The sequence below is a fragment of the Triticum urartu genome, chromosome 5A (genome assembly GCF_056163025.1).
Source record: "Triticum urartu cultivar PI428250 chromosome 5A, HENAU_Tu73, whole genome shotgun sequence".
NCBI lineage: Eukaryota > Viridiplantae > Streptophyta > Magnoliopsida > Poales > Poaceae > Triticum > Triticum urartu.
In genome coordinates, this window is record NC_141877.1 from 630,245,773 (window position 1) to 630,306,720 (window position 60,948).

Genomic DNA, 60,948 nt, shown 5'->3' on the forward strand with positions numbered 1-60,948 from the left:
TCGTTATTTTCTCATCTTCACAGATGATTTGAGCAGATATGGGTATATATACTTAATGAAACATAAGTCTGAAACATTTGAAAAGTTCAAAGAATTTCAGAGTGAAGTGGAAAATCATCATAACAAGAAAATAAAGTTTCTACAATCTGATCATGGAGGAGAATATTTGAGTTATGAGTTTGGTCTTCATTTGAAACAATGCAGAATAGTTTCGCAACTCACGCCACCCGTAACACCACAGCATAATGGTGTGTCCGAATGTTGTAATCGTACTTTACTAGATATGGTGCGATCTATGATGTCTCTTACTGATTTACCGCTATTGTTTTGGGATTATGCTTTAGAGACAGCTGCATTCACATTAAATAGGGCACCATCTAAATCTGTTCAGATGACACCTTATGATTTGTGGTTTGGCAAGAAACCCAAGCTGTCGTTTCTTAAAGTTTGGGGCTGCGAGGCTTATGTGAAAAAACTTCAACCTAATAAGCTCGAACCCAAATCGGAGAAATGTGTCTTCATAGGATACCCAAAGGAGACTGTTGGGTACACCTTCTATCACAGATCTGAAGACAAGATATTCGTTGCTAAGAATGGATCCTTTCTAGAGAAGGAGTTTCTCTCGAAAGAAGTGAGTGGGAGGAAAGTAGAACTTGATGAGGTAATTGTACATACGCCCTTATTGGAAAGTAGTTCATCGCTGAAATCAGTTCTAGTGATTCCTACACCAGTAAGTGAGGAAGCTAATGATGATGATCATGAAACTTCAGATCAAGTTACTACCGAACCTCGTAGGTCAACCAGAGTAAGATCCGCACCAGAGTGGTACGGTAATCCTGTTCTGGAGGTCATGTTACTTGACTGTGATGAACCTACGAACTATGAGGAAGAGATGATGAGCCCAGATTCCGCAAAATGGCTTGAGGCCATGAAATCTGAGATGGGATCCATGTATGAGAACAAAGTGAGGACTTTGGTTGACTTGCCCGATGATTGGCAGACCATAGAGAATAAATGGATCTTCAAGAAGAAGACTGACTCTGATGGTAATGTTACTGTCTACACAGCTCGAATAGTTGCAAAAGGTTTTCGACAAGTTCAAGGAGTTGACTACGATGAGACCTTCTCACCCGTAGCGGTGCTTAAGTCCGTCCGAATCATGTTAGCAATTGCCGCATTTTATGATTATGAAATTTGGCAAATGGATGTCAAAACTGCATTCCTTAATGGATATCTTAAAGAAGAGTTGTACATGATGCAACCAGAAGGTTTTATCGATCCAAAAGGTGATAACAAAGTGTGCAAGCTCCAGCGATCCATTTATGGACTGGTGCAAGCCTCTCGGAGTTGGAATATACGCTTTCATAGTGTGATCAAAGCATATGGTTTTATACAGACTTTTGGAGAAGCCTGTATTTACAAGAAAGTGAGTGGGAGCTCTGTAGCATTTCTGATATTATATGTAGATGACATATTGTTGATCGGAAATGATACTGAATTTCTGAATAGCATAAAAGGATACTTGAATAAGAATTTTTCAATGAAAGACCTCGGTGAAGCTGCTTATATATTGGGCATCAAGATCTATAGAGATAGATCAAGACGCTTAATTGGAATTTCACAAAGCACATACCTTGATAAAGTTTTGAAGAAGTTCAAAATGGATCAAGCAAAGAAAGGGTTCTTGTCTGTGTTACAAGGTGTGAAGTTGAGTCAGACTCAATGCCCGACCACTACAGAAGATAGAGAAAAATGAAAGGCATTCCCTATGCTTCAACCATAGGTTCTATCATGTATGCAATGCTGTGTACCAGACCTGATGTGTGCCTTGCTATTAGTTTAGCAGGGAGGTACCAAAGTAATCCAGGAGTGGATCACTCGACAGTGGTCAAGAACATCCTGAAATACCTGAAAAGGACTAAGGATATGTTTCTCGTTTATGGAGGTGACAAAGAGCTCGTCGTAAACAGTTACATCGATGCAAGCTTTGACACTGATCCGGATGACTCTAAGTCACAAACTGGATACGTATTTTTATTAAATGGTGGAGCTGTCAGTTGGTGCAGTTCCAAGCAGAGCGTCGTGGCGGGATCTACGTGTGAAGCGGAGTACATAGATGCTTCGGAAGCAGCAAATGAAGGAGTCTAGATGAAGGAGTTCATATCTGATCTAGGTGTCATACCTAGTGCATCGGGTGCAATGAAAATCTTTTGTGACAATACTGGTGCAATTGCCTTGGCAAAGGAATCCACATTTCACAAGAGAACCAAGCACATCAAGAGACGCTTCAATTCCATCCGCGATCAATTCAAGGAGGGAGACATAGAGATTTGCAAGATACATACGGATCTGAATATTGCAGACCCATTGACTAAGCCTCTCTCACGAGCAAAACATGATCAGCAACAAGACTCCATGGGTGTTAGAATCATTACAATGTAATCTAGATTATTGACTCTAGTGCAAGTAGGAGACTGAAGGAAATATGCCCTAGAGGCAATAATAAAGTTGTTATTTATATTTCCTTATATCATGCTAAATGTTTATTATTCATGCTAGAATTGTATTAACCGGAAACTTAGTACATGTGTGAATACATAGACAAACAGAGTGTCACTAGTATGCCTCTACTTGACTATCTCGTTGAATCAATGATGGTTATGTTTCCTAACCATAGACATGAGCTTTCACTTGATTAACGGGATCACATCATTAGAGAATGATGTGATTGAGTTGACCCATCCGTTAGCTTAACAAGATGATCGTTTAGTTTGTTGCTATTGCTTTTTCCATAACTTATACATGTTCCCATGACTATGAGATCATGCAACTCCTGAATACCGGAGGAACACTTAGTGTGCTATCAAATGTCACAATGTAACTGGGTGACTATAAAGTTGCTCTACAGGTGTCTCCAATGGTGTTTGTTGAGTTGGCATATATCGAGATTAGGATTTGTCACTCCGAGTATCGGAGAGGTAATACGTCTCCAAAGTATCTATAATTTTCAATTGTTCCATGCTATTATATTATCTGTTTTGGATGTTTATGGGCTTCATTAAACACTTTTATATTATTTTTGGGACTAACCTATTAACCCAGAGCCCAGTGCCAGTTTTTGTTTTTCCCTTGTTTCAGTGTTTCGCAGAAAAGGATTATCAAACGGAGTACAAACGAAATGAAACCTTCGGGAGCGTGATTTTTGGAACGAACGTGATCTAGGAGACTTGGAGTTGAAGTCAAGGAAGCTTCGAGGTGGCCACGAGGCAGGGAGGCGCACCTGCCCCCCTGGGCGCGCCCCCACCCTCGTGAGCCCCTCGTGGCTCCCCTGACCGACTTCTTTCGCCTATATATATCAATATACCCTAGAAACATCGAGAAACAGAATATATCGGGAGTTCCGCCGCCAGAAGCCTCTATAGCCACCGAATACCAATCTAGACCCATTCCGGCACCCTGTCGGAGGGGGGAATCCCTCTCCGGTGGCCATCTTCATCATACCAGCGCTCTCCATGATGAGGAGGGAGTAGTTCACCCTCGGGACTGAGGGTATGTACCAGTAGCTGTGTGTTTGATCTCTCTCTCGTGTTCTTGATTTGACACGATCTTGATGTGTCGCGAGCCTTGCTATTATAGTTGGATCTTATGATGTTTCTCCCCCTCTAATCTCTTGTGATGAATTGAGTTTTCCCTTTGAAGTTATCTTATCGGATTGAGTCTTTAAGGATTTGAGAACACTTGATGTATGTCTTGCATGTGCTTATCTTTGGTGACAATGGGATATCACATGATCCACTTGATGTATGTTTTGGTGATCAACTTGCGAGTTCCGTGAACTTATGCATAGGGGTTGGCACACATTTTCGTCTTGACTCTCCGGTAGAAACTTTGGGTCACTCTTTGAAGTTCTTTGTGTTGGTTGAATAGATGAATCTGGGATTGTGTGATGCATATCGTATAATCATACCCACGGATACTTGAGGTGACATTGGAGTATCTAGGTGACATTAGGGTTTTTGTTGATTTGTGTCTTAAGGTGTTATTCTAGTACGAACTCATGATAGATTGAACGGAAAGAATAGCTTCATGTTATTTTACTTCAGACTCTTGAATAGATCGATCATAAAGGATAACTTTGAGGTGGTTTCTTACCCTACCATAATCTCTTCGTTTGTTCTCCGCTATTAGTGACTTTGGAGTGACTCTTTGTTGCATGTTGAGGGATAGTTATCTGACCCAATTATGTTATTATTGTTGAGAGAACTTGCACTAGTGAAAGTATGAACCCTAGGCCTTATTTCAACGCATTGAATACCGTTTGTGCTCACTTTTATCATTAGTTACCTTGCTGTTTTTAAATTTTCAGATTACAAAAAACTATATCTACTATCCATATTGCACTTGTATCACCATCTCTTCGCCGAACTAGTGCACCTATACAATTTACCATTGTATTGGGTGTGTTGGGGACACAAGAGACTCTTTGTTATTTGGTTGCAGGGTTGCTTGAGAGAGACCATCTTCATCCTATGCCTCCCACGGATTGATAAACCTTAGGTCATCCACTTGAGGGAAATTTGCTACTGTCCTACAAACCTGTGCACTTGGAGGCCCAACAACGTCTACAAGAAGAAGGTTGTGTAGTAGACATCAAGCTCTATTCTGGCGCCGTTGCCGGGGAGGTTAGCGCTTGAAGGTATATCTTTAGATGTTGCAACTGAATCTTTTTGTTTCTTATTTTATCACTAGTTTAGTCTATAAAATAAAACTACAAAAATGGAATTAAGGTTACCTCATATGCTTCATCTTTTTAATGTCTTTCGTGAAAATAAGGATTCCGATAGTTGTGCCAAAGTGTTAGAAGAAGAATGCATTAGAATGTTTGGCACTAAATCTTTGTATGATGAGCATGATTGCAATGTTGTTAGTATGAATTCCTTGGATATCTATGATGCTAATGATATGCAAAGCCACAAGCTTGGGGATGCTATGTTTGATGAATATGATTTTTTTGTCTCCCAAGTTTTGATGAGCAAATTTATTTTGATGATGGCATGCCTCCTATTTATGATGATTATATTGATGAAAGTGGGTTTGGAAGAGTGTCAACTTTAGGAAGTAATGATCCCACTATTTTCGAGGGTGTTGAATCTTATTGTGATAATTATGAAAGTGGGTTTGGAGAGGTCATGACTTTAGTTAATGTTAATCCCACTATTTTGGAAGAGTGTCAACTATGCATACTTGTAGATCATGAAAAGAATGCTTTATGTGATGGTTATATTGTTGAATTCATTCATGATGCTACTGAAAATTATTATGAGGGAGGAATATATGCTTGTAGGAATTTCAATAATATCAAGTTTCCTCTCTATGTGCTTAAAATTTTGAAGTTATGCTTGTTTTACCTTCCTATGCAAGTTGATTCTTGTTCCCACAAATTGTTTGCTCACAAAATCCCTATGCATAGGAAGTGGGTTAGACTTAATTGTGCTAGGCATATTCTTCTTGATGCTCTCTTTATGTTTCAATTCTTATCTTTTATGTGAGCATCGTTGAAATCATCATGCCTAGCTAGGGGCGTTAAACGATAGCGCTTGTTGCGGGCAACCCAATTTTATTTTTGCTCCTTGCTTTTTGTTCATGTTTAGTAATAAATTAATCATCTATCCACTGTTATGATTGTGTTTTTTATGTTTTAGTTAGTGTTTGTGCCAAGTAAAGCCTTTAGGATCTTCTTAGGTGATTGTTATTTGATCTTGCTATAAGAAACAGAAAGTATGCGCTCACGAGAATAATTTTCATTTTTTACCAGAGAGGGATAAAATCCAATTCCACTAGCAGTATATTAATAAACAAATTGCCTAGGACTTCCTAATTTCTCAGGACTGTTCTGTTTTTGACAGATTCAGTTCTCTATGTGTTGTTTGCTTATTTTGATGAATCTATGAGTAGTATCGGAGGGTATGAACCATAGAGAATTTGGAATACAGTAGATATTACACCAATATGAATTTATAATGAGTTCACAACAGTACCTAAGTGGTGATTTATTTTCTTATACTAATGGAGCTTACGAGTTTTCTGTTAAGTTGAGTGTTGTGAAGTTTTCAAGTTTTGGGTAAAGATTCAATGGACTATGGAATAAGGAGTGGCAAGAGCCTAATCTTGGGGATTCCCAAGGCAACCCAAGGTAATATTCAAGGATAACCAAGAGCCTAATCTTGGGGATGCCCCGGATGGCATCCCCTCTTTCGTCTTCGTTCATCGGTAACTCTACTTGGAGCTATATTTTTATTCACCACATGATATGTGTTTTTCTTGGAGCGTCATTTCATTTTATTTTATTTTGCTTGCTGTTTGAATAATATCCCAAGATCTGAAATTATTAAATGTTAGAGGGTCTTCACATAGTTGCATAATTATTCGACTACTCATTGATTTTCACTTATATCTTTTGGAGTAGTTTGTCATTTGCTCTAGCGCTTCACTTATATCCTTTTAGAGCACGGTGGTGGTTTTATTTTATAGAAATAGATGAACTCTCGTGCTTCACTTATATTATTTTTAGAGTCCTTTAGAACAACATGGCAATAATAAAAACTTTCATACAAGTGCATTGAATACTAAGAGAAGTTTGATACTTGATGATTGTTTTGAGATATGTAGATGGTGATATTGGAGTCATGCTAGTTGAGTAGTTGTGAATTTGAGAAATACTTGTGTTGAAGTTTGTGATTCCCGTAACATGCACATATGGTGAACCGTTATGTGATGAAGTCGGAGCATGATTTATTTATTGATTGTCTTCCTTATGAGTGGCGGTCGGGGACGAGCGATAGTCTTTTACTACCAATCTATCCCCCTCGGAGCATGCGCGTAGTACTTTGTTTCGATAACTAATAGATTTTTGCAATAATTATATGAGTTCTTTATGACTAATGTTGAGTCCATGGATTATATGCACTCTCACCCTTCCACCATTGCTAGCTTCTCTAGTACCGCGCAACTTCCGCCGGTACCATAAACCCACCATATATCTTCCTCAAAACAGCCACCGTACCTACCTATTATGGCATTTCCATAGCCATTCCGAGATATATTTCCATGCAACTTTCCACCGTTTCGTTCGTTATGACATGCTTCATCATTGTCATATTGCCCTGCATGATCATGTAGTTGACATCGTATTTGTGGCAAAGCCACCGATCATAATTCTTTCATACATGTCACTCTTGATTCATTGCACATCCCGGTACACCGCCGGAAGCATTCACATAGAGTCATATTATGTTCTAAGTATTGAGTTGTAATTCTTGAGTTGTAAGTAAAAAGAAGTGTGATGATCATCATTATTAGAGCATTTCCCAGTGAGGAAAGGATGATGGAGACTATGATTCCCCCACAAGTCGGGATGAGACTCCGGACGAAAAAAAGAAAGAAAAAGGCCAAAAAAACAAAAAGAGAAGACCCAAAAAAAGAGAGAAGGGGCAATGCTACTATCCTTTTACCACACTTGTGCTTCAAAGTAGCACCATGATCTTCATGATAGAGAGTCTCCTATGTTGTCACTTTCATATACTAGTGGGAATCTTTCATTATAGAACTTGGCTTGTATATTCCAATGATGGGCTTCCTCAAAATGCCCTAGGTCTTCGTGAGCAAGCAAGTTGGATGCACACCCACTAGTTTTTTTTGTTGAGCTTTCATACACTTATAGCTCTAGTGCATCCGTTGCATGGCAATCCCTACTCACTCACATTGATATCTATTGATGGGCGTCTCCATAGCCCGTTGATACGCCTAGTTGATGTGAGACTATCTTCTCCTTTTTTGTCTTCTCCACAACCACCATTCTATTCCACCTATAATGCTATATCCATGGCTCACGCTCATGTGTTGCGTGAAGATTGAAAAGGTTTGAGAACATCAAAAGTATGAAACAATTGGTTGGCTTGTCATCGGGGTTGTGCATGATTTTAATACCTTGTGTGGTGAAGATGGAGCATAGCTAGACTATATGATTTTGTAGGGATAGCTTGCTTTGGCCATGTTATTTTGAGGAGACATGATTGCTTTATTAGTATGCTTGAAGTATTATTATTTTTATGTCAATATTAAACTTTTGTCTTGAATCTTATGGATCTGAATATTCATGCCACAATAAAGAGAATTACTTAGAGAAATATGTTAGGTAGCATTCCACATCAAAAATTCTGTTTTTATCATTTACCTACTCAAGGACGAGCGGGAATTAAGCTTGGGGATGCTGATACGTCTCCAACGTATCTATAATTTTTTATTGTTCCATGCTATTATATTATCTGTTTTGGATGTTTACAGGCTTTATTAAACACTTTTATATTATTTTTGGGACTAACCTATTAACCCAGAGCCCAGTGCCAGTTTCTGTTTTTTCCCTTGTTTCAGTGTTTCGCAGAAAAGGAATATCAAATGAGTCCAAATAGAATGAAACCTTCAGGAGCGTGATTTTTGGAACGAACATGATCTAGGAAACTTGGAGTTAAAGTCAAGGAAGCTTCGAGGTAGACACGAGGCAGGGAGGCGCGCCTGCCCCCTGGGCGCGCTCCCCACCCTCGTGGGCCCCTCGTGGCTCCCCTGACCGACTTCTTTCGCCTATATATATCAATATACCCTAGAAACATCGAGAAACAGAATAGATCGGGAGTTCCACCGCCAGAAGCCTCTGTAGCCACCGAATACCAATCTAGACCCATTCCGGCACCCTGTCGGAGGGGGGGAATCCCTCTCCGGTGGCCATCTTCATCATACCAGCGCTCTCCATGATGAGGAGGGAGTAGTTCACCCTCGGGACTAAGGGTATGTACCAGTAGCTGTGTGTTTGATCTCTCTCTCTCTCTCTCTCGTGTTCTTGATTTGACACGATCTTGATGTATCGCGAGCCTTGCTATTATAGTTGGATCTTATGATGTTTCTCCCCCTCTAATCTCTTGTGATGAATTGAGTTTTCCCTTTGAAGTTGTCTTATCAGATTGAGTCTTTAAGGATTTGAGAACACTTGATGTATGTCTTGCATGTGCTTATCTTTGGTGACAATGGGATATCACATGATCCACTTGATGTATGTTTTGGTGATCAACTTGCGAGTTCCGTGAACTTATGCATAGGGGTTGGCACACGTTTTCGTCTTGACTCTCCGGTAGAAACTTTGGGTCACTCTTTGAAGTTCTTTGTGTTGGTTGAATAGATGAATCTATGATTGTGTGAGTAATATCGTATAATCATACCCACGGATACTTGAGGTGACATTGGAGTATCTAGGTGACATTAGGGTTTTGGTTGATTTGTGTCTTAAGGTGTTATTCTAGTACGAACTCTATGATAGATTGAACGGAAAGAATAGCTTCGTGTTATTTTACTACGTACTCTTGAATAGATCGATCAGAAAGGATAACTTTGAGGTGGTTTCATAACCTACCATAATCTCTTCGTTTGTTCTCCATTATTAGTGACTTTGCAATGACTCTTTGTTGCATGTTGAGGGATAGTTATATGACTCAATTATGTTATTATTGTTGAGAGAACTTGCACTAGTGAAAGTATGAACCCTAGGCCTTATTTAAACACATTGCAATACCGTTTGTGCTCACTTTTATCATTAGTTACCTTGCTGTTTTTATATTTTCAGATTACAAAAACCTATATCTACTATCCATATTGCACTTGTATCACCATCTCTTCACCGAACTAGTGCACCTATACAATTTACCATTTTATTGGGTGTGTTGGGGACACAAGAGACTCTTTGTTATTTGGTTGCAGGGTTGCTTGAGAGAGACCATCTTCATCCTACGCCTCCCACGGATTGATAAACCTTAGGTCATCCACTTGAGGGAAATTTGCTACTGTCCTACAAACCTCTGCACTTGGAGGCCCAACAACGTCTACAAGAAGAAGGTTATGTAGTAGACATCAAGAGGTATCTCTGGGCCCTCTCGGTAATGCACATCACTATAAGCCTTGCAAGCAATGTAACTAATGAGTTAGTTACGGGATGATGCATTACGGAACGAGTAAAGAGACTTATCGGTAACGAGATTGAATATTGAGATACCAACGATCGAATCTCGGGCAAGTAACATACCGATGACCAAGGGAACAATGTATGTTGTTATGCGGTTTGACCGATAAAGATCTTCGTAGAATATGTGGGAGCCAATATGAACATCCAGGTTCCGCTATTGGTTATTGACCGGAGACGTGTCTCGGTCATGTCTACATAGTTCTCGAACTCGTAGGGTCCGCACGCTTAACATTCGGTGACAATCGGTATTATGAGTTTATGTGTTTTGATGTACTGAAGGTATTTCAGAGTCCCGGATGTGATCACGGACATGACGAGGAGTCTTGAAATGGTCGAGACATAAAGATTGATATATTGGATGACTATGTTTGGACATCGGAAAGGTTTTGAGATAGTTCAAGCATATACCGGAGTACCGGGGGGTTACCGGAACCCCTGGGGAGTCAATGGGCCTTAATGGGCCATAGTGGAAAGGAGGAGGAGGCGGCCAAGGTGGGGGCGTGTTGGGGAACATAGTAATTTAAAAAAATTCCTATGCACATGCAAGATCATGGTGATGCACAGCAACGAGAGGGGAGAGTATCATCTACGTACCCTCGTAGACTGTAAGCGGAAGCGTTATGAGAACGCGGTTGATGTAGTCGAACGTCTTCACGATCCAACCGATCCAAGTACCGAAAGCACGGCACGTCCAAGTTCAGCACACGTTCAACTTGATGACGTCCCACAAACTCCGATCCAGTAGAGCTTCACGGGAGAGTTCCGTCAGCACGACGGCGTGATGACGGTGATGATGTTGCTACCGATGCAGGGCTTCGCCTAAGCACATCTACATATAATTGAGGTGGATTATGGTGGAGGGGGGCACCGCACACGGCTGGGAACAATCAACTTGTGTGTCTTTGGGTGCCCCCCTCCCCCATATATAAAGGAGTGGAGGAGGGGGGTGTCGGTGTACTAGAGTAGGGGTACCCTAGTATCCCGAACTTGTGCACGGGCAGTCGCAGCATCCCGCGGCAAGGCTTGCCGGGTGACCGCCAAGGTCCTCCGTGGTTCCTTTGGAGCCATTCAAGAACGAAGTGTCCAAGCCAAGAAGACAAGACCCCGGCAAGAGGAGCTTGCCGGGAAGGCTAACAAAAGCATCCCAAGACCCCGGCAAGAGGAGCTTGCCGGGAAGGCCACCCAAGGCATTTCAAGGAACTTGCCGCGGCGCACCACGCGTCCCGGCAAGGCCCGGTGAGCGACAAGCTCCCGGACGTGACAAGACAACGACAGCGGCAAGGTGCTTGCCGCGGCAAGCCACCTCTCTGGGCCCGCGCTCCAGCACATCCACTAACGTGTCGCTCTGGAGCCCTTCCAGGCGTACGTGGCGGGAGGCTGTGCAGCCAGCGGCGTGCGGTGGCAAGCGGCACTGACAAGATCGCCATCGTGGCGAACGGTGGCGTCCCTGGCGGTCCCTTTTTGCACTGTTTAGGCGACACAAACGGGCATTTAAGGCCCTTGTCCCCTGCCGTCAGGGTTAGGTATGATACACTGTAGCAGGTAGCTATACCTACTGCAGCACCTTTCCATTTTTACCCTTTGCCTCCGTTGCCACCTGTTGGTGACCCCTTGAGCATATAAAAGGAGGCCCGTGCGCAACGTAGAGGGGGGTTAGCTAGCTCAGATACACTCACGCTCGGTCTCGTTAGCTGCTGAAGTGTACTGTAGCACTCCGCGCTCCCGAGCAAGAAATCAATACAAACCACAAAGCAGGAGTAGGGTTTTACGCATCCGTGCGGCCCGAACCTGGGTAAATCACTCGCGTGTATCGCCTCGATCCGCTCTTTGCACGATCTCCACCCCCGCCGAACCGAAAGGGACCTAGTCCGCCGGTCCCATAGGTGCCCGTGGATCAGTACCCCGGCAGGGGGGCTCTACTATGGCGCACCCTGGGAGTCCTACTCCCACCGGGAGTAGGATCCCCCCTTCCATGTAGTAGGAGTAGGAGAGAAGGAAAGGGAAGAGAGAAGAGAAGGAAGGAGGGGGCGCCGCCCCTCCCCCTAGTCCAATTCGGACTAGGCCTTGGGGGGCACGTAGCCTCCCCTCTCTCTTTCCCCTAAAGCCCAATAAGGCCCATATACTCCCCGACGAATTCCCGTAACTCTCCGGTACTCCGGTAAATACCCGAAACACTCAGAACCTTTCCGATGTCCGAATATAGCCTTCCAATATATCGATCTTTACCTCTCGGACATTTCGAGACTCCTCGTCATGTCCCTGATCTCATCCAGGACTCCGAACAACCTTCGGTACATCAAAACACATAAACTCATAATACTGATCGTCACCGAACGTTAAGCGTGCAGACCCTACGGGTTCGAGAACTATGTAGACATGACAGAGACTCATCTTCGGTCAATAACCAATAGTAGAACCTGGATGTTCATATTGGCTCCTACATATTCTACGAAGATCTTTATCGGTCAAACCGCATAACGGTATACGTTGTTCCCTTTGTCATCGGTATGTTACTTGCCCGAGATTCGATCGTTGGTATCTCAATACCTAGTTCAATCTCGTTACCGGCAAGTCTCTTTACTCGTTCCGTAATGCATCATCCCGCAACTAACTCATTAGTCACATTACTTGCAAGGCTTATAGTGATGTGCATTACCGAGAGGGCCCAGAGATACCTCTCCGACAATCGGAGTGACAAATCCTAATCTTGATCCATGCCAACTCAACAAATACCATCGAAGACACCTGTAGAGCACCTTTATAATCATCCAGTTACGTTGTGACATTTGGTAGCACACAAAGTGTTCCTTCGGTATTTGGGAGTTGCATGATCTCATAGTCATAGGAACATGTATATTTATGGAGAAAGCAATAGCAACAAACTAAACGATCATCGTGCTAAGCTAACGGATGGGTCAAGTCAATCACATCATTGTCTAATGATGTGATCCCATTAATCAAATGACAACTCATGTCTATGGTTAGGAAACATAACCATGATTGATTCAACGAGCCAGTCAAGTAGAGGCAAACTAGTGACACTTTGTTTGTCTATGTATTCACACATGTACTAAGTTTCCGGTTAATACAATTCTAGCATGAATAATAAACATTTATCATGATATAAGGAGATAAATAATAACTTTATTATTGCCTCTAGGGCATATTTCCTTCAGTCTCCCAGTTGCACTAGATTCAATAACCGAGTTCACATCTTTATGCGATTAGTTCACATCTCCATGTGACTAATACCCAAAGGGTTTACTAGAGTCAATAATCTAGTTCACATCGCTATGTGATTAACACCCAAAGAGTGATCATGTTTTGCTTATGAGAGAAGTTTAGCCTACGGGTCTACAATGCTCTGCACGGAGCTACTCTAGCTAATTGCTCTCACTTTCAATATGTATCCAGATCGAGACATAGAGTCATCTAGATCGATGTAAAAAGCTTGCATCGACATAACTCTTTACGACGAACTCTTTTATCACCTCCATAACCGAGAATTATTTCCTTAGTCCTCTAAGGATAATTTTGACTGTTGTCCAATGATCTACTCCTAGATCACTATTGTACCCCCTTGCCAAAAAGATGCTAAGGTATACAATAGGACTGGTAAACAGAATAGCATAGTTTATAGAACCTATGACTGAGGCATAGGGAATGACTTCTATATTCTCTTTCTATTTTCTTGTTGTGGTCGGGTTTTGAGTCTTTACTCAACTTCACACCTTGCAACACAGGCAAGAACTCATTCTTTGACTATTCCATTTTGAACTACTTCAAAATCTTTTCAAGGTATGTACTCATTGAAAAAACTTATCAAGCGACTTGATCTATCTCTATAGATCTTGATGCTCAATGTGTAAGTAGCTTCATCGAGGTCTTTCTTTGAAAAACTCTTTTCAAACACTCCTTTATGCTTTCTAGAAAATTCTACATTATTTCTGATCAACAATCTGTCATTCACATATACTTATCAGAAATGATGTAGTGCTCCCACTCACTTTCTTGTAAATACAGGCTTCACCGCAAGTCTGTATAAAACCATATGCTTTGATCACTTTATCAAAGCATATTTTCCAACTTCCGAGATGCTTGCGCCAGTCCATAGATGGATCGTTGGAGCTTGCTCACTTTGTAAGCACCTTTAGGATTGATAAAACCTTCTGGTTGCATCAGATACAACTCTTCTTTTAAGAAATCCATGAAGGAATATAGTGAAAGTGCGTTATATCGACTAGAGGGGGGTGAATAGGCGATTTTTATGAAAGTCTTCAAAACGTGGAAGTTATGAAGACAAACAGCAGAGATATGCCTATTACTATGCAGCGGAAGTTAGATTACACTAGACAAGCCATGGTCAAGTATTCAATAGAGTGAAAGCACAATGACCAGTAGCTGCAGTGTAATAAGGATCAGGTAAGAAGAAGTTATGAAGCCAAACAAATCATACAGTTACGTTGTGAAGACAAAGGATATAGCAGGCATGTAATGGCTTCACAATGAGTAACAGTAAGTAAAAGGAAGTGAAGATGAAACCAGTGACTCGTTGAAGACAATGATGTGTTGGACCAGTTCCAGTTGCTGTGACAACTGTACGTCTGGTTGGAGTGGCTAGGTATTTAAACCTTAGGACACACAGTCCCGGACACCCAGTCCTGAACACACAGCTTAGGACACCAAGTCCTCACCGTATTCTCCTTGAGATAAGGTCACATAGTCCTCGCCCAATCACTCAGGTAAGTCTTCAAGGTAGACTCTCAAACCTTCACAGACTTCGTTCACTGGCAATCCACAATGTCTCTTGGATGCTCAGAACACGACGCCTAACCGTCTGGAGGATGCACAGTCCTCAAGTGTAATAAGTCTTCAGATCACTCAGACAAGAAGACTTAAGTGATGCCCAATTTACTCTGGCTCTGGGTGGTTAGGGCTTTCTCCTCGCTAGGAATTTTCTCTCAAAGGCTTCGAGGTGGGTTGCTCTCAAACGACAAAAGCCGTGCACTGAAATCTGAGCAGCCAACCATTTATGGTTGTGGGGGGTGGGCTATTTATAGCCACTTGGCAACCCGACCTGATTTGTCCGAAATGACCCTGGGTCACTAAGGAACTGACACGTGTTCCAACGGTCAGATTTCAAACTCACACGGCAACTTTACTTGGGCTACAAGCAAAGCTGACTTGTCTGACTCTGGACAAGATTTGCTCTCATAGTCTTCACTCGAAGACATAGGTGTTTTTGGTTAGGCATCACTTCAGTCATTCTGACTGGTTCTCTTGGACCCCACTTAACAGTATGGTGGTTCCTATGACTCAACACAAAAGAAAAAGAACTACGAAAGATCTAAGTCTTCGAGCTCCATAGGCTTCATGTGGTGTCTTCTCTTGTCATAGTCTTCAATGTGAATATCTTCATATACCCCTTTGACTTCAATGTCTTCATACATTTTTAGGGGTCATCTCTGGTAGGAAAACCGAATCAATGAGGGACTTCTACCTGTGTTATCCTGCAATTCTCACAAACACATTAGTCCCTCAACTAGGTTTGTCGTCAATACTCCAAAACCAACTAGGGGTGGCACTAGATGCACTTACAATCTCCCCCTTTTTGGTGATTGATGACAAACTAGTTGAAGTTTTCAACGGGGAATATAGTCTGTGAAATGGTAAAGGATAAGGAATTGTCTTCATAAGTTGCAAGGGCTCCCCTGAAGATGTGCATATAAGTTAATTTGCTTTTGGAATGCAACTGCACATGGCAGGTTGTACTTGTGGGGATCCACTTCAGCTTATGATGACAATCCACTATGCATGTGAAAGTATATGAAGATAATGACATGCATAATGGAAAATGGACGTCTGCAGAATGAGATAAGTGCGGAATTTATCGTCGCACATGCGGAATTTATCTTCGCAAAACAGGGTGGCAAACAAGTAGCAGACGACCATCTGGTTTAAGTGTTACAACTCATAAGAACCAAATGTAGCAAAAACGAGAGTTGTAAGCATGAAGCAAAATATAAGGCACCCGCCCATATGAACCCGCTTGAAGACTATCATTCTCATATGCTTCTCCCCCTTTTGTCAGTAATGACCGAAAAGGTTTGAAGACATAGAGCCTCTACTCGTTCCCATGAGGAGTAGATGAAGTAGCAGGGTTGTTGGCATTGTTTGGCGGTGCAGAAGAGCTTGGAGGTGCTGAAGCATATGGTGGTGAAGTAGCATCGTCTTCTTCCTTAATGATTCTGGCAGTGACTGTGGCAGCAGAGGAAGATAACTCAGAATCTTCAAGGGATGGAGTTCCCAGCAGCACAGCTCTTCGAGGAGGTGTGGAGTCAAACTTGAATTTTTCAATGAAGCCATCCTCTTGAAGATCAGCTTCAGAAAGCATCATCGTTAGCCCTTTCCATGTGCGGCGACAGGTTTCATGTGCAACGAATGCATTCTTGGTGGCAAGATTTCGGATGCGATTTACATCCACCAAGAGGCTTTTCATCTGTCGCTTCAACCAGTCATGATGCCTATCCTGCTTTTGATGAAGGGCCACAAGAAGTTCTCGGTCGTTGAGAACACGAGTACATTTCTTGGGTCTTGAAGCAGTGGCACTGTCAGTGGCTTCAGTTGAAGCAGGGTGTGGTGCACGTGTAGTGCCAGCCAAAGGATACACCCTGGAGATGGCTTCAACACCTTCAACGTTTTGAGTGAAGCTCTGGTGTTCTGCATTCTGAAGACTCAGAGGTTGCTTGGCAGGTTCAGGATAGATGGCTTCAGCAGAGGTATCCACATCAGGCAAGAAGATCCGATGGTTGCGGGCTGACGGCTGATACGAGATGGCAGAGTGAAGTTTGATCAGCCTCATTACCCAAGGAGCATAGAACTTTAAACCAAACAGATCTGAGCCTGATGCAGCTAGTTGGCGTATGAAGAAATCCTATGCGTTGAAGCATTTGCCATGAAGGATACAGAATATCAGAGTCTTCATTGCACCCTCGATCTTGGCATTTGGAGAGTGCCCTTTGATAGGCCAGAGAGTCCGCCGGATAATGTGATAGATGGTTCTGGGCAGGTACTCAAAGTCTTCAACTAAGAACTCTGTTGGATAAGGAGCATCGTGGGGCAATGGCTTCATCATGGAGAGCATCTGACTCATATTCGGTTCAGGCCTCTAGAATATGCTCTCAAGAGCTTCAGTGTGTAGTGGACAGCCTTCCTCAAAGAATTCGCCAGGAGTGGGCAGAGCTCAATGATATCAAATGCATTGGCTTCGTGATGGACATTGCCGGTCATCCACTCCAGGGTCCAAGTCTTCCGATCTCTATTATATCCTTTGATGTGGAGGGTGGCATAGAATTGCAGCAGAAGCTCTTCATCAGTTACAAACTGCAGCAGACCCACTTGCTTGAAGCAATCCAACGCATCCTCTAAACAGGGAAGACCAGCAATGGCTTCAACATCAAGGCGCTTGTGCGGGAAAATGCGACCTTGGTTGTATAGGATGCATGAATAGTAGCTGCGCTGAGGATAGCTCCAGAACCTATCTGATGAAATCCTTTTCCTTGAATAGGGGTTCTTGGAGCTGTTGAAGAACGTATTATCTGCCTTGAAGCTATTGATGTTAAAGGAGCCAGGTGCTGATGCAGGACCTGGGAACCTCGGCAGCCTTGGGACTGGCTTCTGGACATGAGGCCTGTGCTCAACATGGTAATCAAATTGAGGACCTGCAGCAGACTCAGGAACAGAAGTGTCTGGATCAGTAGCTTCGCTGTCTTCTGAAGCTTTTGGTGGGGAGGGCTCCACATTGGCATCAGTGTTGGTTGTGGCAGCCTCAATATTTTCAGCCTCTGCTTGACTAGCTGGAGGGTCGGTCACACGCACGTTCTCCTGGAGAACTGCTTCTTGGTGGAGCATAGGAGTGGGCTCTTGTGGTGCTTCTTCTGCGGCTGATGCAGCCGGAATGTCTTCAGCATAGACTTGAGGCCTTGGACCTTTGCGAAGCCTGCGGAATGCAGACGACGCCTGTGGGGTTGGAGTGGGCTGGGCCTCATTGTCTTCTTCCTCTTGAGGGCGATCCGCCCATGAAGCATCATGTGCAATTGGCGTCAGTGGACGACCAATGCTGATGAGTTCGCTGTGTTCTAATTGAGGAAGGGCTGCATCATCTTCTACATTGTCACGATGACCAATGTCTTCAGCAGCGATGGGATCAGCTGCTGGAATGTCTTCAGGAACAGGAGCCTCTGTGGAAGCAGGCTCATGCACCGTCAGTTAACGTTCTGCGTCAGGGTGAACCATAGAAATAGGTTCAACTATCAAGGGCTCTGTGGGAGCAGCCCGAGATTTCTTGGTCTTTCTCTTTTTCTTGCTGGGGGCAGTAGGAGAGGCTTCAGAGCTTTTCCTCTTCCTGGCTTCAGCCTCAGCAGTTCTTGTCTTCTTGAGCTCTGAAGCTGTTGACCGGCTCTTTGGCTTCGAGCCAGTCATTGCAGTTGGGAAGACAAGCGGAACTGCTTCCTGCCTTGGTGCCTCTTGTTCAGCTGGAACAGTCTTCTTCTTTTTATTTGCGGCCATCTTGGGGTCGATGCCAGGACGCCCAAGTGCCTTGCGCTTCTCAGCCTCATTGTAGGCCTGCACACATCTGTCTGCCAGAGTCTTCATCCGCTCACGTGAACCCTGAGCTTCTGCACGCTTCTTCAGAAAGTTTTCCTTTAGCTCATGCATCATTGTCTTGAAGTTCTTCACTTCCTGCACGCTGAGCTTGGCCATGTGCTTCTTGAACTGAGCCTTTTCATGATCAATTTTCTGCTTCAGTTCAACAATGCGCTGGGCAATTGCAAGTTCTGAAGCAATAGCGCCTTGGAAGGCGACGCTGAGGCCAATGGGTAGCTGCAGATCTTCGAAGCTGATGTTTGGTGTGGCAAACCATTCGTCGATGAAGTTGTGGATGATGGCGACATCAAAGAGAGGCAAATTGTTGAAGATTTCAGCTTCTTCTTTGCTCTTGATGAGCTGCTCAAGAGCGTCATCTCCAAGATCTTCATCACTTGACAGATCAATGGCTTCGCTGCGCAGAATGCCAGCAGCTGTGAGCTCTTTGCCGGTGTGTGGCTGAGGCATCTTGGCCTTCTGGTGCTTGGAGACGCGGGATACGTCTTCAGACTGCACACTGTCTTCAGGAGGTGCAGTTGCCAATGGCTTCGCCCTTGAGATTTTTGGTGAAGGGGCCGGCTTTGAAGCTTTTGGCTTCTTCGACTGCTTTGGCTTCGGTACAGCAGGAGCTTCATCAGACTCAGAGTCAGCTGGAGGGTCATTCACGGCAGTCCCTTGGACTAAGATGCGGGTGATGAGGCCCTCAAGGTTGGCATACGGACCGATGATATTGAGTTCTGCGTCGCGTGTGCCATCTGCCCTTGGTGCTGAGGGACCAGGGTTGAAGTCTAACCCAAATTTCTTCTTGTTCTGCTTCGCTGAGTTTTGGGCAAACTGGAAGTTGCGCTTGAACAGATTGTCGTCACGACACCAGAGTAGTGACGACGGATGTGCATCATCAGGCTGTGGCCCACGAACCATGCATGGATAGAATTTTGAGATAGAGAGCATAGAGAAGTTTGGGTCCGATCACATTCACTTAGTTCAAAAGATTCAACAAGAAGACATAGCTATAAGTGAATGCTGTAGAGGACAGAACACCAGTATATATATATATATATCTATATAATCAACATAGTGAAGATAATCATGAAGACATGTTGAGATTGAAGCCAAACCAAATGTGAAGACATTGCAAGGTAACGCCATGAGAGAAACACTTCAAAATAGAACGTTTGGTGGTGGCGTTACCCACCGTATAGGAAGTATTAGACCCAGACACGGCGCACAATTATCGTGGCGCTCCAAAGTCAAATTCCACATTAATGTATTCACACTTAGAATGTATGTCTTCATTGATTGAAGATATACTTCACTTCGTGTGTTGCACATCTAAGTCATCAATATGCATAAGGGTTAGCATGTGTGCCTGATCACAGGACATTTGAGGATTCCAGGATATTTAGCTCACACCGTAACTTGCAAAACCTCTTCTCATCCAAGGGCTTGGTGAAGATATCTGCCAATTGCTCTTCAGTGTTGACGTGTATGATATCAATGTCTTCCTTCACAACATGATCTCTGAGAAAGTGATGACGAATTTCAATGTCCTTTGTCTTCGAGTGCTGAACTGGGTTGTTGGCAATCTTGATGGCGCTTTCATTGTCGCAGTAAAGTGGCACTTGCTTCAGATGAATGCCATAGTCCTTGAGTGTTTGCTTCATCCACAGAAGCTGAGCGCAGCAAGATCCAGCAGCAATGTATTCAGATTCAGCAGTGGAGAGAGATACACAGTTCTGCTTCTTTGAAGACCAACATACAAGTGATCGTCCCAGAAAGTGACAAGTGCATGATGTAGACTTGCGATCAACTTTGTCACCAGCATAATCAGCATCTGAGAATCCAACCAAATCAAACTTTGAGCCCTTTGGATACCATAATCCTAGAGTTGGGGTGTGAGCCAAATATCGAAGAATACGCTTCACAGCTAAGTGATGCGACTCCTTTGGTGCCGCTTGAAATCGAGCACACATGCAAACACTAAGCATAATATCTGGCCTAGATGCACATAAATAAAGTAAAGAACCAATCATGGAGCGGTATACCTTTTGATCGAACTCTTTACCATTGTCGTCAGGACCCAGATGATGTTTGGCTGGCATGGGTGTTGTGAAGCCTTTGCAGTCTTGCATACCGAACTTCTTCAGGCAATCTTTGAGATACTTCTCTTGAGATATGAAGATGCCATTGCGTTGTTGTCGTATTTGAAGACCAAGGAAGAACTTCAGCTCCCCCATCATGGACATCTGATATTGCTCTTGCATCATATATCCAAACTCTTCACTGTACTTCTGATTGGTGCAGCCGAAGATAATGTCATCCACATATATTTGGCACACAAACAGTTCACCATCATATGTCTTCGTGAAAAGAGTGGGATCTAGGGAACCAGGTATGAAGCCTTTTCTCTTCAGGAAGTATTTGAGTGTGTCATACCAGGCCCTAGGGGCTTGTTTGAGGCCATACAGTGCCTTGTTGAGCTTGTATACCATGTCAGGATGTTTTGGATTTTCAAAGCCAGGCGGTTGTGCAACATACACTTCTTCTTCAATCTTGCCATTGAGAAAGGCACTCTTCACATCCATTTGATATAGAAGTATGTTATGATGATTTGCATAGGCCAGCAGTATGCGTATGGCTTCAAGCCTAGCCACAGGAGCAAATGTTTCATCGAAGTCAATGCCTTCCACTTGAGTATATCCTTGAGCAACGAGACGAGCTTTGTTTCTGACAACTTGACCATGCTCATCTTGCTTGTTGCGATATATCCATTTGGTGCCTATTATGTTGTGCTTCCGTGGATCAGGACGCTTAACTAGTTCCCATACATTATTCAGCTCAAACTGTTGAAGCTCTTCTTGCATAGCTTGAATCCATTCAGGTTCCATGAAGGCTTCTTCAACTTTCTTGGGTTCTGATATTGAGACGAATGCGAAGTGCCCACAGAAATTTGCTAGCTAAGTTGCCCTTGAACGAGTGAGTGGACCAGGTGCATTGATGCTATCAATTATTCTTTCAATCTGCACTTCATTGGCAACGCGAGGATGTACAGGGCGAAGACTTTGCTCTTGCTGTTCATTGTCGTTGTTGGAAGGAATGTCTTCAGGCTGAGCATTGTCTTCATGTTAATCAGGTGCTGAAATGATAAGTTCTTCTTCAGGATGAGCTTCAGAAGGTATAATTTCTACAGTTCCCATTAGCTTGATTGATTCACTGGATGGAACTTCATCTAGCACACTTGGCAGTTGTTCTCTTTGTGATCCGTTGGTCTCATCGAACCGCACATCCACTGTTTCAACCACTTTGTAATGAAAGAGATTGAAGACTCTGTAGGAGTGCGAATCCTTTCCATATCCAAGCATAAAACCCTCATGTGCTTTTGGTGCAAATTTTGAGGTGTGATGTGGGTCCTTGATCCAGCACCTTGCGCCAAATACTCTGAAGTAACTGACATTTGGCTTTTTGCCAGTAAGGAGCTCATAAGATGTCTTGTTCAGAAGCTTGTGAAGATAAACACGATTGATTGTATGGCATGCAGTGTCAATGGCTTCAGTCCAGAATTTTCTTGGAGTCTTGTATTCATCTAGCATCGTTCTGGCCATCTCAATGAGTGTTCTGTTCTTGCGTTCGACGACGCCATTCTGCTGTGGCGTGTACGGAGCTGAGAATTCATGTGTGATGCCCAAGGTATCAAGATATGTATCAAGGCCAGTGTTCTTGAATTCAGTGCCATTGTCACTTCTGATGTGCTTTATCTTGGCGCCGTAATTGTTCATAGCTCGATTGGCGAAGCGTCTGAAGACATCCTGCACTTCAGTCTTGTAAAGGATTATGTGCACCCAAGTATATCTAGAGTAATCATCAACAATGACAAAGCCATAGAGGCAAGCAGTAGTAGTAAAAGTTGAGTAGTGAGTGGGACCAAAAAGATCCATGTGAAGCAGTTCGAAGGGTCGAGTAGTGGCCATGATTGTCTTCGAGGGATGTTTTGCCCTCGTCATCTTCCCTGCTTCACAGGCACCGCATAAGTGATCTTTCTTGAACTTGACTCACTCGATGCCTACATGTTTCTTCTTCGCAAGGGTGTGGAGGTTCCTCATGCCAGCATGCCTAAGCCTCCGATGCCATAGCCAGCATTCTGAAGCCTTTGCTAGAAGACATACTGCAAGCTGTGGCCCTGCTGAGAAATCTACCACGTACAAATCATCTTTTCGATACCCTTCAAACACTAGAGACTTGTCAGATTCCATTAGTACAAGGCAACGATATTTTCCAAACATTACGATCATGTTCAAATCGCAAAGCATTGAGACAGACATTAAGTTGAAGCCAAGGGATTCAACAAGCATGACTTTATCCATGTGTTGATCCCTTGAGATTGCAACTCTACCTAGACCCAATACCTTACTTTTACCAGTGTCAGCAAATGTGATGTGGCTCTTGTCGGATGGACGTAAGGTTGAGTCCATAAGAAGACTTCTTTTGCCCGTCATGTGATTTGTACACCCACTGTCAACAATCCATTCTGAAGACTTTGAAGACGCTGGTGTCGTACCCTACAGTGCAGTTAGGGGGATAGGCTTCACGAAGAGAATTGTGAAGCAAAAACATTTGACGAACCTAGTGGGTTATGAAAACTTAGATCCAGATTAGGACTAATAGGGAGAGTAGCATGCGATTCAGGAACGAAGTACATAATGATGCCATTCGGGCATTTTATCTTGCGCCCTACAAGATTTTTAAGGTCCCCAGCAATAGCGTCAGAAGATTTTGTTTTTCTGCTGGAGACCTTTTCCTGCAAAAGAGAGTTAAGCTTTCTTAACCACCCACATCTTCAAGGGTGGCTTAGAAGCAATAAGTCTAAGTGCAGCATCTGAGAATTTTGGTTTTGGAGCCCTAGCAAACAGTCTAGCAGGCGGACAATAGTACTCATAAGAATAGGCAGAATAATTTTTGGTCATATGAACATGACGGTTTGATGAACCGCTCTCATATTCATATGCCTGAGTATGGTTTCCCTGCAAAACATTTGCGTTAGTGTGACTCAGGTGAGTCCTCTGTCTGCATGAAGCCTTTGGACTGAGGTTTGTCTTCTTCACGTGAGGTGTCATGAAGACATTCACAGGAAGATTTTCCAGACACTTTTTAGGAACCCAGATCTTCTTCATAGGCGGTCCATTCCTGCAGTTAGTACCAATGTACCTGGCAAACACTACACCATTCTGATTTTTAAACAGTACATAGTTTGCATCAAAGGATTCATCAATGATAATGGGGTTAGCACAGGTAAAGCCAGATAAATTGGATGGATCTGCTGAAGGTTCCTTTGCAGCAACCCACTTGGTTTTGGGGTACTGCTCAGGTTTCCAGTAAGTGCCATCTGCATTTATTTTCCTTACGAACCCTACACCCTCTTTCCTAGGGTTTCGATTCAGAATCTGCTTTTTCAGGACATCACATAGCGTCTGATGCCCTTTAAGGCTTTTGTACATCCCGGTTTCAAGCAATGTCTTCAACCTAGCATTCTCATCAGCAATAGCAGTGGTATCCTCAGCAGAGGGGTTAGTTACCACATCAACAGTTGAAGATATTGCAACAGCAGTACCAGTGGAACATTCAGCAAGAGAAGTAGCATTATCATGCTCAATGCATTTAAGACAAGGTGGTTCAAATCCTTCCTGAGCGGAACTGATCTGTTCGACGCGAAGTGACTCGTTTTCCTTTTGAAGATCTTCATGAGCCGCTCTCAATTTCTCAAGTTCTTGTTTCCTTTGAAGATAATCATAGGAAAGCTTTTCATGAGTCGTTGAGAGAGTATCATGACGATCTTCAAGTTCCTGATACTTAACGTGAAGATTTTTTATGTCTTCAATTAAGGATTCAGATCGAGTCATTTCAGCACCCAACAGATCATCGCTTCTGTCTAACAGTTTTTGAATATGTTCCATGGCTTTCTGTTGTTCAGTTGCAATTTTAGCGAGTGTTCTGTAACTAGGTTTTGAATCACAATTAGAGTCATCGTCACTAGATGTTTGATAGTGAGTAGTGCGTTTGTTTACCTTGGCACCACGTGCCATGAAGCAGTAGGTAGGAGTGGAGTAGTCCTTGTCATTTGCATCGGTGTTGGTGATGAGGTCATTGTCTTCAGTGTTGAAGATGGACTTGGCGACGTATGCTGTAGCCAGACTTGCAATGCCAGAATCAGAGTCCTCCTCAGACTCCACCTCTGCCTCCTCGGAAGCGGACTCCTCCTCTGAATCCATTTCCTTGCCAACAAACGCACGTGCCTTGCCAGATGAGCTCTTCTTGTGTGATGAAGACTTTGAGGAAGACTTGGAAGAAGACTTTGAGTATTTCTTCTTCTTCTTCTTGTCGTCAGAGTCATATTCCTTTCTCTTCTTCTTATTTTTGTTCTCATTGTCCCACTGTGGACACTCAGAGATGAAGTGGCCAAGTTTCTTGCACTTGTGACATGTTTTCTTCTTGTAGTCATGAGCAGAAGCTTCATCATTCCTTAAGCTTGATCATGAAGACTTTTTGAAGCCTTTCTTCTTGGTGAACTTTTGAAACTTCTTCACAAGCATTGCAAGTTCCCTTCCAATGTCTTTAGGATCATCAGAACTGCTGTCAGATTCTTCTTCAGATGAGGAAACAGCTTTTGCCTTCAAGGCACGAGTTCGCCCATAGTTTGGACCGTAGATTTCTCTTTTCTCAGAAAGCTGAAACTCATGTGTGTTGAGCCTCTCAAGTATGTCAGACGGATCGAGTGTCTTGAAATCAGGACGTTCTTGAATCATCAGGGCTAGGATGTCAAACGAACTATCAAGTGATCTCAGCAGCGTCTTGACGATTTCATGTTTGGTGATCTCAGTAGCGCCGAGGGCTTGAAGCTCATTTGTGATGCCAGTGAGCCGATCAAATGTGTGCTGGACATTCTCATTGTCATTTCGCTTGAAGTGGTTGAAGAGATTGCGAAGAACACTGATTCTCTGATCTCTCTGGGTTGAGATGCCTTGATTGACCTTGGAGAGCCAGTCCCAGACCAGCTTGGATGTCTTCAAAGCACTCACACGGCCATACTGTCCTTTGGTCAGATGACCACAGATGATGTTCTTGGCAGTAGAGTCCAGTTGAACGAATTTCTTGACATCAGCAGCAGTGACGCCTTCTCCAGCCTTGGGAACGCCGTTCTCGACGACATACCATAGGTCGACGTCAATGGCTTCAAGATGCATACGCATCTTATTCTTCCAATAGGGATATTCAGTTCCATCGAAGACGGGGCACGCAGCGGAGACTTTAATTATCCCTGCAGTCGACATAGCTAAAACTCCAGGTGGTTAAACCGAATCACACAGAACAAGGGAGCACCTTGCTCTGATACCAATTGAAAGTGCGTTATATCGACTAGAGGGGGGGTGAATAGGCGATTTTTATGAAAGTCTTCAAAACGTGGAGGTTATGAAGACAAACAGCAGAGATATGCCTATTACTATGCAGCGGAAGTTAGATTACACTAGACAAGCCATGGTCAAGTATTCAATAGAGTGAAAGCACAATGACCAGTAGCTGCAGTGTAATAAGGATCAGGTAGGAAGAAGTTATGAAGCCAAACAAATCATACAGTTACGTTGTGAAGACAAAGGATATAGCAGGCATGTAATGGCTTCATAATGAGTAACAGTAAGTAAAAGGAAGTGAAGATGAAACCAGTGACTCGTTGAAGACAATGATGTGTTGGACCAGTTCCAGTTGCTGTGACAACTGTACGTCTGGTTGGAGCGGCTAGGTATTTAAACCTTAGGACACACAGTCCTGGACACCCAGTCCTGAACACGCAGCTCAGGACACCAAGTCCTCGCCGTATTCTCCTTGAGCTAAGGTCACATAGTCCTCGCCCAATCACTCAGGTAAGTCTTCAAGGTAGACTCCCAAACCTTCACAGACTTCGTTCACTGGCAATCCACAATGTCTCTTGGATGCTCAGAACGCGACACCTAACCGTCTGGAGGATGCACAGTCCTCAAGTGTAATAAGTCTTCAGATCACTCAGACAAGAAGACTTAAGTGATGCCCAATTTACTCTGGCTCTGGGTGGTTAGGGCTTTCTCCTCGCTAGGAATTTTCTCTCAAAGGCTTCGAGGTGGGTTGCTCTCAAACGACAAAAGCCGTGCACTGAAATCTGAGCAGCCAACCATTTATGGTTGTGGGGGGTGGGCTATTTATAGCCACTTGGCAACCCGACCTGATTTGTCCGAAATGACCCTGGGTCACTAAGGAACTGACACGTGTTCGAACGGTCAGATTTCAAACTCACACGGCAACTTTACTTGGGCTACAAGCAAAGCTGACTTGTCCGACTCTGGACAAGATTTGCTCTCATAGTCTTCACTCAAAGACATAGGTGTTTTTGGTTGGGCATCACTTCAGTCATTCTGACTGGTTCTCTTGGACCCCACTTAACAGTACGGTGGTTCCTATGACTCAACACAAAAGAAAAAGAACTACGAAAGATCTAAGTCTTCGAGCTCCATAGGCTTCATGTGGTGTCTTCTCTTGTCATAGTCTTCAATGTGAATATCTTCATATACCCCTTTGACTTCAATGTCTTCATACATTTTTAGGGGTCATCTCTGGTAGGAAAACCGAATCAATGAGGGACTTCTACCTGTGTTATCCTGCAATTCTCACAAACACATTAGTCCCTCAACTAGGTTTGTCGTCAATACTCCAAAACCAACTAGGGGTGGCACTAGATGCACTTACATATAGTTTTGACATCCATTCGCCAGATTTCATAAAATGCGGCAACTACTAACATGCTTTGGACAGACTTTTAAGCATCGATACGAGTGAGAAAATCTCATCGTAGTCAACACCTTGAACTTGTCGAAAACATTTTGCGACAATTCGAGCTTTGTAGATAGTAACACTACTATGAGCGTCTGTCTTCCTCTTGAAGATCCATTTATTCTTAATGACTCAACGATCATCGAGCAAGTCAATCAAAGTCCATACTTTGTTCTCATACATGGATCCCATCTCAGATTTCATGGCCTCAAGCCATTTCGTAGAATCTGGGCTCATCATCGCTTCCTCATAGTTCATAGGTTTGTCATGGTCAAGTAACATGACATCCAGAACAGGATTACTGTACCACTCTGGTGCAGATCTCACTCTAGTTGACCTACGAGGTTCAGCAGTAACTTGATCTGAAGTTACATGATCATCATAATTAGCTTCCTCACTAATTGGTGTAGGAGTCACAGGAATAAATTTCTGTGATGAACTACTTTCCAATAAGGGAGAAGCTATAGTTACCTCATCAAGTTCTACTTTCCTCCCACTCACTTCTTTCGAGAGAAACTCCTTCTCTAGAAAGGATCCATTCTTAGCAACGAATGTCTTGCCTTCGGATCTGTGAAAGAAGGTGTACCCAACTGTCTCCTTTGGGTATCCTATGAAGAGACATTTCTTCGATTTGGGTTTGAGCTTATCAGGATGAAGCTTTTTCACATAAGCATCGCAACCCCAAACTTTAAGAAATGACAACTTTGGTTTCTTTCCAAACCACAGTTCATATGGCGTCGTCTCAACGGATTTAGATGGTGCCCTATTTAACGTGAATGCGGCTGTCTCTAATTCATAACCCCAAAACGATAATGGTAAATCGGTAAGAGACATCATAGATTGCACCATATCTAATAAAGTACGGTTACGATGTTCGGACAAACCATTACTCTGTGGTGTTCCAGGTGGCGTGAGTTGCAAAACTATTCTGCATTGTTTCAAATGAAGACCAAACTCGTAACTCAAATATTCTCCTCCACGATCAGATCGTAGAAACTTTATTTTCTTGTTACGATGATTTTTCACTTTACTCTGAAATTATTTGAACTTTTCAAATGTTTCAGATTTATGTTTCATCAAGAAGATATACCCATATCTTACTCAAATCATCTATGAAGGTCAGAAAATAACGATACCTGCCGCGAGCCTCAACACTCATCGGACTGCATACATCAGTATGTATTATTTCCAACAAGTCTATTGCTCTCTCCATTGTTCCGGAGAACGGAGTCTTAGTCATCTTGCCCATGAGGCATGGTTCGCAAGCATAAACTGATTCATAATCAAGTGATTCCAAAAGCCCATCAGCATGGATTTTCTTCATGCGCTTTACACCAATATGACCTAAACGGCAGTGCCACAAATAAGTTGCACTATCATTATTAACTTTGCATCTTTTGGCTTCAATATTATGAATATGTGTATTACTACGATCGAGATTCAATAAACCATTCACCTTGTGTGTATGGCCATTGAAGGTTTCATTCATGTAAACAGAACAACAATTATTCTATGACTTTAAATGAATAACCGTATTGTAATAAACATGATGAAATCATATTCATGCTTAACGCAAACACCAAATAACATTTATTTAGGTTCAACACTAATTCCGGAAGTATAGGGAGTGTGTGATGATGACCATATCAATCTTGGAACCACTTCCAACACACATCGTCACTTCACCCTAAACTAGTCTCTGTTCATTCTGCAACTCCCGTTTTGAGTTACTAATCTCAGCAACTGAACTAGTATCAAATACTGAGGGGTTGCTATAAACACTAGTAAAGTACACATCAATAACATGTATATAAAATATACCTTTGTTCACTTTGCCATCCTTCTTATCTGCCAAATACTTGGGGCAGTTCTGCTTCCAGTGACCAGTCCCTTTGCAGTAGAAGCACTTAGTCTCAGGCTTAGGTCTAGACTTGGGCTTCTTCACTTGATCAGCAACTTGCTTGCCATTCTTTTTGAAGTTCCCCTTCTTCCCTTTGCCCTTTTCTTGAAACTAGTGGTCTTGTCAACCATCAACACTTGATGCTTTTCTTGATTTCTACCTTCGTCGATTTTAGCATCACGAAGAGCTTGGGAATCGTTTCTGTTATCCCTTGCATATTATAGTTCATCACGAAGTTCCAGTAACTTGGTGATAGTGACTAGAGAACTCTGTCAATCACTATCTTATCTGGAAGATTAACTCCCACTTGATTCAAGTGATTGTAGTACTCATACATTCTGAGCACATGCTCACTAGCTGAGTTATTCTCGTCCATCTTGTAGGAAAAGTGCTTGTCAAAGGTCTCATACCTTTCGACATGGGCATGAGTCTGAAATACTAATTTCAACTCTTGGAACATCTCATATGCTCCGTGGCGTTCAAAATATCTTTGAAGCCCTAATTCTAAGCCGTAAAGCATGGTGCACTAGACTATCAAGTAGACATCATATCGAGCTCGCCAAACGTTCATAACGTCTGCATCTGCTCCTGCAATCGGTCTGTCACCTAGTGGTGCATCAAGGACATAATTCTTCTGTGCAGCAATGAGGATAATCCTCAGATCACGGATCCAATCCGCATCATTGCTACTAACATCTTTCAACTTAGTTTTTTCTCTAGGAACATATCAAAATAAACGGGGAGCTACATCATGAGCTATTGATCTACAACATAGTTATGCAAATACTATCAGGACTAAGTTCATGATAAATTAAAGTTCAATTAATAATATTACTTAAGAACTCCCACTTAGATAGACATCCCTCTAGTCATCTAAATGATCACGTGATTCAAATCAACTAAACCATGTCCGATCATCACGTGAGATGGAGTAGTTTTCAATGGTGAACATCACTATGTTGATCATATCTACTATATGATTCACGCTCGACCTTTCGGTCTCTAGTGTTTCGAGGCCATATCTGCATATGCTAGGCTCGTCAAGTTTAACCCAAGTATTCCGCATGTGCAAAACTGGCTTGCACCCGTTGTATGTGAACATAGAGCTTGTCACACCCGATCATCACGTGGTGTCTCACCATGAAGAACTGTCGCAAAAGTGCATACTCAGGGAGAACACTTATACCTTGAAATTTAGTGAGAGATCATCTTATAATGCTACCGCCAAACTAAGCAAAATATGATGTATAAAGGATAAACATCATATGCAATCAAAATATGTGACATGATATGTCCATCATCATCTTGTGCTTTTGGTCTCCATCTCCAAAGTACCGTCATGATCTCCATCGTCACCGACATGACACCATGATCTCCATCATCTTGATCTCTATCAATGTGTCGTCACATGGTCGCCTCGCTAACTATTGCTTTTGCAACTATTGCTATCACATAGCGATAAAGTAAAGCAATTACATGGCACTTGCATCTTATGCAATAAAGAGACAACCATAAGGCTTCTGCCAGTTGCCGATAACTTAAACAAAACATGATCATCTCATACAACAATTTATATCTCATCACGTCTTGACCATATCATATCACAACATGCCCTGCAAGAACAAGTTAGACGTCCTCTACTTTGTTGTTGCAAGTTTTACGTGGCTGCTACGGGCTAAGAAAGAACCGTTCTTACCTACGCATCAAAAACCACAACGCGGTATAGTGATTGCTTTTTGATCTTCAAAAAGAACCATGTTCATTGAATCCGATTCAACTAAAGTTGGAGAAACAGACACCCACTAGCCACCTGTGTGCGAAGCACGTCGGTAGAACCAGTCTCGTGTAAGCGTACACGTAATCTCGGTCTGAGCCGCTTCATCCAACAATGCCGCTGAATCAAGAATCAACTAGTGACGGCAAGCAATATGTATATACCCACGCCCACAACTCCTTTGTGTTCTACTCGTGCATATAACATCTACGCATAAACCTGGCTCGGATGCCACTGTTGGGGAACGTAGTAATTTAAAAAAATTCCTACGCACACGCAAGATCATGGTGATGCACATCAACGGGAGGGGAGAGTATCGTCTACGTACCCTCATAGATCGTAAGCGGAAGCGTCATGAGAACGCGGTTGATGTAGTCGAACATCTTCACGATCCGACCGATCCAAGTACCGAACACACGGCACCTCCAAGTTCAGCACACGTTCAGCTCGATGACGTCCCATGAACTCCGATCCAGCTAAGCTTTACGGGAGAGTTTCGTCAGCATGACGGCATGATGATGGTGATGATGTTGCTACCGACGCAGGGCTTCGCCTAAGCACCGCTACGATATGATCGAGGTGGATTATGGTGGAGGGGGGCACCGCACACGGCTTGGAACAAACAACTTGTGTGTCTTTGGGTGCCCCCCTCCCCCGTATATAAAGGAGTGGAGGAGGGGGCGGCCCTCTACTATGGCACGCCCTGGGGAGTCCTACTCCCACCGGGAGTAGGATTCCCCCCTTCCATGTAGTAGGAGTAGGAGAGAAGGAAAGGGAAAACAGAAGAGAAGGAAGGAGGGGGCGCCGCCCCTCCCCCTAGTCCAATTCGGACTAGGCCTTGGGGGGCGCGCAACCTCCCCTCTCTCTTTCCCCTAAAGCCCAATAAGGCCCATATACTCCCCGGCAAATTCCCGTAACTCTCCGGTACTCCGATAAATACCCGAACCACTCAGAACCTTTCCGATGTCCGAATATAGCCTTCCAATATATCGATCTTTACGTCTCGAACATTTCAAGACTCCTCGTAATATCCCTGATCTCATCCGGGACTCCGAACAACCTTCGGTACATCAAAACACATAAACTCATAATATCGATCGTCACCGAACATTAAGCGTGCGGACCCTACGGGTCGGGTTCGAGAACTATGTAGACATGACCGAGACTCATCTCCGGTCAATAACCAATAGCGGAACCTGGATGTTCATATTGGCTCCTACATATTCTATGAAGATCTTTATCGGTCAAACCGCATAACGGTATACATTGTTCCCTTTGTCATCGGTATGTTACTTGCCCGAGATTCGATCGTCGATATCTCAATACCTAGTTCAATCTTGTTACCGGCAAGTCTCTTTACTCATTCTGTAATGCATCATCCTGCAACTAACTCATTAGTCACATTGCTTGCAAGGCTTATAGTGATGTGAAGTACCGAGAGGGCCAGAGATACCTCTTCGACAATCGGAGTGACAAATCCTAATCTTGATCCATGCCAACTCAACAAATACCATCGGAGACACCTGTAGAGAACCTTTATAATCACCCAGTTACGTTGTGACGTTTGGTAGCACACAAAGTGTTCCTCCGTTGTTTGGGAGTTGCATGATCTCATAGCCATAGGAACATGTATAGTTATGGAGAAAGCAATAGCAACAAACTAAACGATCATCGTGCTAAGCTAACGGATGGGTCAAGTCAATCACATCATTCTCTAATGATGTGATCCCGTTAATCAAATGACAACTCATTTCTATGGTTAGGAAACATAACCATCATTGATTCAACGAGCTAGTCAAGTAGAGGCAAACTAGTGACACTCTGTTTGTCTATGTATTCACACATGTACTAAGTTTCTGGTTAATACAATTCTAGCATGAATAATAAACATTTATCATGATATAAGGAAATAAATAATAACTTTATTATTGCCTCTAGGGCATATTTCCTTCAGGGCGTGCCCCCCCCCAATCCCAATCCGAATTGGGAGGGGGCGGCCCCCCTTTCCTTCTCTCCTTCTCCCCCTTCCTTCCCTCTCCTACTCCAACTAGGGAAGAGGGAATCCTACTCCCACTGGGAGTAGGACTCCCCCCTTGGGCGTGCCTAGGAGGCCGACCCTCTCCCCCCCCCTCCACTCCTTTATATACCGGGGGCACCCCATAGACACACAAGTTGATCATTGATCTCTTAGCCGTGTGCGGTGCCCCCCTCCACCATAATCCACCTCGGTCATATCATTGCAGTGCTTAGGCGAATCCCTGCGTCGGTAGATTCATCATCACCGTCATCACGCGGTTGTGCTGACAAAGCTCTCCCTCGACACTTTGCTGGATCGTGAGTTCGTGGGACGTCACTGAGTCGAACGTGTGCAGATCGCAGAGGTGCCGTACTTTCGGTACTAGGATCAATCGATCGTGAAGACTTACAACTACATCAATCGCGTTGTCATAACGCTTCCTCTTACGGTCTACGAGGGTACGTATACAACACTCTCCCTTCTCGTTGCTATGCATCACCATGATCTTGCGTGTGCGTAGGAATTTTTTTGAAATTACTACGTTCCCCAACAGAGTCAACCTAGTCAAGCACTTTGACTTGATTCGCCGTCACCTGCACTATGGCTAACTCCACCACGTGACCCCAAACGGACGTCCGATTTGGCCGGATTTTGTCCCTTTGGGTAGGGCAATGGGGTCGTGTCCGGGCCTGTCCTGGGATGTGGTGGCCGTGCGCCTAGTGCGCGGCCGCATCCGTTTGCCCCATCTTGTCTGCCTCCATTTTAAAAAGACAACAACGTTTCAAATGCCAAGCCCTAGTTCAGGACAGCGGCCCTAGTTCACGCTGGCAATAGAGCCAGCGGCCTACACGTCCATCGCCGGCAACACAGCCAGCCTTCAAAATGAATACTTGTCCTTGCCGGCAACACAGCCAGCCTCCAAAATGAATGTTTTTCTTGCCGGCATAGAGCCAGCGGCCCAGCAGGCGGGCGACACCCATGCCAGCCTCCAAAAAGAACGGCCACGGCCGATCGGACGACCTAGTTCAGGTCGTCGGCATCGAACATCTTCTTCTGCCTGGCCTCGAACCAGCTCCTCGTCTTCTCGCTCATCTTGGACAAGTCCATGCTCATGATCACAAGGGCCACCTCCTTTGCTTTGGTTGCGGCATTGGTGGCCTCGATGTCGAGCTGCCTCTGCCTGGCCGAGACATTGGCGGCCTCGATGTCAAGCTGCCTTTGCCGGGACGCCTCCTTCATGTCAATCTCCCTCCTCTTGGCCGCCTCCTCCATCTCAAGCTTCTTCCTTTGAAGCTCTAGGTATTGCTTCATTGCTCGTCCTTGCTTTGCCGCTTCTTCTCGTCCCTCACATCCTTTTGAGACATCATGCCATGCAAAGTCTCATGCAAGGCCATGGATGAGGCATCACGTATGTCATCCACCTTGGAGTTGGTCTTGCCTCTCGGCCTCTTCAACGCCTCGCCATCTCCACCTCCGGCGAACTTGGCCGTCTTCTTGCCTCTCTTCCTTTGGAGTTCACAGTATTGATCCTTGAACTTAGGGCAATTGTTGATGATTGTCCAACAATGCGTAAGAGTGAATGGCTTGTCATTGTGCCAGGCCTTGAATGCTTCCAAAGATTGAAATGCCTACACCACATGATCAACAACAATTGAACGTGCAAACATATACAAGGCCGAAGTCTCATGGCCGTAGCAAGGAAAGGACTAGGATAAGGAGATCATACCATGTCCCCAACGCCGAGACCACTCACAGGCTATGCTTCAACGCTCTCAAATGCGGCGCAATACTTGTTATACTCTTGATGATGAACAACCACCTCTTTTGAATCGAGGTGATGCCACGGTTGCTTGTAATTTGATAGGGCTCAAACATCTTCCTTTCATGAAATGTTTTGTGGACTCTCGTCCCAAAAACAAGGCCCTTTTGTTGCACGTCAGTCTTCGGATCTTGGCTAATCTCCATCCAACATTGGCAAATCAACTTGTCCTCATCTTGTATATATGAACCCGTGCGAATGCTCTTCCTCCTCTTTTGTGCTTCCACTCTTTGGGTGAGCTCGTCGATGAACAATGGCTCGCCACCAATATCAATGTCATTGACTTCTTCTTCATCACCATCTCCTTCGCAATAGATGTCATCGTCTTCATGCCACGAGTCACCATGGTCGTAGTCAGCACGGTCGTCGGCCTCTTCATCGGCAATGTACTGGGCACGACCATCCTGACTTTGGGTCTCGTCGGGGTCGTAGGCACGGCCATGCCCACCCTCGAAGATCACATCCTCCATGAACTGGTTGTAGAAGGGGTCGTCGACCGGTGGCATTGGTGTTGGCATTCCGTCGAACAAGACGCGGGGGGCGGCATGGTGCCCGTAAACGGTGGCAGTGCATGCTTTCTTTGCATCTCGACGGACGGCGGCCGACTGCCACTGCTGGACCCAGGCGTGACGTTTAGGTCGATGACGACCGAGGGGCGCGGGGTGGACGGCGCGATCACACCAACATCCGGGGACCCCGAGAAACGGCGACTGGCAGTGCGGAGGCCGGGCGACCGATGAGCCTGTGCTCGCTGGGCCGACGGCCGCTGCAGGGAAACCGGCCGGACGACACATGCCAAGCATGAGGAGGGCGTGCTCTTTGTTGACGATGTCCTCCTTCTCGTCGACCGCGGCCTTGCGCCGCGCGGCCTCCATCGCATCGCGCTCGGCGGCAAACTTGGCCGCGGCGGCATTGACCTTGACGACCGCCCTCCAGCTCCTCCTCTTCGCCGCTTCCGCATCCAACTTGGCGATCTCCTCCGGCGTGCACTCCGCACGCGGCTTCCTTGGCGCCTTGGCCACCTTCTTCTTCACCTTTCTGGGTGGGTCGACGGCCAAGCCGCCGGAATTCGGCTGGGCGTCGGCCATGGACGGGGGAGGGAGGGGGCGGCGGGAGGGACGTGGGAGGGTTTGGGGAAAATGGCGCCAAATGGGGCGTGGGGGGTTTTGCTTTGTGCCACCGACAGGCGGGCCGGGGAAGGACAAGCGCGTGCGTCCCGCCCGTCCGCGCGTTGTCCGTTTCACCCCAAAATTGGTGCAAACTTGGGCCGAGGATGGGTTGAAAGCGGACAGAAAACGGACAACAGTCCGTTTGCTCCCGCACGTTGGGCCGCCTCGTTTGTCCCTTTTACTCCAAACGGACGGGACCGGACAGGATGGGGTCGCGCGATGGAGTTGCCCTAACCAACCCCACTCCACTCCTACTCCCCGGATGAACTCCAACAAAGAAAAAATCGACACAGGAGCAAAAGCCCTAGGCCGCTCAAAGGTGCAACCAAGCATTCCAACGTTCCCCTACTAGGGATCTCTTAAATTGGATACCAAGCGGTATTGAGTTTAATACTGCGGCAATATAATCCTCCTTATGTTACGCAATATTATATAAGGAGGAATATTGCAAAGTCAAAGACGTCTCTTCTAGCCATGTATCCTCTAAAATCTAGTAGTGACATCATTACCAACTAGGAACTTCACCCTTTGAAAGAAAGACAAAACTTATATATAGACTAAAAAAAGATCAGAGGGAGGGAGTAGCTACCAATGAGTTCCAGCAAGTTTTTTTTCGAGAGTACGCCTAGGCGTACCATAGCTTTATAGAAGGCAGAAATGAAATTACAAGAAGCTACCACTCGTTGCGAACAACGAGCGTAGCACACACCACACCACTCACGACCAAGATTACAAGCGGACAACACCGCAAAGCAAGCTACAACACAGAAGAGCCTATCCTCAGCTGACACACACACCGCGTCTCGACCGACGCCGGATACCTCCGAAGACCACCACTTTCCATAGAACATCGCTTGTCGACGCACCATCCACTCTGAGCGCCTAAGAGGAAGTGGCAACTGGAAAGCGGGACTTGCTCCAATCTAAGAGAAGCACCTTCTTGAAGACACCAGCGATGAGCGTACATAGCGCCGCAAAGAATCAACAGAGGACAGCGGCGAACACCGGAGGAGAGCAATAAGGACCCGACCATGTCTCCACACACAAAGCTCCCAACAGAGATACGACGTCGAGGACGCCGCCAATGTGCCGATCCAACATCGAATCGAGGCTTTCGCCCGGAGACAGCCACCAACTCCAAGTGAGCGAGGGGCATGGCGCACACACCTCGGCGGCGCCTTCAAGAAGGAAATGACACCCACAGGTGCCATCGCCGCCGGCCCGGCATAAGCCAAGCAGGATTTTCATCCGCGCAAACGCACATCACCACGCCTCCTGGAAATGGGCTACGCCGTCCAATTTGCCTCGCACCGCCGCCACCGCAACTCTAAGTCGAAGTAGCCGCAAAGCTGAGGACCGTCGACCGGCTGCATGACCAAGAAGAACCCGGCCACCGCACCAACTCCCAGCCTGAACAAGAGACTGCAGCCACCCCCACCTCCGGCAGGGTCCATGACCGTCCGCAACTGCCTACGCCCACTCCAAAGGCTGGCCTTGCGACGGACCCGCTCCTCCGCGAAGAACCAAGCCGCGCCACCGAGAGAGCCCCGCCACTCACCACACCGCGCAGAGGAGGCCGGCCACTCGCTGCTCGCCAAGACTCCATCTTGGCCGAGCCATCGCAGCGCCGCCACCACCAGCCTGGCCGTGGGTTTGCTCCGCTGCCTCCAGATGACGCCGCCACCGCCCAAGCACACCACCACACTGCTGCCAGCTCTGTCCAAGCCCGCTGCCCTGCCAGACTCCATGTTGCGCATCCGCCGCCATCCTCCTCCACCAGCAGCCGCAGATCTGGCCAAGACGAGTCCCGCCACGAGAGAAACGCCGCGCCGCCACCGGCACGCGCGCTCCGCCACGACGACGCGCCTCCACCGGCCAGCGGTTGCGCTGCCCCACGCCACCACCGCCAGCAGCGCCATCCGACACGCCGGCCTCCGGGATCCGCCGTCTTGAGCGAAGAAGAGGCCTCCCGCGGCCCCCGCTCCAGCCAAGGGCGAAGGAGATCCCGCCGCCACCGGCACCACCCGCCGGTGGCGGCAGGGGGAGAGGGAGCGGGTGGGGGTAGGTTATGGCGGCTAGGTTTGGGGCGCCCGGGTCGCCCGCGGGGGAGCGAGGCGGGGCCAAGAGTTCTTGGGGCCGAGTTCCAGCAAGTTATCTTGCACTCGTGGATGAAACACCTCCAAGTTATCCTTTGAAACTCTGAATACTGCCTCTCGAGTCTCGAGTGACACGCGTCAACCTAGTCAAGCACTTTGACTTGGTTCGCCGTCACCTGCGCTCACCAATCCCACTCCGCTCCAGTCCATTCCTCTCCCCGGACGAACTCCACCAAAGAAAAAATCGGCACAGGAGCGAAGCCCTAGGCCGCTCTCCCCTGCTCCGCGTCCATGGCGACGGACGCCTCCCCCCCTCCGCCGCGCAAGAGCCCGGGGCCTCAGCCGGCGGCGGACCCCCCTGAAGGCGCCTCGCCGCTGCCGGCGGGGTACATCTTCATGTGCAGCGGCGAGACCAGGCCCGAGTGCTTCAGGTACAGGGTGCTGGGCCTGCCGCGGGGGAGGCTGGACGCCGTCTCCCGGATCAGGCGCGGCGCCGCGCTCTTCCTATACGACTTCCACGCCAAGCACCTCTACGGGCCCTACCGCGCCGACTCCGACGGCGGCCTCGCCCTCGAGCCCGCCGCCTTCCAGGGCCGCTACCCTGCCCAGGTACCGCCCCCGTCCCCGTCCCCTGGCGATTCGTGCTCATAAGGTCTGGAGTTTGGTATTAGTGGGTGGAGTATGCTGGGAATCATGGTTCATTGTGCGCGTATGAATCTTTCCACCCTAAAGAAAGAATGGAGCTTGAGGATTTACGGCTCCATGTGTCACTGAAATGTGGGTCCTGGTGCCACATTTCAGTGGCAAATCACCAGGTCCCCCTTTTTTAGACAGGATATTAAAGAAAGAGAAGAGTTTTCACTTTTCACCAAGTAATTAAGCCACTATCACAAGTTTACGATGCGATGATTGATGAAAAGTTGGGAGTCAACTCAAGGACTGATGCTTGTAGCATACAGGGAGAACCTGAAATACATTAGTTACAAGTTAGAACAGTAATGTTTCATTCTCCAGCCATACAAGCATTTTGGGTCGCCCACTGTCGGTCCCTCTTAATCAGTCGTAAACTAATTTTGTAATTTACTACTGGCTTTGGCAATGAACTTTGCCGCACTTTCTTTTACGCATGGTGAAAACTCATTTCCAGTGCTATTAATGATACGTATTTTGTAAGTCCGTTATCTCCCAAAGGAGTCGTGACTATTTTAATTTTCTGAAATTTGATTCATCTTGGCTCATATTATGCTCTTTAGTTTCCAGTGACATCCAGCAATCAACTTCATAGGTTAGCTATACATTATTATTATTGTTCATAAACTGAGTGTTTAGTGTTCTTCTGCTATGTGCAGGTCAAATTTGTGATTGATGGTGATTTCATGCCTATCCCAGAGAGTAGCATAAGAAATGCCATAAGAGAGAATTATTCCCGTGGGAAATTTTGGCCTGAACTTACCTTTACGCAAGTAAGTGGGAACCAGTGTTTATTTATGTTTTGTACACTTGAGGAGAGGTGAAACGAACTGTGCTGAATCTTTCTTGTATACTTGTAACTCCTGTACAAAGAGGTTCTAACTTCAGGCAGTCTGCCAGATGAACACTCATTTTCGCTTATGTATGGTCTTTTGCATACAGCAAAGTATCAAATTAGTCAATTCACATCTTGCTGTGCCTAGTTTGAACTTTGAACAGTAGTTTCCACCCTTACTTCAGTACTTGCTGTTACGGTGTAAAGTGTAAACACATGTAGAAGCAAGTCGAGATTGATAGGGATTATTATGTAATCTGTATTCACTATGGTTTAACTTTGAAGAACTGAACTTATCTTTGCAATGCGTTTATCCTCCCATCTTTCTGTTCTGTCTTAATTTTATCAGTCCTTAGCTGTGAACTATATCATGCATTTACCTGCACTGAATTTTCAATGTTTTTGGTAATTCTGTTGTAGGTTGAGAAACTGAGAGCATTGTTCCGTCCAGTTACTTCACTGCCAGTGCCAGAGGCACCACCCCTGCATTATGTTGACAACAGGCATCCCGCTCAATCTGCTGCTTTTCTGCCTCCTTCAGCTTCATACCCAACACAGCCAACTTCTTATGTGCATCACCCAAGCACTTTTGCTCCTACTCCAGCTGCTCATCTGGTGCCAAATCAACCTTACCCACGCCCAGATTCTCACCTTCCTGTGACTGCTCAATACACAACACCTGCTTACTATGCGACCCCAACTGCGTATCCGTATCAAGCAGGTTATCAAGCATATGGTCCACCTCCTGCCACCTACCACTACGCCCAAGCGCCTCCTTTGCAATATCACTATGCGCAAGCCCAACACCCTGTGCCAGAACATGTTACAGACCCTGCCTATTCCTCTGATCCCTACTATGCTGCTAATCGGAATGATCCATATCGATATGATGCTGTGAAATCTCATTACCAGGAAACTACTTCTGGGAGGTATGTATGGTAGCCACCGATTGGTCCTAGTACTTTCCTCTTTCCTAATATCTGCTACATGCGAAGAAATCATTTTACAAAACAATCTGTATACATCCGTCAAATGTCGGCCCGTTGATGTCTCGAAACCGCATTGTTCAGCTAGTCTAGATAGTTCCAAAAAGAAACTACTTGCAGGGACAATGTGGATATAGATACATACTTTGCGTGTTGGAACTGCCCATTTATTCATGTGTTTTTCCTTGTGGCTACATGCACAAATAATTGATGGGTTTGTACTTTTGCCTCGTACGTTGTTGTGTTTCAGAGCTGCCTATGGTGCACCACCACATGAAGCAGCCGCGACGAACCTGCAGCTCGTCAGGCACCATGGGTACGCTCCAGGCAGCGAGGGTGCAGCCGGAGGAACCCCACAGCGCAGTGCTGAAGGAGCAGCGCCGGCGATCGATGATGACAACTGGCCGCCCGCCCCAGCGACCACACAGGCTGTGCCATCGGTGCATGGCGTCGCAGCTGCACCAGCTTACCTGTGACCATTCAGTTCTTTTTGCTGGTGTGCTTGACCAAGGGACTGGGATTTCAGACCGGTGAAAGATGGCATCGCTCTCGTTTCTGCTGATGTGTTTGGTATGATGTACAGATGGATTCAGCTGCTGCTCTTTGGTTTGCTAGACTAGTGGTACTAACTGGTAGCCTAGCACGATCCTTGACCGTTTTGCGCAAGTTGTTGAGATGGGTCATTGTGTTTGTGGGTGTTTTTTTGACAAAATTGACTCCTTATCGAAAGTTCAGCCAAAAGATAATCCTTTTGCTCAACTGAGTGAAATGAAGTTTCCAGTACAAGATTCTCACCGTTTTTTTTAATCAAATCGAGATAGCAATCGTAATCCAACTCCCTGAAGAGATGGTTTTCCCTCTCAAGGTTGCTGGAAAAAAAATCCAGAGATATTATGATGCTAAATCACCCAGAATTATTACAAGATAAATCACCCATAATTATTACAAGTATTATTGTTATCTTGATGTTCATGATGATAAGTCACATGAGAGTCCTGCATATTTAAAATAGGATTTTGTTGTATCTCAAATAAGTCGAGTAGTTGTCCAATGATGAATTTGGAAGACGTTCATAGTCTGAACCGCGGTGTGTTGCAGCTAGTTTGTCGTAGTCTTTTGGCACAACGATCACCAATGTAGCGCGGCCGTTGGATCCTCTGCGCCGGTCGATCTCAACGGCGGAGGACGCGCCCGAAGCGAGCCCCGCAACCCCATTGGAAATGGCGCTGTCGGCGCAGGCCGCCGTCGCCCCGCGTCTCCTCCACCCTCCCTCGCGCCGGCTCACGTCTGCTCCAAGTACGGCGCCTCCTCTCCTGCCCCTCCTCCGCTCCGGCTCCGTCTACCCCCGGTGGACGCGGCGGGCGAGCGTGCGGGTCCGCGCGGGCGCCGGCGGCGGAGGCGAGCGGAGGAGGGAGTCCCCGTACGAGGTGCTGGGCGTGGCGCCGTCGGCGTCGCCCGCGGAGATCAAGCGCGCGTACCGGCGCCTCGCGCTCAAGTACCACCCGGACGTCAACAAGGAGGTGCGGTGCTCCCATCCAAGCAGCAGGATTCAGCGATGGAACTAGCTTCAGTACTGCTACCCCAATGGAGATTTTGCTGACCAACCTCCTGGTTCAATGCAGGCGAATGCTCAGGCCAAGTTCCTGAGGATCAAGCACGCCTACAACACGCTGATGAGCTCGGAGGGCCGGTCCAAGTACGCCGATGCAGAAGAGGAGTTCGATTGGCTCGGTACTGACATCTCCTCTCTTCTCTTCTGCTCCAACAAACCATGTTTTGTTATACTCACTGAGATGGGCATCTCATTGAAGTTTTCTGCCAAGAAACTACTGTACTTGTAGATTTAAGGTTCCATTGCAGTCTTCTTTCTTTGAATCTGCAAGTAAATAAGATACTTATTCAGACGTAAACAAGCGTGATTGATCGAAAAGTGTTCATTTCGCTGACACCGCTCCGGTTCTCATTTTGTAGCGGCTATCATTAAAAGCATGGAAGCATATCAATATCAGGACTCGGATGATGACCTGGATTTAGACTGGAAACCTGAAGGCCTGTGGGAACAAGTGTTTGCGTACTCTCTAATTATATCCATGCTTATCTACGTTCTCACATAATGCACTTAGATATGTTTGTTATATATACTTGGATGTTCTCACACTTTTAAGGATGTGAGAATACACTTGTGTTCCTGGTTGTATATGCACCCTATATGGGTTTTTTTTAATATTTTAATAAAAACTCAAAATAGGTAAGAACTATTTTGACAAAAAACTTGACTTACCTTTGCACTAGTATATAAATTTTCACGAAAAAAATAAAAGTTGACTTCACAGCAAAAAAGTCAAAATTAATTTGCTATTATAGGTCACTATTCACACTATTTTAGCCAAAAATTTGTCTTTTTTGAAAAGAAGTCAAAGGGATATTTTCTTTTTGTGGATTTTTTTTCTCACGGGTACAATAAAAGGTGAAGTTTATTTCAAAAATATTTTCAGGATTTTTTTAATTTTTTGTTGAATTACTATTTTTTTCCATATAAGGTGTAGATGTCCACATAGACCACAAATCCGCCTCCCATGCTTATCTACCTTCTCACATAATGCACTTAGATATGTTTGTTATATACTTGGATGTTCTCACACTTCTAAGGATGTGTGCATTTGCATTTCTAAAGCAAATCTTAAAAAAAAACACAAATAGGGGGAGCTCAATTTGTATGTCAATCATCTCTTCTTGATGCATTGTTTTTGTAATTATCTCATGCTATACTCAATGGCTTTGTCACCAATCATCAAAAAGCGGAGACTGAAAGTGGACCTCCATTACCCTAGTTGGGAGTGAAATTCACCTACGGTCGCTGGACTCATCCCCAAACTTGACATCGGTCACCGGACTTATGAATACCTTGATAATGGTCATGAACGTTACATCAGTGAACAGAGACGGTCACCGCGTACGGTTTGGCTTCGTATTACGCCTTACGTGGCATACAGTTTGACCACTTGACCGACAATGTGACAAAAGTGTGTGTGTGTGTGTGTTGGGGGGGGGGGGGTGGGGGTCATAAAAGCTCCCTGTACCTTAGTGTACAATTTTTCGTCAATCTTCCTAGCCTCTCCCTCTCTCATTTCGATCGCGGTTGAGGCGGGAAGATAAGGGGTTAGGGGGGAGTAAGTGGTGGACTTGATCAACCACCGGCGGCTTGATTGGCGACGAGATGTTTTGTCTGGAGGAAGGCTCGGGCAATGCCTGTTCGTCAGAGGCAGGTGGGTTGAAGGAGACGCTAGTAACCGATGGCCCCTGTTGTTTGTCACCCGGAGAATGAACCACCACCCAATGGTAAGTGCCCAATGATCCACCCTTTTCTGCTCGAAATCATGTGGCGTCATCCATGTTTGGTGTCGCATTGCCATAGTCAATCGATTTTGAGCATGTACCATGTCAAAATCGGGGTTCCGTGCTAGGGTTTGGAGTGGGGTTTTGGTAGGATTTAAATATAGGGACATTGAGGTCCAAATCATGTGATGTTGTCGTTCTTTAGTATTGCATTGCTATAATATATTCACTTTGATTTAGCATGACAAAATCTTGATGTTGCGATAGGGTTTGGACTGGTCGGTTAGGGGAGGGTGTAAATTTGGGGCTTTTTGTTTATGATGTTTAATTATGTACTCTGGATGTTGCATTAATGCAATACATTTACGTTGGGATGTTGTATATATGCACATATGAAGATAACCCATATCTGTCTGTTCAGACATGGCAGGGAGAATTTACATGGAGAATGGTAGACATAAGAAGTATGGTGGCTAGAGACTTTGGTATGTTCACATAGACAAGATGACTTGGTGACCATCGGTTGTGGATGATCTAATAGAGGAGACAGGTTATGAGGTGGGAAGGATGAAAATGTATTACCGTATGCCTGGTCTACAAGTAAAAACTAATGGACTTAAAGAAATAAATGATCCTTATGGCAATATGAGGGCCTTTGTGACCTTTAGGCATCACTTCATGGATATATACCTGGTCCATGATGAAACCATTAGGGATCTTGATAATGTTGTGAGATTTCCAATTATAAAATTACCTCCTATCGTTAGCTCTCTTAAGCTTGGAGCTGTGGGAGCATAGTCCAAACCTATAAAAGTGGCTAGGCCTATAGTAGAGGAAGCAAAGTTCATGTGTGCAGCTACATTACTGAAGAAGAAAGGCAAGAGAGTGGCTGATATGGATGTTGCTAACAGTGCTAAGTATGGTGATGAGACTGGAGATGTGAATGACAGTGGAGACGCAACAGAATCATCAGATGATGACAGTGGCATTAACTACAATGCAGAAATTGCAGACAATGACTATGCCATCTCAAAAGGAGATGATGATTTGTATGTCAACGATTTCTTTGATGAAGAAGAGAAAAGGAATGAAGAACATGCAGAGGATTCAAAAGATGATGAGCTACACAGGCCAAAGTCTGATGAAGATGGAGTTAAGATGAAATTCAAAGCATTTAGGGATGATGATATTCTATGTCCTATTCCATCTGGGCAAGTGTTCTAGAGTGTTGAGCTACTTAGGAAGGTTGTCAAAGAATATTCACGCAAGAACAGGGTCAACATCAAGATAACATCTAATGACAAGATGAGGCTGACTGTACGGAAAACCGCCAGCAATCTTGATAGGGTGGTGCGCATGACCGGAAGTACCAGAAGGGATCACACATGGGGGGTTTAACCTAGGTTTGGACCCTCATCTTGGAGGTAACACCCTACTCCTGCTTTAGTTTTTGATTGATGGGGGGAACGCCTCGTGTGAGGGGGTTACAATATCTATGGAGATGTTGCTATCGAGACTGTGACTTGATGTCAATGCCCTGAACTATCCTAAGGTATCACCTTATAAAGGGGGGCGAGTCCTAGGGTTACTTGGTTTGCTAACTGGCCTGGAGCCCTGATCGGTACGAGGGCTTCTTGACTTGCATGCCAAGATGAAGACACTTCCGGATTGAGGGCTTCTTGTGGGACGAGGGGCTCTGGCCACACCTTGTCTTGTTGGGACCTAAGGCCGGCCCATCGACAAGCCACCCTCGGTTCAGTACACCGTCAGTAGCCCCCGAGCTTGTTTGGAGTTTTGGCCATGCTTTTCCCAAATTTCTTGAGGACGAAATCCGGACAAGCTCCTCCCATATAAAATGATTGAACTAGTCTGGCTTCAACTTACCCGGCCTTAGCTGGTTCGTCTTCTTTTCCAACTTTTACATGCAGAGATCATTTGACAATGTCATTGTGAGAACTAGCTGGTTCATTTCCTCTTTGCCTTGGATTGTAATTAACTTGTGGTCACATACCCGTAAACCTCAACGAGAGTCAAATACCATTTCTTGTGCTCTCTGTGGGATCCATACTCTTACTTCGAAAAAGCTAGAACTGTACTTTGTGCACTTGCAAACCATCAAGGGGACGGTGAGCAGTTATAGCAGACCGGGCATAGGCAAGACAAAAAACAGACCCGAATCTTAGTTTGCGGCAAGAACAAGCGTGAAGAACAGGCACAACCAAAGAACATAGTAGATCCCCGAGTAGCTGGAAATACGAAAAGGAACGACGAGCAAGGACGTCAGATCAGGAATAGGCAAAAGCGAAACCAAGTCCGAACTTTAGTCAGTCGGAGAAGCAAACGACACGTTGGCGGACGAAGCAAACAGAGCGCCAACGAGCGGCAAAACCACCATGGAAGCTGGAGGAACCGGGCACGGGATGTAAGAAGCACCTGGCGTGCACAACGTGTGGCATGCAGTGTGGAACGACGAAGATGAAGAAATCTCGACAGAAGCGAGAAGAGACATATGAGAGTTGGGGGCTACCCCACGCACAATGCAAACCCATTGCGAGAGACGGGCGACAAGAAACATGAGCCACTAACCAGCGGGACTAGAAACAAACATGTGGTTGGATGGTTAGAAGGACAATGATATCACCAGCCCACCAGAGAGTAATGGTGTTCATATTTTTCTGTATTTATTTCAAATTTTCCGGCGATGCACTTTCAGTGAAAGAAGACGTTCCTGTTGACTACAAGACATCCGTGGTGACTTCGTCAATTTTAAAATGATATGTCGGTTCAGTCTCTCGAAGATGCTTATAGGAATAAAATGTGCGTCTCTGTGTTTATAAGGACACAATCACGGTCGCGCATACAACATTGATGCGAAGTTGCATGATAAGAGGAGAAAAGGAAGTATCTCAAATAAGCCGAGTACTTATTCAATGATGAATAGATCAAAAAAATTCTTGGAAAAAGAGAGAAAATGTTCATGACGATAATTCACACGCTAGTCTTGCATATTTAAAATGAGGACGGATTTTCTACCATGCACGGGATATTCCGTGCATGCATCTTTCCGACACACACTGTTGTTGTGTACTATACACAGTACATCTCATTCCACTTCTCTCTTTTCACTCAACTTCTCCATTCTTTTTCATTTGATTTTCATTTTCATATATCTTTTGGGTCAAAAGTGTGAATTTTGATATCTTTGCATATTTGGGTTCTTGGCGACAAGAGCTATTTAATGAGACCATTGTTGAATGTATTTCCAGAAAAATGATTTTTGAATCTTAAAACATGATGAGACTTAATGAAACCACACAAAATTATAGACATTTGTCTAGCATAATGTATCGAAATGTTACATAAGAATTTATTGCGTCCCAATGTCAGGGATCTTGGTAGCACTTGGTAAATTTGTTTAAAAAATAATATTACGAGTTTGAATTTAACATGTATTCTTATGAAGTTATAGTAGGGTTTTTCATGTTCTAGAGTGCATCACTTTGTCACATAAAGTTTTACACAAATATTCAAAACATTTATGAACTAGACTCTCAGTTCAAAAGATAAAATGCATTCAAACTTGAAAATAAGATGGAAAAAACATGGGTGGGTAGAACATGGCATAGACCGCACAAAGGTAGCTACAGGAAAAGCTGCCAGCATTGATGGAGGAAGTGGGCACGCATATGCATATAACCAAATCTCCAACTAGATCAAGGGCTGAACCATGCAGGGCCGTTCCTGACATTTCAGGGGCCCGGGGTGAAAGTAAAACACGGGGCCCTTTAATATAAACATAAAATACTAGTGTATAATTTGACCTCGGCTCTTGAACATCCTAATACATATGTGTAAATATCTCCTGCAGCTAGCCCATTAATTATCATTAGGTAAATATGAAAGCATAGCTTAGATTCTCCCTCTAATTTGAACTCCAAAGCACGTCATATACAAATTTCTAGGCTACAGATCGGTGATCCATTTTATGAAATGATAAAAAGAAGCAAATCAGGATATTTAACATGAAGCTATGTCCGTATTTCATGTTGTAATCAAAAACTGATCATACCTGGATATTGACTAGTTCTTGTGAAATAGAAATATGCTAAAAGTCACGAAAACAGTATCCGCTAAACTTTGAAAATACTTGTAAAACAACACCGTTCTGGTGATACCTCGGCAACCATGAATCCAAACTGAGCAAACTGGTTTCGATTGAAATACAATCAACGACCATTAGAAAGTTGATTTTTGTGTCATCTCGAGATTAAGCACGGATAGTGCAGTTTTCAGCACACTAACCTTATCCAATGATTGGATTATCAAAAAGCAATTCTCGGCATCGACTTCAATTAACAAAAAGCAAATTCGGGAACCAGGGACTAGGGACTACCAGAGGGGTTACCTTTGAGCTGTAGATCATGGATTTAAAAATCAACTGAGATTCTGACGATCTGATCCAATGTAAGCAGACCTTGTTCGCTCTTGTCCTTTGCTCCTGCCTGCTGCTGTGCGGTGACAAGGCGAGGTGAGGGCGCTAGATCAGGCGATGATCAGGAGATGACAAGGGCGCTCGGCGCGAGGGGAAATTCATCCTTCGCCTGCGTGCGTGCATGCATGGTTGCCATATCAAGTTGTATACGTACACGCAAAAGGACTGAAGCCATGCTACGATCCAGATTCGTTTTCTTTCCTAGAAAAAATTGATTTTTTTTCAGCCGAAGCCATGGGCTACTTGCAAACCTGAGAGTGGGCCCTGCATCTTGGGGGCCCGGGGCGCCCCCCCCCCCCCCCCCCCCCCCCCTCAGGGCCGGCCCTGGCACCATGCATGGGATATCCCGTGCATGGTAAATATGCTTTTCTCTATTTAAAACAGGATCTTGTATTTTGTGTCCTTAAATAAACAGGATCTATACTTCGGCGGCTAAAATTACAGTTTGCGTAAAAGTAGTAAGGAAGGTGCTGACACATCGAGAGGTTGCTAATCATCAGCTTATAACAGCGGCCGTTGGATCCTCAGTGCCGGTCGATCTGAACGGCGGAGGACGCGCTCGCCGCGAGCCTCGCAACCCCATTGCAATGGCGCTGTCGGTGCAGGTCTCCGCCGTCGCCGCCCAGCATGTCCTCCCTCTCTCACGCCGCCTCGCGTCTGCTCCGGGCCCGGCGCCTCCTCTCACTCTCCACCGGTCCGGCTCCAGCTCCGGTCGGTTGGCGCGGCGGGCGAGCGTGCGGGTCCGCGCGGGCGCCAGCGGAGGCAGGCGGAGGAGGGAGTCCCTGTACGAGGTGCTGGGCGTGGCGCCGTTGGCGTCGCCTGCCGAGATCAAGCGCGCGTACCGGCGCCTTGCGCTCAAGTACCACCCGGACGTCAACAAGGAGGTGCGGTGCTCCCCTCCTCTTCCCATCCAAGCAGCAGGATTCAGCGATGGAACTAGCTTCAGTACTGTTTCCTGATGGAGATTTTGCTGACAAGCTCCTGGTTCAATGTAGGCGAATGCTCAGGAGAAGTTTCTGAAGATCAAGCACGCCTACAACACGCTGATGAACTTGGAGAGCCGGCCCAAGTATTCGGGCGGCGGCCATGATGCACAAGAGGAGTTTGATTGGTTCGGTACTGAAATCTCTTCTCTTTTGCTCTAATGTCGAACTATATTTCGTGCCAGTCAGTAAAATGGACGTCTGATCAATGATCAACCACTGATCAGATGTCTTTGTTTTTCCGTACTTACTCAGATATAAGAAGTGTAATTGATCGAAAATGTTCATTTCATTGACACCACTTCGGTTCTCATTTTGCAGCGGCTGTCATTAAAGAGATGGAAACATATCTGAACTCGGAAGATGGCCTGGATTTAGAGTGCAAACCTGAAAGCGTGTGGGAAGCAGTATTTTCGTGTTTTCTAATAACCGCCATGCTTATCTTCGTGCATCAAGAAGACTTGATTGTCCTCATCAAGTTCTTATCATTAGAAGTGCGCATTTTCATCAAAAAGTGTTGTATGACAATCAACTCTTGTATCAGAAAGAGTTGATCGTCAGTGTTTATGTATTCTCTAATGATAATTGGTCTTATCGCCACTCTTATCTTCTATATACTATACCTGACATAAACATGATACTTATTGAGCTTATTTCATGTATAGCATATAATCTTACTATCTACTATCATGTTTGGCTATAAGTGGCACATCATTGGTGGCCCCCACAAAATGTATCTAGTTGTTGTCCTCATCAAGTTCTTAGTATGTACTTTCAAGGTTTTTAGTGAATCCAAGATTCACATTGAGTATAGAACAACCATACTATGAAGTGGGGCATAAGCAAATACTATGTTTGAACTCCAAGAACAGTTCCTAAGCCAAAATCCTCCAAATTCTACTCCATGGCCATCACTTTGTATGGGTTTCTCTAAGAGCCTTGTACCTCCGAAAATTTATCTTCCTACACTATCAACCCTCTTAGGGTTATTCATATTCAGGGAAGAAACCTAGTTTCAACAATTCGGAGCCACCGCTTATGTTGTTCCAGAACTGCCGAGTCAAATCCTCCTTACACGTCCTTTGTTTGCTATGGCACTTTTGAGCACATCATTTTTCTTCGGCACTTCCGAGCCGTGTCGGTTTGCTTCTCCACTAACTACTGGTCACAGTAGAACTTGGGTACCTCTCTTTCTTTTCAGACGGAACTTCCTAGTTGTGACTCAACACTTTCTACAAATTCTCATTCCAACAACTGCTCGGTTTACTACGGTAGCCATTCTATCTCCGCAAAAAGTGCTGCATTTTTTGTTTGGAAATGTCGGTCAACTTTCAGTTGGTACTTTTGAGTACTGTATTTCTTATGGTTCCTGAACATTGCCCTGCTCGTTCAAATTTATTTGAATTGTCTTGATAGTTTTGTTAGTTTACTACCTAAGTACCTATGCTTCCGCCCCTAGTATCTTCTCATACCCTTTCATGGCTACAACAATCTGTTTCATTCATCATTGTTCATCCTTGTGAGCCACTTCCATCCCACTTCACCTCACTCCATCCACCTACCACATAGAGAAAGAGGGATAAGGCAAGAAAGAAGAAAGAAGTGTTGGGTGATTCCATGTGGTAGGTGGATGGAAAGCCAGGAACTCCTCTTTATTAAATCCCTACACCTCAAATTCATATTTTCACCGCAATCCTACCCTTGTGTCAACATGGCAATGGGGAACCGCTAGCCACAGGGGGGAGAAACCTATTAGGGCAAGGGTATGGAAAAAAATACCCATGGCTAAATAAATGAGAAAACCTCACCCATCAGGTAGTGCAGATACGGGAGGTAGAAACCATACCTGCATATCCACGTACCCATGTACTAATATACTCTAACATGTGGGACCTAGATGTCATTGTCTAAAATTAAAAAACCTTGCTTGTAAGACCCCCAGTCTGTGTCGCCCAAATTCCATCACGCCATCGCACGCACCGCACACACTCATCCACCCTCCCAACTCTCGTTCCTGATTCCTCGCCCTGTCTCGCTGCTTAATCCTAGGTGGATAGGCGGGAGACCTTTTCCCCGCATGCACCTGCAATCCTCCCGTGTGACCATGCAACTGTCTCCTCTCGCGGTCTTGCCTCAGCGGATGCATGGATGCACCTCACTTATTTTTCCTCCATAAAGTCAGGCCGCCCCCTTCACCACCGCCAGACGACCAGAGCATCTCCTCCCAGCCACCTTCTATGCCACATGAAAGTGCATTAGCCCCTAATGGTATTTCTGTGTAATGACAATGTGGAGTGAGGACTAATGATGATTACTAGTTTAGCTCAAGTCATCGGTCTCTAAGAATTATTTTATGGAGACGGTTGAGCCCCACTTTAAAAGGAAAAAAAGGTGTGGTTATCCGAAGACTTGAGAGTTTTGTTTTGGTTTCTTTTGAGTAATAGGAAAACCACACTATTAAGAGGGGTCGAGGTGTTGGGAGAAGGTGTGAGGTCATGCAAAACATATACACCAACTATCCTACTCCTACCACTAAATATAGCCCATTATCTCACTTCCTTTGTGCTCTTGGCTAACCTACCCTATGCCCATGGGGTCCAGGGGCCGTGTTCACGTCGTCCTGAGTTTGCTCTATGGACACCGTATGCACACGGGCTTGCTAACCCCCATGCCCACTAGGTTGAGCTGGAAACCCCATGCACACGGGATCTAGGATTTTTGTCTCTCTTGACCCGTGCACATGGGGCCATCTAGTGGGAACGATCACTTTGAGGGTTAAAGTATAAAAAACCCTTCTTTGACCTCTAACAACTAACCCTAATGTCTTGAGCTACTCCACCATTCCAAACCTTCAAAAGCTCAAATATTCTCGATCCCTCCACTCAAACTCCATCATATTTCAAGGATTGAAAGAGTAATAACCGATCTACACTTCCATGAAACAAATTTGTGATCCCCGATCGATTTCATCATCAACACTTTTACTTTAGGATATTTAGGATCCTAGACGCTAGGAGTCAAGGCCCATATGCTTGCTTGCTAGTGGTGTTCTCCGGGAAGTTTGTAATGGTTAGGTGGTCGTCGTCAAGATCATACCCTGAGTGATTTTAGGCTTGTCCGTTGAGGGTGACTCAAAGGGAGAATAAGGTGAGGCACTTGGTGGCGCTCCAGAGCTTTGGCTTCGGCACCTCTCCAGCGGAGACTAGAACTCCCCAAAGAGTGTGTACTTCGGGATACATCTGCGTCCTCGACTCACTAGTGGCTTATCCGTTCTCGTTCCTTTACTTTCTTTGTATGCTTGTTGCCTTGCTTACCTTATTGCTAACTTGATTGCCATATATGTTGTTCTCACCATAGATTGCATATCTAGAGAACTTACTTTATCTGCATTAGCCCCTAAAATAGGAAGTTGAGCTAAAATTTGTAGTCTCCTATTCACCCCCCTTCTAGTCGACCTCTCGATCCTTTCAATTCGTATCAGAGCTTTGACTCTTCATTAGGGCTTAACCACCTAAAGAGATTATGGCTGATCATCCATAGGAGGGTGTGGAACTACCACAAGGTGAGGGGGTTCATGCCCCTCCACCCGAGCTTCCCGCCATTGCTAACCCCATTGTTCCTACATCAGTCGCTACCTTGACTGTAATGGACTTCTCCTTACTATTGTTGGATTTAAATTTTGTTATGTTGAGAGAAGCACGCTCCACCATCAAGTATGAGGTGGATGTTCTCTTCAAAGCCTCCACATCTGAATGATCCTCATTTGTTCCAAGTGTGGCTCATGATGTGATGATACAAGAGAAACTCTTGCTCATCTCAAGCTTACCACCATACCTCTCTACAATTCCATAGAGCCTCATTACTCGCCACAACCTATCCCTCATCCAGATATCAATCATGTTGGGGCTCCACCCCCTTTGAAGGTTAACTCATTTTCTAAGTGGAAAATAGTTACGGGCCTTACATTCGCAATGCCTCGATGCAAGTTTGGTGGGTGATTATCAATGGCTTCAAGCACCATGATCATTGGAGCCTTACTCCAAGGGAAGCCATTGATGATCAACTCAATGATATCGCCCACAACATGCTTTGACTTGCAGTCACTGATGAATATAGTGATTCCATTGCTCCTTTCAAGACCGCCAAGGAAGTGTGGGATTGCCTTGAGTACATTCTCGAAGGTGATGCCAACATTCAAATATATTGGTTGGCCTTCTCAAGAAATAAGTCAATTTGTTTGCGAACAATGATGGAGACCGCAGAAGGAGGTGTATCGGAAATTGAAGTCTCTTGTGTTGGGTCCGAGGAACTTTTGTTGCACATGGGTGGATGACATTTTTATTGAAGTCATTGTTTTGAGGAACACACTATGGTTATGATGATTCATCAAAGTCCCGACTATGACCGAATGACTCCCAATCAATTTGAGTTTACTTTCACCACCCATGCACTTTTCGACACTACTAGGGAAAAGCCTAGTAGTAGCGCGGGTTAAACAGCTAGTAGTAGCACGGGTTCCCGTGCTACTACTACGGCGCTACAGCTAACTTGTAGTAGTAGCGCGGGTGCACCCGCATTACTACTACATCTGTTAGTAGTAGCGCAGAGTAGTGGCGTGGTTGCCACCCGCACTACTACTATTAATTTAAAAAACAAAAACAAAAATCTCAACCCCGTGCATGCTGTCAATGGCAGCAATGGTTCGATCCAGCGATGGCAGGGGTCGCCAGTGATGCGAAAGGGCAGCGGCAGACCAGATCCAGCGACCGCTGCTGTAGAGGGCCCGGATCCATGGCCGAGCAAGGCGGCGACATGGGGCTCCTCTTTTCAGCAAAGGCAACGAGCTCCTGGTCGTCCATGGCGATGACCTGAACGGGCAAGGACATGGGAGGGTTGAGTCAAACCATAGGGAGAGAGATAAAAAGAAAAACGAGGGAGAGAGGAAGGAGATGGGGGTAGCAGCGGGGTTGGTCGCCGGTGGTGAGGTGCTCCGGCGTGGTGGCATGGAGATGCGGGGAAGACCGACGAGCTCCGGGACACCGCTGGCCTCTTTTGGCGCCATGGAGGAGGAGGCGCGCATGGGTAGGAGGTCCATGTGGGAGCCTAGGGAGATAGAGGGGGAGAGTGACGGGGGAGAGGAAGGATTTGGGGGAGGAGATAGGGATTTCAGGGCTCTTCAAAAACCATGTACTTAGTAGTAGCGAGCGATATAAACCCGTGCTACTACTATCAACTTAGTAGTAGCGCGGGTTTATATATACCCCTCGCTACTACTATGGCATGTCCCGGGGGGCACGGTAGACACCACTTAGTAGTAGCGAGGGGTATAAACCCGAGCTACTACTATCAACTTAGTAGTAGCGAGGGGTATAAACCCGCGCTACTAGTAAGCGTCTACCTATAAGCTTTTCCCTAGTAGTGGGAGACCAAGTCAAAAACACCCTTGCAATTGTTCAAGGGACTAATAACTCCAACCTTGCATTGAAGGCCAAGAAGGTGGTTGTGAGTGCTTCAAGAGAGGAAGTTGGAGAATAAAGATGTGTTGAAGATGAAGAAGATAGCACGTGCTCGACAATTGACTTTGAAGAAGACTTGGCCCTCTTGGTCAAGAATTATTCAGGCACCATGGGAAACAAGGGGGAGAATCTCAAAGGGAGGTCCTTTGGGAGAAGAAAGTGCTACAATCATGATTGCTCGTGACACTTTGTTGCGGATTGTACTTCTGAGAGAAGAGAAGACGAATCTGAGAAGCTTGTGCTCAAGACAAAGAAATTCTCCAAGTTCACCAAGAGGAGATATGATAAGGCGTTTGTTCATGAGGATTACATGTCCGGTGACGAAGAAGGCGATGAAGATGAGAATGTGGGTACGACCGCCATTGTTGTGCACTCCACACCCTCCTCCTCCACTGACTTTTTCGACTCCCCCAATGAGAACATGACATGCCAATTGTTGGGTAACGTAGCAGAATTTTAAAATTTTCTACGCATCACCAAGATCAATATATGGAGTCATCTAGCAACGAGGGAGAAGGGAGTGCATCTACATACCCTTGTAGATCACGAGCGGAAGCGTTCAAGAGAACGGGGTTGATGGAGACGTACTCGTCGTGATCCAAATCATCGATGACCTAGCGCCGAACGGACGGCACCTCCGCGTTCAACACACGTACGGTTGGGAAGACGTCTCCTCCAACTTGATCCAGCAAGGGGGAAGGAGATGTTGATGGAGATCCAGCAGCACGACGGCGTGGTGGTGGAAGCAACGGTGATCTCGGCAGGGCTTCGCCAAGCTCAGGGAGAGGGAGAGGTGTCACAGGAGGGAGAGGGAGGCGCCAGGGGCTAGGGTGCGTCTGCCCTCCCTCCCCCCACTATATATAGGACCCCTAGGGGGGCACCGGCCCTAGGAGATGCAATCTCCAAGGGGGGGCGGCGGCCAAGGGGGGTGGAGTGCCCCCCAAGCCAAGTGGGGCGCCCCCACCCCTTGGGTTTCCATCCCTAGGCGCAGGGGGAGGCCCATGGGGGGCGCACCAGCCCATTAGGGGCTGGTTACCCTACCACTTCAGCCCATGGGGCCCTCAGGGATAGGTGGCCCCACCCGGTGGACCCCCGAGACCCTTCCGGTGGTCCCGGTACAATACCGATTACCCCCGAAACTTTCCCGATGGCCGAAACTTGACATCCTATATATAAATCTTCACCTCCGGACCATTCTGGGACTCCTCGTGACGTCCGGGATCTCATCCGGGACTCCGAACAACTTTCGGGTTACCGTATACTAATATCTCAACAACCCTAGCGTCACCGAACCTTAAGTGTGTAGACCCTACAGGTTCGGGAGACACGCAGACATGACCGAGACGACTCTCCGGTCAATAACCAACAGCGGGATCTGGATACCCATGTTGGCTCCCACATGCTCCTCGATTATCTCATCGGATGAACCACGATGTTGAGGATTCAATCAATCCCGTATACAATTCCCTTTGTCAATCGGTACGTTACTTGCCCGAGACTCGATCGTCGGTATCCCAATACCTCGTTCAATCTCGTTACCGGCAAGTCACTTTACTCGTACCGTAATGCATGATCCCTTCATCAACCACTTGGTCACATTGAGCTCATTACGATGATGCATTACCGAGTGGGCCCAAGAGATACCTCTCCGTCATACGGAGTGACAAATCCCAGTCTCGATTCGTGCCAACCCAACAGACACTTTTGGAGATACCTGTAGTGCACCTTTATAGTCACCCAGTTACATTGTGACGTTTGGTACACCCACAGCACTCCTACGGTATCCGGGAGTTGCACAATCTCATGGTCTAAGGAAATGATACTTGACATTTGGAAAAGCTCTAGCAAACGAACTACACGATCTTTAAGCTATGCTTAGGATTGGGTCTTGTCCATCACATCATTCTCCTAATGATGTGATCCCGTTATCAAAAGCATCCAATGTCCATAGTTAGGAAACCGTGACTATCTTTTGATCAACGAGCTAGTCAACTAGAGGCTCACTAGGGACGTGTTGTGGTCTATGTATTCACACATGTATTACGATTTCCGGATAACACAATTATAGCATGAACAATAGACAATTATCATGCGCAAGGAAATATAATAATAACCATTTTATTATTGCCTCTAGGGCATATTTCCAACAGTCTCCCACTTGCACTAGAGTCAATAATCTAGTTACATTGTGATGAATCGAACACCCATGCAGTTCTGGTGTTGATCATGTTTTGCTCTAGGGAGAGGTTTAGTCAACGGATCTACCACATTCAGGTCTGTATGTACTTTACAAATATCTATGTCTCCATTTTGAACACTTTCACGAATGGAGTTGAAGCGACGCTTGATATGCCTGGTCTTCCTGTGAAACCTGGGCTCCTTGGCAAGGGCAATAGCTCCAGTGTTGTCACAGAAGAGAGTCATTGGGCCCGACGCATTGGGTATGACTCCTAGGTCGGTAATGAACTCCTTCACCCAGATTGCTTCTTGTGCTGCCTCCGAGGCTGCCATGTACTCCGCTTCACATGTAGATCCCGCCACAACGCTTTGCTTGCAACTGCACCAGCTTACTGCCCCACCATTCAGAATATACACGTATCCGGTTTGTGACTTAGAGTCATCCAGATCTGTGTCGAGGCTAGCATCGACGTAACCCTTTACGACGAGCTCTTCGTCACCTCCATAAACGAGAAACATATCCTTAGTCCTCTTCAGGTACTTCAGGATATTCTTGACCGCTGTCCAGTGTTCCACACGGGGATTACTTTGGTACCTTCCTACCAAACTTACGGCAATGTTTACATTAGGTCTGGTACACAGCATAGCATACATGATAGACCCTATGGCCGAGGCATAGGGGACTACACTCATCTTTTCTCTATCTTCTGCCGTGGTCGGGCATTGAGCCGTGCTCAATCTCGTACCTTGCAATACAGGCAAGAACCTCTTCTTTGGCTGATCCATATTGAACTTCTTCAATATCTTGTCAAGGTACGTACTCTGTGAAAGACCAATGAGGCGTCTCGATCTACCTCTATAGATCTTGATGCCTAATATGTAAGCAGCTTCTCCAAGATCCTTCATTGAAAAACACTTGTTCAAGTAGGCCTTTATGCTTTCCAAGAATTCTATATCATTTCCCATCAACAGTATGTTATCCAAAGACAATGTGAGAAATGCTACAGAGCTCCCACTCACTTTCTTGTAAATGCAGGCTTCTTCATAAGTCTGTGTAAACCCAAACGCTTTGATCATCTCATCAAAACGAATGTTCCAACTCCGAGATGCTTGCACCAGCCCATAGATCGAGCGTTGGAGCTTGCACACCTTGTCAGCATTCTTAGGATCGACAAAACCTTCCGGCTGCATCATATACAATTCTTCCTTAAGTAAACCATTAAGGAATGCCGTTTTGACGTCCATTTGCCATATCTCATAATCATAGAATGTGGCAATTGCTAACATGATTCAGACGGAATTCAGCTTCGCTACAGGTGAGAAAGTCTCATCGTAGTCAACCCCTTGAACTTGTCGATAACCCTTAGCGACAAGCCAAGCTTTATAGATGGTTACATTACCATCTGCGTGTGTCTTCTTCTTAAAGATCCATTTATTTTCTATGGCTCGCCGATCATCAGGCAAGTCAGTCAAAGTCCATACTTCGTTTTCATACATGGATCCTATCTCGGATTTCATGGCTTCCAGCCATTTGTCGGAATCCGGGCCCGCCATCGCTTCTTCATAGTTCGAAGGTTCACCATTGTCTAACAACATGATTTCCAGGACAGGGTTGCCGTACCACTCTGGCGCGGAACGTGTCCTTGTGGACCTACGAAGTTCAGTAGTAACTTGATCTGAAGTTTCATGATCATCATCATTAACTTCCTCTCTAGTCGGTGCAGGCACCTCAGGAACATTTTCTTGAGCTGCGCCACTTACCGGTTCAAGAGGTAATACTTCATCGAGTTCTACTTTCCTCCCACTTACTTCTTTCGAGAGAAACTCTTTCTCTAGAAAGGATCCATTCTTGGCAACAAAGATCTTGCCTTCGGATCTGAGGTAGAAGGTATACCCAATAGTTTCTTTAGGGTATCCTACGAAGACGCATTTTTTCGATTTGGGTTCGAGCTTTTCAGGTTGAAGTTTCTTGACATAAGCATCGCATCCCCAAACTTTTAGAAACGACAGCTTAGGTTTCTTCCCAAACCATAATTCATACGGTGTCGTCTCAACGGATTTCAACGGAGTCCTATTTAAATTGAATGCGGAAGTCTCTAAAGCATAGCCCCAAAATGACAGCGGTAGATCGGTAAGAGACATCATAGATCACACCATATCCAATAGAGTGAGATTACGATGTCCGGACACACCATTACGCTGAGGTGTTCCAGGCGGCGTGAGTTGTGAAACTATTCCACATTTCCTTAAGTGCGTGCCAAATTCGTGACTCAAGTATTCTCCCCCATGATCTGATCGCAAGAACTTGATTTTTCTGTCACGTTGATTCTCAACCTCACTCTGAAATTCCTTGAACTTTTCAAAGGTCTCAGACTTGTGTTTCATTAAGTAGACATACCCATATCCACTTAAGTCATCAGTGAGGGTGAGAACATAACGATAGCCACCGCGAGCCTCAACACTCATTGGACCGCACACATCAGTATGTATGATTTCCAATAAGTTGGTTGCTCGCTCCATTGTTCCTGAGAACGGAGTCTTGGTCATTTTACCCATGAGGCATGGTTCGCACGTGTCAAATGATTCGTAATCAAGAGACTCCAAAAGTCCATCTGCATGGAGCTTCTTTATGCGTTTGATACCTATGTGACCAAGGCGGCAGTGCCACAAGTATGTGGGACTATCATTATCAACCTTACATCTTTTGGTATTCACACTATGAATATGTGTAACATTATGCTCGAGATTGATTAAGAATAAACCATTCACCAGCAGAGCATGACCATAAAACATATCTCTCATATAAATAGAACAACCATTATTCTCAGATTTAAATGAGTAGCCATCTCGAATTAAACGAGATCCTGATACAATGTTCATGCTCAAAGCTGGCACTAAATAACAATTATTGAGGTTTAAAACTAATCCCGTAGGTAAATGTAGATGTAGCGTGCCGACGGCGATCACATCAACCTTGGAACCATTCCCGACGCGCATCGTCACCTCGTCCTTCGCCAGTCTCCGCTTATTCCGTAGCTCCTGCTTTGAGTTACAAATGTGAGCAACCGCACCGGTATCAAATACCCAGGAGCTACTACGAGTACTGGTAAGGTACACATCAATTACATGTATATCACATATACCTTTAGCGTTGCCGGCCTTCTTGTCCGCTAAATATTTGGGGAAGTTCCGCTTCCAGTGACCACTTCCCTTGCAATAAAAACACTCAGTCTCAAGCTTGGGTCCATTCTTTGGCTTCTTCCCGGCAGCTTGCTTACCGGGCGCGGCAACCCCCTTGCCGTCTGAGGGAGTCCTGGATTAGGGGTTGTTCGGGTAGCCAGACTATACCTTCAGTCGGACTCCTGGACTATGAAGATACAAGATTGAAGACTTCGTCTCGTGTCCGGAGGGGACTTTCCTTGGCGTGGAAGGCAAGCTTGGCGATGCGGATATTCAAGATCTCCTACCATTGTAACCGACTCTATGTAACCCTAACCCTATCCGGTGTCTATATAAACTGGAGGGTTGTAGTCTGTAGGACAGAATCAACTCAATACACATCAATCATACCATAGGCTAGCTTCTAGGGTTTAGC

The 60,948-nt window shown here is 45.4% G+C and overlaps 3 protein-coding genes across 3 annotated transcripts; all 3 read left to right on the top strand.

Annotated features, from left to right (window-relative positions):
• The first annotated feature begins 38,489 nt into the window (after window positions 1–38,489).
• LOC125511204 (uncharacterized) lies at window positions 38,490–41,607 on the top strand. Its single transcript, XM_048676525.2, has 4 exons — window positions 38,490–38,946; window positions 39,687–39,800; window positions 40,283–40,791; window positions 41,099–41,607. Exons 1-4 carry the CDS (start codon window positions 38,629–38,631, stop codon window positions 41,322–41,324), a joined length of 1,167 nt encoding a protein of 388 aa, XP_048532482.2. The 5' UTR covers window positions 38,490–38,628; the 3' UTR covers window positions 41,325–41,607.
• A 123-nt stretch (window positions 41,608–41,730) lies between these two features.
• Window positions 41,731–43,327, top strand: LOC125511202 (uncharacterized). Its single transcript, XM_048676521.2, has 3 exons — window positions 41,731–42,368; window positions 42,471–42,579; window positions 42,820–43,327. The coding sequence occupies exons 1-3, from the start codon at window positions 42,069–42,071 to the stop codon at window positions 42,960–42,962; spliced, it is 552 nt and encodes a 183-aa protein (XP_048532478.1). The 5' UTR covers window positions 41,731–42,068; the 3' UTR covers window positions 42,963–43,327.
• Window positions 43,328–49,211: 5,884 nt separating this feature from the next.
• Window positions 49,212–50,294, top strand: LOC125507531 (uncharacterized). Its single transcript, XM_048672084.2, has 3 exons — window positions 49,212–49,560; window positions 49,672–49,792; window positions 49,981–50,294. The coding sequence occupies exons 1-3, from the start codon at window positions 49,264–49,266 to the stop codon at window positions 50,211–50,213; spliced, it is 651 nt and encodes a 216-aa protein (XP_048528041.1). The 5' UTR covers window positions 49,212–49,263; the 3' UTR covers window positions 50,214–50,294.
• Window positions 50,295–60,948: the final 10,654 nt, after the last annotated feature.

What these genes read in the sequence shown, in the direction of transcription:
- LOC125507531 (XM_048672084.2), top strand. Translation starts at nt 49,264, where the DNA reads ATGGCGCTGTCGGTGCAGGTCTCCGCCGTCGCCGCCCAGCATGTCCTC. An exon ending in ACCCGGACGTCAACAAGGAG is followed by an intron (nt 49,561 to 49,671) that starts GTGCGGTGCTCC and finishes GGTTCAATGTAG; the next exon opens with GCGAATGCTCAGGAGAAGTT. An exon ending in AGAGGAGTTTGATTGGTTCG is followed by an intron (nt 49,793 to 49,980) that starts GTACTGAAATCT and finishes CTCATTTTGCAG; the next exon opens with CGGCTGTCATTAAAGAGATG.
- LOC125511204 (XM_048676525.2), top strand. Translation starts at nt 38,629, where the DNA reads ATGGCGACGGACGCCTCCCCCCCTCCGCCGCGCAAGAGCCCGGGGCCT. An exon ending in AGGGCCGCTACCCTGCCCAG is followed by an intron (nt 38,947 to 39,686) that starts GTACCGCCCCCG and finishes TGCTATGTGCAG; the next exon opens with GTCAAATTTGTGATTGATGG. An exon ending in CAGGAAACTACTTCTGGGAG is followed by an intron (nt 40,792 to 41,098) that starts GTATGTATGGTA and finishes GTTGTGTTTCAG; the next exon opens with AGCTGCCTATGGTGCACCAC.
- LOC125511202 (XM_048676521.2), top strand. Translation starts at nt 42,069, where the DNA reads ATGGCGCTGTCGGCGCAGGCCGCCGTCGCCCCGCGTCTCCTCCACCCT. An exon ending in ACCCGGACGTCAACAAGGAG is followed by an intron (nt 42,369 to 42,470) that starts GTGCGGTGCTCC and finishes GGTTCAATGCAG; the next exon opens with GCGAATGCTCAGGCCAAGTT. An exon ending in AGAGGAGTTCGATTGGCTCG is followed by an intron (nt 42,580 to 42,819) that starts GTACTGACATCT and finishes CTCATTTTGTAG; the next exon opens with CGGCTATCATTAAAAGCATG.